The 72,089-nt window shown below is 38.0% G+C and overlaps 1 protein-coding gene across 1 annotated transcript; it reads right to left on the bottom strand.

Annotated features, from left to right (window-relative positions):
- Positions 1–25,505: 25,505 nt before the first annotated feature.
- Rip11 (Rab11 interacting protein) lies at positions 25,506–70,569 on the bottom strand. The gene is made up of 3 exons (XM_090414601.1): positions 70,405–70,569; positions 30,219–30,382; positions 25,506–25,626 (listed from the first exon to the last, which is right to left on the bottom strand). Exons 1-3 carry the CDS (start codon positions 70,483–70,485, stop codon positions 25,623–25,625), a joined length of 249 nt encoding a protein of 82 aa, XP_090270727.1. The 5' UTR covers positions 70,486–70,569; the 3' UTR covers positions 25,506–25,622.
- Positions 70,570–72,089: the final 1,520 nt, after the last annotated feature.

The raw sequence follows: 72,089 nt of genomic DNA, 5'->3' as shown, positions 1-72,089 counted from the left end.
CAGGCCGGCAGATAAAAGACAGCTAACAGATAAAAATACAGTGAAGGAGTAGTAGTGCATTGATGGCGGCGCCAGTGCCGTAACTAGCTTTTCATGGGTTCTGTGCAAGATTTTATCCCCCTCCCTCCTTTTTTTTTTTTGAAAAAAAAAACAAAAACAAAAACAAATAAGATAGAAATAGATCGGAAAAAACGTTACGGAATCGGTTCCCATGGCGGTAAAATTTAAAGTTTGAAAATGAAAATATAATACTGATTATACTGATAATACTCCATTTCAGGGCCCCTTTCCTCTGCGCACCTGCAAAATTACTGCACTGGGTGGCGCAGTGTGTAGATGGAGGTTTAGTAATCCTTGATTTCAGCTGGAGTAGATTTTTTTTTTTTTGCTTTTCTTTAATTTAATTAGTTAATTTCTGATCGGTCAAAATCCAGAACGTATAAATAAAGTAAATAAAAGATACACACATAATCGCTTTGTAGCTTAATTGGGAAAACGAGGGAACATTACACCTTCTAATTTTAAAAGATCACTGTTCGATTCTCGCCGTGAGAAGATAAATTTTATTGGGTCAGTTATTGAATGTGAGCTGAGTTAGCTGATCCGCTTCGTGGTTCATAGGACTTTACATACCGTATATCGGCCATTAGGACACACAATTTATATATGAAAAACACCATTGGTGGTGTGGGCTGTAGATGGCGTTGATGGTATTAGAGTATAGTGCGGCCACAGATGCGAGATCCCGCGAAACTTCTGTGCATGGCAGAAGAGGGCGAATCCATTCTGATAATAACATAATCCATGCGTTTCGTGGGATGAATGTTTATTATTATACGTCGGAAAATTGGCTTTTCTTTCATGAAAATTCTAGTTTTTAAAGTGACAATCGGCCCGATTGGCAGAGTGGTTAGCGTATCCACTCTCCAGTCAAAAGGCTGCGGGTTCGAATCCCGCCGTTGGCATGGATGTTTGTGATTGTCTGTGAAAGCACTAGTCGTGGTAGTTGGGGGTAGATGGCGTTGGTGTTAGATGATGAAGGTTGGTGGAGTAGTGAGACGAGGAGTTGTACAGTTGATGTCCTCCGTCGGTGAGTCTTTGGACTCCTTGGAGGCGTGATATAATAATAATAAAAATAATAATAACTAATTTGCTTCTATAACAGCTGCAAATTTTTACGTATAAGGCACATGATTTCACGTGTTGGTAACGAATTCGTGCATCGCCTTATTCCTTTCTCCCCTTCAACATGAATTGACTCTTCCTAACACTTTCCAGCAGAGGGACTCTCATCTGTGGTCAGACAGTAGGTGGGCGATTAAGTAGGGGAGAGGATAAGTTGTGTAATGGAGCATTTATTGTGCTCTCTCACGACGAGTTCTTGAATGTATCGCGTAATAGTAATTTCCGTAGTACTTTAAAAACTGCAGTGTTGTAGGCGTTAATTGCCCCAAAATCTTATGGTAGGAGTGCTGGGGTTTAAATTTCCTGTTCGCCTTCATGGAGCATGTAGTTAGTTCAATTTATTTTATTTTGTTTTACAAGGGGATAAGTGATGTTCAGAAGTAAATGCATTTTTCATTCATACCCATATAGACGCAAAATACGGGATAGTTTCGGTTATTTCTAAATGCGATCCCTGTGCCCTTATAAAAAAAACAAAAACAAAAAGATCTACAGAACTGGTTCAGCTATTTGTAGTCATTAGCCACTGAATGCTTACCCCTTATCCCTGTAAAAATAAATAAGTAATTGCATGTTTTCCAGTTTCCTTTACCTGTGGCATACGGAACTTATTGCATGCTCCAATTATTTCCTTAATTTTTATTTTTTTATTTTTTTTTACAAGGGTATAACATAGGAATTTGAAATAATATGTTATTAGAAAATATGTATTTACGTCTAAATGCCTGTATCTGTCCCCCTTGTAAAAATACGTAACTTATTGCAGCTCCATGTTTCACCGAAGCTAAACAGTAAATTTATGCCCCCGCGCTACTTCCGGAGAATTTCCTGGCGTATCAGTCAACACCTAAAAGAGCGCATCTCTTATAGTACGGAAATTACATCTTTTCTATTTATTTTAACTCCTTTACATACGCGTTTTTGTTTTTAGCTAATCAAAAAATATGAAGAAAAAGCAGTTCTGATTATTATATTTATCAGATGACAAGATCTTCAATAAATGGTCTGGTATTCATTGAAAATTTTATGAAATTCGAAACACGAAGAATCAAAATTATTATTATTATATATTTTTTAAATAACTCATCATTGTCTAATCATTTTTACAATAAAAATATAATGATAGTTTTATATAATGATATAATTTTAATTCATTAAAGCTTAAAAATCAATGTTCTTTAATGAACCCCCCCCCAAAAAAAAAATCAACGTTTGTTGGCAACATGCATCAATATTTACATTAACACTATGGGCGCGTGATGGTAGTTGTAGTGGGATAATTAAGTCTTCTTCTTCTTCTGCAGCTTTTCCCACTTAAGTACAGTTGCTGTTTGTAGTGGGTCTCCTCCACAACCTCCTGTCTTGGGCTGTAGCCACATTCAAGTCCTCCTCCACCATATCCCTCCACCTCTTCTTTGGCCACCCGTGCTTCCTCCTCCCCTGCACATCCATCTGCATGACCTTTCTTCCCACATGCTTTTCCTCCCTCCTCACCACGTGACCAAACCATCTCAAACTTGTCTACTGTCTACTGTATCTTTGCTCCTAAGTTCGTTACTTTCACTGTTCCCCTCACATAGTCATTTCTCAGACAATCCTTTCTGGTCACACTGCACATCCACCTAAGCATTCTCATCTCTGCTACCTCCATCCTGCTGATGTTATTTATCCTCAGGGCTACAGCTTCCATAGCATATGTCGTAGCTGGTCTCACTACTGTCCTGTAGATTTTGCATTTTAGATTGATCGGCACCCTCTTATCGGCACACTCCAGCCATCTCTCTCCAGTTCCTCCATCCTGCTTGTATTCTGCATCCCACTTCCTTCTCAGCTTCACCATCCTCTTTCATTGTTGAACCTAAGTATCTAAAGTCACTGACCTTTGTGATGACATTTTGTTCCAGCTCCAGATCTGTCTCCTGGCTGCCATCCACTTCGCAACACATATACTCTGTCTTACTTGTGCTTAGTCTCATACCTCTCTCTTCCAGTACTTTCCTCCAACTTTCCAGTTTAACTGCCACTTCTCTTGATTCTGCACACAACACGATGTCATCTGCATACAACGTAGTTCAAGGTGCGTCTTCTCTCACCTCCTCCATCACCACCTCCATCACAGTATTAAACAGGAACGGAATTAATGCTGACCCTTGATGCAAGCCAACTGTCACTGGAAAACTTTCTGTCTTTCCCAGGCAGGTCCGAACTCTCTTGTCTTCACATTTCTGTACATCTCCTGAACCAGCCTGACATATTTCTCTGGTACCTTCTTCTCCATCAGACACCTCCAGACTTCTTGCCTTGGCACTCTCACATACACTTTCTCCAGATCAATAAATACCAGATGTAGCTCCCGTTGCTTTTCTGGAAACTTTTCCATCATCTGTCGTAACCCAAAGATAGCATCTATCGTCGATTGACCAGGCATGAAGCCAAATTTTTCCTTTGCAGTCTCCACCTCCTTCCTCAGTCTTCCATCAAGAACCTGCTCTAGGATTTTCATTGTGTGGGATATCAACTTTATTCCTCTGTAATTCTTACAGTCTTGTGCATCCCCATCTACAAGAGTAAAGGGGATGCACAAGACTGTAAGAATATGTAAGATGCACAAGAGTACTTTCCCTCCATTCCTCGGGTATATTTTCCGTTTGACAAACTTTTATTAACAGGTCCCACAGTGGGTCAATTCCCTCTTCCCCCAGTGTCTTCTAAGCCTCCACTGGGATCCTGTCAGAGCCCACCGATTTTCCATTCTCCATCCTCTTTATGGCCTCCTTCACTTCAACTTTACTAATGTTCTGCACTATCCCCTCATAAGGCTCCCCATCTTTCTCTGTGAGTCCTTGCATTTTCTTCATTCAAAAGCCCTTCAAAGTATATTCTTCATCTTGTTTCTTATATCCACATCCCTCCTTAATACCCTTCCTCCAGAGTCTTTGATCTGCCTCACATGTCCTTTGATGCCTTATTTCTACATTTTGCCAATCAATAAATATTTCTCTGTCCTTCCTTTGTTTCTAATTGATCATAAGGGTCTTGATATGCCATGGCCTTCGCCTATGCAACAACTCTCTTGGCTTCTCACTTTTTCTCTCTGTCCGCTTCCACTTTTGACTCGTTCCACTTCTGCTTTGCCTTCTTCTAAGCCGTCACTGCTTCTTGTACATTATTTTTCCACCACCAACCCTCTTTCTGGTCTCTAATCTTTCTGGATGTTTCACCAAGCACCTCAATTGCACAGCTTAGAATTGTTTTTGAATTATGTCTCCACCAATCTTGTACACTTTCTAGTCCATCTGAAATCCTCTCTAACACCTTCTCCCTAAAACGGTTCCTTACATTCTCTTCTTTTAAACGAAACCACTTAATTGTCTTCCTCCCATGGCTTCCAAAGGTTTTTATCTTCGACCTTATTTTAAAGTCTGCGCACAGCAGCCAGTGTTGCTGTGTTACTGATTAAGTGGGAAAATTAAGTAATGGAGGGAAACCGAGATGTGTGGGGTGACGAAGAGTAGAGTGCCTTCCCTTGATGAACACGGTCACCACCCTGCAAAAATATAAAGTCAAAACTCACTTCACTGTCATCATCTATGAGTCCAAGAGCTGCAGTTATCAATCATTGTAACAGAACTTGCAATTGTAACTCTAGCACTTAACATGTATATTAATTTACCATATAATTGTTAGTCTCCTTTTAGTGTTTAAAATAGTGTAACATTAAATTTTCAGTTATTTAATATGCTATTTACATATATACAGGGGTTCCCACCCAGAAGAAAAACACTGGAAGTATTTATTCATTATTTTTGACATATTTTGCTAAATTTATCAACTCTTCAGAAATAGTGAAATCTGTAGCTGGTGATGAATGTTTCAATTTTTCTTTTGTCAAAAGGACTCCATTCATCAAGGGAGTTTTTGAGATTTCATTGAGTGAATCTACTGCCAAAGCATTTTTATAAAATAGTTACATTTAGTGCATCCACACTGTATTTTCTTAGCAATTTCACTATCACGGCCAGTTGTTTTCAGTAGAGTTGGAAGAATGTTCATAAGCCCCAAAGCAGATTGTGTTCTGCAATATACACACGTAATCTTATTTTTGTCTCTTCTGACTGGTATTTGGAACTGGATTTAAACAATGACATTATACCTGGTGTGCTTCTTTTAAATTTTATATTCTGCTTGTGTTTTAGAGTGTTTGCATGATATATCATTAGACTTTTGCTACTATTAATGCTTATATCACAAAATTTACAGTAAGCAGTGTGTCCTTTACGTTTACCTGAACTGAAGGATTTAAGAATAGGATTCTCCAACCATTCTTCTTTCAATTTCAAGTTCTTTCAATTCTTTCAAGGTCTGGGCTAAGGAGAATGGATGTCAGTTTAATGTGGCAAAATGTAAGGTTATGCATTTTGGGGTGAAAAGATTGGCGGCAGTTTACTGCATTGGTGGAACCGTGCTCCAGGAAATTGATGAGGCACGAGATTTAGGAGTGTTGGTAGATAAGGAATTGAAATTTAGGGGACACATTGCAAAAGTGGCAAAAACAGCTCATCAAATCACTTGGTTGCTGAAGAATATGTTGACAAGCAGAGACAAGCAGGTTATTGTTCCTCTGTATCGAGCCTTGATAAGACCCCATCTAGACTACTGTGCTCAGATTTGGTCACCTAGGTTTCTTCTTGATGGGGAGGAGGTGGAGAGGATCCAGAGGCGAGTGACCAAGATGATAGCAGGTCTGTGGAATGAACCATATGAGAACAGGTTGAAGATTTGTGGGTTGCAAAAATTGGTTGATAGGCGGAGGAGGGGAGATATGATTGAGACATTCAAATTATTGAAGGGTTTCTATAAAATTAATTCAGAAGATATTTTTGAGAACAGGGCTGGTTGTGGGAGGACTAGGGGACATCCATGGAAACTGGGCAAAAGTGTTGTTAGTAAAGGTGTTAGAGCTGGGTTCTTTACTTTTAGAGTAGTGAATGAGTGGAATGCGCTCCCTGAGTCTGTGGTGGATGCTGTGACAGTGAATGAGTTTAAGGCGAGGTATGATAGATACTGTATGAATGTCAAATAGTTGTGATGAATATGATTTGGGGCCTCCCTCGATGAGTCTAATGACTCCCTGGAGTTGCCCGTAATAATAGTAATAGTAATAATAATTTTTACTTATATGATTTCTTGATATTTTTAGAAGAACCTTGTAAACTTGAATCCAAATTTGAATCATAACTAGCATTGCTTTCTCTTTTATCTGAATTATGTGTGTCAGAAATGGTTTATTGTGAGTGGGAATGGATCTTCACTTTCAATGGCTCATTTATGTACTTGACTAACTGATACACTGCACTTTTTTCCCTGAGATTTAGAATCAAATTTAAATTTAGAAATTTTTCTTGCCACTTGTCCATGTTTAAAAGGAAAAAAAAAAAAAAAATCAGCTAACGGCTTTTTATTCCCGTATAGGGAGGAGGCGAGGCTGTTTAGCCTTATCTGACTTTTTTGGAGACTGAGTGGGCAGTTGAATCTCCACTGGCAGCCAATCAGAGACAGCTGGCCCAAGGCTATCACTAATTAAGTGGCACGCAGTGAAGAGAGACAGCTCAACAAGTGCTGCCATCTCGTGGTCCCTAACTCTAATACAATATACTTAATGTCTGAAATAATGTAGGTACTATGGTGGATTTGCTTGAGTTTATGGGATGAAAAACCCGAGTTCCCGGGAGAAAAAAACCCGCTTACCTGTGCCAGAGATCGACTAACTCAGGAACAGGTCAAAAAAAGGCATAGAAAAATTTCCTCTAGTCGATGACTAGATTCGAAACAAAGTCTTCCTTCGTGCAGTCAAGCACCATGGTGTGCAAACACCACATCTGCTGAGCCACACAGGCTTTCCTATTAAAAGGAAAATCTAAATAATAATCTTTTTGATGAAGAACTGAACAAGTTTTTGTTAATAAAAAACACTGGACTTTTTATAATGCATGAGAAGTGTTTAAATAGTGAAGAATATATTTTCATTGGCTAATGGCAGTCGGATTGCGTGAGTATGGGATCAGCAGGAAAGAGAAGGTTAGCAAACAGTGAGAGGAGAAGGAAAAAAAGAGAAATCATGCTTGTGTCACTGAATGTGACATATGGAAAATGGGAGAAGAGAAAAATATTAAATTCACATGTCTAACTCTCATATTGTTGTTGGTTATTATTATTCAGAAGGAAGAAAGTACAAGATCTGCTGGTGAACGTGCTACAACACCAAAAATTTATAAAAAGTACTAGATCTAGTATGAAAGTACTAGTGGTGGTTACACTGTTGATGAGTCCTTGGAGGTGTTACGTATGAGTAGTGTTGTACATATCAGTATAGCCATGCGCATACTTGCCTTATGCTGCCAATTTTGGTGATGACCGACTGAGCAAGTGAGCTCCAAAGCAGGAAAGTTTCTCAATTTTATGATTGTGTCCTGCTTTTCTCAGAAAAGCGAGATGGGGAACAGGTTCAAGTCCAGTCTGTTTTATGTACAATTGGAGAGATGTCATTGAAACTTAGACTTTTTTTTGCTGTCCATGTTTGGTATTTTCCTGATTTCTTTTTTTTTTTTTTGAAAAATTACAGCATATATTGCTCAGTTTCTTGTAATGGTAGGAAGCAATTTGTTTTGTTCATCTACACAGGATTAGAAGAGCAACGTTAGGAAATCAGTGACAGATGAGAGAGAGAGAGAGAGAGACAGAGAGAGAGATGGAAGTGTGGGACTGAATTGTTTTTAATGTTGTAGTTTTTTTATTTATTTATTTATTTTACAAGAAGTAGAAGATACTGAATTATTTTTAATGTCATAAATATAAAAGCATGAAATGCTAAATGGCTGTAACCTTTGTGAAACAATTTATTTTTTTATTTTAAATAAAAAAATAATCCAGTTTACTTTTATTAGACACACTTATTCACGAGAATATTATTATTGTAATAAAAACCTGCATGGAGTCAAAGACTCTTGGGAAGTCCACTGTTATACACAGTTTATCATACCTTGCCTTAAATATATTCATTGTCTCTGCACTCACAACACTCTCAGGCAATGCATTCCAATCACTCAGCACTCTCCTTGCAAAAAACCTGCTCCTCACTCCCTTGCTCACATTCTCCTTATACAGCTTCCATGGATGACCTCTTGTTCTCTTCCTATTTTAACCCATTCTGTGCAAAACTTCCCTGACATTAATCTGGTAATAACCTCTTAATAGCTTATATATCTTGATCATATCTCCTCTCCTCCTTCTTCCACCAATTTCTGCAAATTGCATTTTGACAATTTGTCTTCATACTCAACATTCCAGAGACCAGAAACCCCCTTAGTCAATCGTCTCTGAACCTTTTTCAATGCATCTTCATCTTTTTGAAAACCAGGTAACCAAATTTGTGCAGAGTAATCCATATATGGCCTGATCAAAGCTTTATACAAGGGAGCCATAACATCCTTACTTCTACAAGTCAGTGCCCTCCACATCATTCCCATTATCCGCTGTGTTGTCCTCACAATTTTAGTAACATGTCCCCGAAATTTTAGGTCCTTGTCTACAATGACGCTCAGATCTCTCATCTCTTCTACCTATTCCAAGATATTTCCACCGATTGTGTTCTTTACATCCCATCTCTGCATTTCAAAACTTTACACTTTACAACACTGAATCGGCATCCCCACTCATTTACCCATTCAGCCAGTTTATTCAAATCCTCTTGCAAAGCTACAGCATCCAGTCCAATCCAACGAACTAATCTACTGCTCAGCCCCATCCATTCCAGTTTAATTACCAGCTTGTCATGTGGCAGTTTATCAAATGCCTTTGCAAAATCTAAATATACCACTGTATATGCAACACCCTTATCCAACGCATTTGTCACTTTGTTATAAAAAGTAAGCAGATTGCTAAAGCATGATCTTCCTTTAGTAAATCCATGCTGGCTGCCAAAGAGTATTTTTTTGTTGTCAACCCAAATCTGAATTTTGGTCCTAACCAACTTCTCTAATACCTTAACCACAACTCCAGACACACAGACTGGTCTATAATTCAAAGCCCTACTCTTATAATCTCCCTTAAGAATTGAAACAATTTTACTCTCTTTCCACTCCTTTGGAACTTGACCCAGTGAAAGACTCATTTTAAAAAGATATGTAAAAGTTAACTCTCTGGAACATTCCTCAAAAGATGTGGTGAAACAGCATCAAGTCCCACAGCCTTCTTTACATCAAGTCTATTCAAATCTTCATATACCTCCTGTTCACTTACTAACAGTTCTTCCTCCTCCTTCTTTCCCATATAATAATATTATTACTGCAAACATTTCTGGTTGAAATATTTGCAGTAATAAGATTCTTTGTTTGGATAAAGGATGAAATGAAGAATATAATTTCTTGACACCTTTAATTTATAATAAGATTATTATTTTTGGTTGAAATATTTGCAGTAATGAAATTATTACATTCTTGTGAATTATGTGTGTGTCTAATAAACGTTATCATACCACAAGATATGATATGTATATTCCCATCACTACAGTTTTCTTATATGTTTGATTTGATTGAAGAGTAGTGGCATTGTGGGGACAAACTATGAGCTTGTAAATGAGTTTGAGAGAATAAAAAATAGGAGGGTAGCTGCCCACTAACACTATTAGAAGAGGAAGGTGCTGACTTATATGTTGCTGGAGAAAGTTAGAAAAATCTAGGGAAATCTCACCAGAAAAATCTGTTGTAATGGATCAAGTTCACACTAGAGCAAAATTCTGATGCTTACCAGCCTATGGACAAGAGAATTCCACTCCTATAGAGAAGCTTTTATTTATTTATTTTCGCAAGAAGCAAAACTGACTTGTCTAAGTGACCCATCTCTCACAAATTCATTGATCAATCTTATTTCTCTCTTTTGTATCCTTTTAGGATGTTAGTCTAGATGTGGGAACAATATTTAATAGTAGGCCAGATTTGGGATCTTTATACCAACTTGCAGGAAACATTAGGAATAGAGAAACATGATTTAACACAACAAATAGCTTGTACATAGCATTAATAGGTGCTCAGAAATAATGAGTAATGTCCTTTAGCATGCAAAAAAAAAAAAAAAAAAATCTGTCATGGTATTTGTAAGACTTTAATATCAAGATTTGAGGTTCAGAAAGAGACATCTCACCTTAGTTACTTGTCTCTGCACTCTGATGTTTCCTTATTGCCCTACCAATGGAACTGTTACTTCTTTCTTCCTACTTTCCAAGGTCAGAAAGTTTTTGGATAAACTTTACAACTTTTATAATGAAACCCCTGAACTTCAGTTCCCTATTCATTAAGATTCCCATTCCTCACCTCCATCTTGCAGAGCAAACTTCCTCCAGTATTGCCTGCCTGGTTGGCGTATCCACTCTCCATCCAAAAGGCTACGGGTTTGAATCCCACCGTGAGCATGGATGTTTGTGATTGTCTGTGAAAATAATAGTGGTGGTGGTCAGTGGCAGATGGCGTAGATGATGAAGGTAGTTGTGATTAGTGGAGACAGAGTTATAGAGTAGATCCCTCCCTCGATGAGTCTTTGGACTCCCTGGAGCTGTTATGTAATAATAATAATAACAAACTTTGTTCCATCTTCTCTGGCTAACTTAATGAGTACTAGCAATATTTAAGTAGAATCATCATTCTTTAGTCCAGAGTACCAATCTATTCAAATAATTCTCTTGTAATATCATATGAGAACCTCTTGGCATTGCTCTTCATAATTTAGTGTTATCAGCAAACAGCTGAATGTTTCTTCTCAAACTATATCATTGACATATAAATTAAATGTCCTAAAGAATCCTTTTGTATGTATCTCACTTGTCATCTTTCTTTCTCGGGACACTGCACCCGCATACACAATTTGCTGGCTCCTATCAGCCAACCATTGCTGTAACTATAGTAGTTACAAAATTTAGTAATGTAGTAAACTAAAGAGTTATAAAGCAGTTATTCCTAAGCAGCTCAAAGAATTCAATTTCTTTGTTTATACATGCTATTTCCTTATACTTCCAATCAGTGTTTCCATATTTAAAGTCACTCACTGTTATTGTCTTCGTATCATTCATCACTTTCATCTACCTAAATATTTCAGAATCATCTCTTTAATCTGTAGCAATGTTTCACAAAATATTTAAAATTTGTGCTCACATCATACCAAATGGCCTCAAAGGTACGCTGGTGTTCAAAACCTAAGGACCAACACTCTCTTTTGGCAATTTTTATAATTGATGACTTTGACTAGAAAGCAGGTACACATTCAAAATTTTGAATCCTGTGCAAAGGGGTCATGTGGTAGCACTCAACAGGGTAAAAGGCTGCACAGTGAATTGTGTTTGAAGAAAGATTTTTTTCATGAAAGAATAAAGTTGCAAACTTGGATGCCTTGTAATGTCTCAGCGACATCATCTAGATGATTTCACATGGGCAAGAATTATTAGAAAGCTTGTAGAAGGCTGCAGAATTACTGATATTGCTGAAGAGTATGGAATCTCACATAACATTGTATCCAGGCTCTGGGCCATGTTTCAGACCAATGGAATGTGTTCCAGACGTTTGCAAAGAGGTCACTCTCATTCTATCATGGAGCACGAAGACAGATTTTTGGTTATAAGTAAAACATAATCAATGTGCCACAGCAGGTCAACTTGCAGACTGGCTCCATTCAAGCACATTTTTAGTGTTATTGTATCATTGAAAATTGGACAAGACACCAATGGGTTAATGCACTCTTTATAGATGAGAGTTGTTTTAATCTTTCCTCTAATTCTAGACAAAACTTGATCTGGCATGAAAATGGCACTGCTTCTGTTTCCATCATGAGAATGTTTTTGAAAGGGATAGATATGGCAGTGCTGGGGCCATGGAAAGGTGTTATGCATAATTAACTCACTGAGCAACAAGTGCTGGGAAAAGGAACTATAACTGGTGAATGATATTAAAGTAGTTCTTATATCATGTCCGATTGTTCTGTGGTGCTGTGAGCAAAGAATTCATTTTTATGGATGACAATGCCACACTACATTGTACACAAGCATTGGAGATAATTCTAGAGACAGAGGATATTAATTGAATCGAGTGGCCAGCATGCTCCCCAGATCTCAATCCCATAGAACACATTTGGGATGCAATAAGGAGATGCATTGCTGCACAAAGTTTCCTTATAGAAGGCCTTATCTTTTGCTCTGAAGGAGGAGTGGGCAAGTTTGCCTCAAGAACTCTTCAATCACTTGATACCAAGTATGGCACAATGTTGTGAGAGCTGCATTGTAGTTCGGAGTGAACATATTTCATTCTGAAATATTTCTCCAAATAGTTTTCTGTAAGCCACTGTACACTAATTCTTTAACTAGGTCCTTTGGAAATTTGTAATTTTGCCAAAAAGGTATTGTAATTTCATTTATATGAAATTTATAACATATTTTTTGTGTAATATAGTTTATTAATATTATTATTTATTATAATAAATTATAATAGTTATCAGTGGCAGCCCATGAAGTTTTAAGTGGGGGTGCTGCCTATACAAAATAAGTTTTAAAAAAATTATTTTTTTTTCTAATCAGTAACCAATTTATTAATAAATAAAGATTTATTTATCTTTATTTATTACCAATACTACCATGAATAAGATCTTTATTTATTAATAAATTGGTTACTGATTAGGAAAAAAGAATTTTTTAAAAATTATTTTGTATAGGCAGCACCCCCCCACTTTAAACTTCACGGGCCGCCACTGATAGTTATATATATATATATATATATATTGTTGAAATTAGGATTTACTCGGGATGTATACATTTATAAAAATAAATTTAACTGACTAGAACCCGAGAAAGTATAACAAAAACCTTTAATACATCACAACTAGTTTCATCGGTGATCCGACTTCTTCAGGTGAGAAATAAAAACATAAGACATAAAATAACACGGTAAAAAATGAACTTTACAGCTTAATAAAAAGCAGAATAATAACAGTCATATTTGAATAGGTGACCGCGTGCTACCGTTGGCATGAGTAGAATGTGTGCGACAGCTAATTTTTGAGCGCCAGTACTGGATTACTGCGCTATGGGAATCGGGTAAATTGTAGCTAAGATTATTGTTTAAATGTGAAGGGTCCAGAACTATTTCTTTTGATTCGATGATTCTTCTTTCGAATTCATCCTTGCAAATATATAAATTAGTAGTGCGTTCCCAATCAACTTGATGTGGCTGTTCTTCAAGGTTAGAGTTTGCCGAGAAAAGGACATGACTGGAAAGGGCGCTCGCTCGTGCTCTACTGTAGGAGATGTCACGTCTATGTTCCTCAAGACGAAGTGAAACAGATTTGTCTGTCTGGCCAAAATAAGGTCGACCACAGTTGCACAAAACTTTATAAACACCAGGAAAATGCAGATGGTTGTGTTTTGGTTTTGGTCGACTCAGAAAAGAACGAAGTTTTGGCAGCGTAGTATAGTCGGTCTTTATGTTGAATTTTTTCAGAATCTTAGCTAGTTTTGGGGTAAGAGTGCTGATAAAAGGCAACTGTATATGAGTGATTGGGTTGGAGTCATCTTCTTGTCGAGGATGTTGGCGTGGTCTCAAGCGTTTAGTGATGTTACGAGACGAATATCCATTATTTAAGAAGGTGTTTTTCAGGAAGTTAAGCTCTGTTTGAAGGTCTTCTTCTGTGGAAATGAGACATCTTGCTCGATGGGCGAGGGTGGAGATGATGCCCAGTTTCTGAGGTGGGAAGTGATGAGAAGAACCATGTAAATATCTATCAGTGTGGGTGGTTTTTCGAAAAATTGAAAATTTAAGACAGTCAGGAAATCTACTGATCTTTAGATCCAAGAAGGGGAGAACGCCGTTAACCTCTAGTTCAGATGTGAATTTAATGTTTTGATGTTGGTTATTTAAATGGTTTAGGAAGTTTTGCAGTTCCTCTAAACTATGTCCCCAAATAAGGAAGACGTCATCGATGTAACGTAACCACAGTTTAGGTTTCAAAGTAGCTGAGGAAATAGCTTTCTCTTCAAAATCTTCTAGAAAAAAATTAGCTAAGACTGGAGATAGAGGGCTGCCCATAGCTAAACCGCTAGTTTGTTTGTATATTTTCTCTTCGTAGCAGAAATAGCCGGAATTGATGCAGTGAGTTAGAAGAGCGAACACTTTTTTAGAAACCTTGTCCTTAAGAAGACTCAGAACTTCATCTGTAGGAACATTCGTAAACAAAGATACGATGTCAAAACTCACCATTCTGTCCGAGTCTAAAAGATTCAAATTTTTTATTTTTGAGATGAAATCTTCAGAGTTTTTGATGAAGGAAGAAGAATTGCCAACTAAATGTTTTAAAGAAGCTGCAAGATATTTAGACAGATTGTATGTAGGTGAGTCAATCCCTTCCACAATAGGTCTTAAAGGGGTGTCAACCTTATGGATCTTAGGCAAGCCGTACAACCGAGGAATGAGGGGATGGAGAGAGCGGAGAGATAGTCTTGTATGTCTAGGAAGTTCAGAAGTTGATTTCAGAAGATTGTTTGTACGGTTTTGAAGTTCTCTTGTGGGATCACTTTCTAGCATAGAATACGTATTAGAACTTAACAAGTTGTTCATCTTACAACGGTAGTCAGCTTTGTCTAAGATTACAGTTGCATTCCCTTTATCAGCAGGTAGGATAATAATGTCATTGTTGTTACGAAGTTGGTGTATTGCTTTCCTTTCTGTCGGCGATAGATTATCTGTAGGACGACGACTGTTGTTAATGGTAAAGATGGCGTCGATCCTAAGTAGATTCGCAGTTTGTTTTGGTAATTGTCCAGCTGCCTTCTCAACTTTCGTAAGAAAGAGTTCTTTAGGAATGAAGGTCGGAGAAGGAACGAAGTTAAGGCCCTTTGAGAGCACACTAAGTAATCTTAGACAAAGCTGACTACCGTTGTAAGATGAACAACTTGTTAAGTTCTAATACGTATTCTATGCTAGAAAGTGATCCCACAAGAGAACTTCAAAACCGTACAAACAATCTTCTGAAATCAACTTCTGAACTTCCTAGACATACAAGACTATCTCTCCGCTCTCTCCATCCCCTCATTCCTCGGTTGTACGGCTTGCCTAAGATCCATAAGGTTGACACCCCTTTAAGACCTATTGTGGAAGGGATTGACTCACCTACATACAATCTGTCTAAATATCTTGCAGCTTCTTTAAAACATTTAGTTGGCAATTCTTCTTCCTTCATCAAAAACTCTGAAGATTTCATCTCAAAAATAAAAAATTTGAATCTTTTAGACTCGGACAGAATGGTGAGTTTTGACATCGTATCTTTGTTTACGAATGTTCCTACAGATGAAGTTCTGAGTCTTCTTAAGGACAAGGTTTCTAAAAAAGTGTTCGCTCTTCTAACTCACTGCATCAATTCCGGCTATTTCTGCTACGAAGAGAAAATATACAAACAAACTAGCGGTTTAGCTATGGGCAGCCCTCTATCTCCAGTCTTAGCTAATTTTTTTCTAGAAGATTTTGAAGAGAAAGCTATTTCCTCAGCTACTTTGAAACCTAAACTGTGGTTACGTTACATCGATGACGTCTTCCTTATTTGGGGACATAGTTTAGAGGAACTGCAAAACTTCCTAAACCATTTAAATAACCAACATCAAAACATTAAATTCACATCTGAACTAGAGGTTAACGGCGTTCTCCCCTTCTTGGATCTAAAGATCAGTAGATTTCCTGACTGTCTTAAATTTTCAATTTTTCGAAAAACCACCCACACTGATAGATATTTACATGGTTCTTCTCATCACTTCCCACCTCAGAAACTGGGCATCATCTCCACCCTCGCCCATCGAGCAAGATGTCTCATTTCCACAGAAGAAGACCTTCAAACAGAGCTTAACTTCCTGAAAAACACCTTCTTAAATAATGGATATTCGTCTCGTAACATCACTAAACGCTTGAGACCACGCCAACATCCTCGACAAGAAGATGACTCCAACCCAATCACTCATATACAGTTGCCTTTTATCAGCACTCTTACCCCAAAACTAGCTAAGATTCTGAAAAAATTCAACATAAAGACCGACTATACTACGCTGCCAAAACTTCGTTCTTTTCTGAGTCGACCAAAACCAAAACACAACCATCTGCATTTTCCTGGTGTTTATAAAGTTTTGTGCAACTGTGGTCGACCTTATTTTGGCCAGACAGACAAATCTGTTTCACTTCGTCTTGAGGAACATAGACGTGACATCTCCTACAGTAGAGCACGAGCGAGCGCCCTTTCCAGTCATGTCCTTTTCTCGGCAAACTCTAACCTTGAAGAACAGCCACATCAAGTTGATTGGGAACGCACTACTAATTTATATATTTGCAAGGATGAATTCGAAAGAAGAATCATCGAATCAAAAGAAATAGTTCTGGACCCTTCACATTTAAACAATAATCTTAGCTACAATTTACCCGATTCCCATAGCGCAGTAATCCAGTACTGGCGCTCAAAAATTAGCTGTCGCACACATTCTACTCATGCCAACGGTAGCACGCGGTCACCTATTCAAATATGACTGTTATTATTCTGCTTTTTATTAAGCTGTAAAGTTCATTTTTTACCGTGTTATTTTATGTCTTATGTTTTTATTTCTCACCTGAAGAAGTCGGATCACCGATGAAACTAGTTGTGATGTATTAAAGGTTTTTGTTATACTTTCTCGGGTTCTAGTCAGTTAAATTTATTTTTATAAATATATATATATATATATATATATAATTATAATAAATTATAATAGTATAATAGTTATAATAAATTATAATAGTTTATTATAACAAATTAATGTTTCCTGGGAGGGACCTCCCACGTTGAGTCGATAGACTTGTGTTTCCTAGGAAGGACCTCCCCCGATGAGTCTTTTGACTCCTTGGAGGCCTAAATAATAATAATAATAATAATAATAATAATTATTATTATTATTATGCTGACAATAAATTTATGTCCACATTTGACTGTAGTCATGAAAACTTTTTCATATACAGGTTAAAAACGTAGTTCGTTCCTAGCTTTGGATACCAGTGTATATAGAAAAATGTGACGAGCAAGACTATTATTATTATTATTATTCGTGACACCTCCAAGGAGTCCGAAGACTCATCGCGGGAGGACACCTACAGCTGTCTCAACCACTACACCGAACCTCTACTACAAATCATCTCCATCAACGCCATCTACCGCCCACCTCCACCACTACCACAGCTAGTATTTTTTGTCTGTAAATTGCGTGTGTTCTGAAGGGCCAATTTGTCTGTATGCAGGATGAAAAACCCGAGTTTCCAGGAGAAAAAACCCTGCTACCTCCATAGGAGATCAGCTAACTCACCTTCGATTGAAATCGTCCAGATAAAGATTCCTCCCGTTGCGACGAGAATCGAACTTAGGCCTATTCCAATTGAAGGGCACAATGTACCGTCGTTCTTCCAATTGCGCTATGGAGGCGCTTGAACATACAAAGTACATGCCAGGCTAAAAGAGTGACGTTATGGTAAGGAAGATGAAGATATGAAAAGAAATCAAATAAAGACTTAACTAAAATAATAAGAAGCCTGAGATAATATTTCACTGGATTTCCAATCAGCATCTTCAGAATTCAAATTACAACTATAGTAAAACACAGCACTCAGATTGCAGATTGTAACTGGAAATAAGTTAATGTCCCATCAGAGCACACTTTAGGAGCTAGATGAAATGAAGTTAATTCAGTGAAGTCAAGCTGAACGTGGTCTTATAGAGAATGTCTGGATCTCTGCCTGATCTTTGGCAATGCAGCCATACATGTTTCATAGCTGATACTGATTCCAAGAACAGTCTCTCAGGATAGTTGTCTTCTTCCATTTAATAGATTAAATTACCAAAGAGCTGAATTACTTTCATTTTTATCCAGCCTATAGAGAGAGTGCCTCGACAAGACATTAGTTCCTTTTCAGTTGTAATTTGAATTGTTTTTCACAATAACTGAGTTTTGTGCATTTTATCACAGTTGTAATTTTTGCCCAGAAGATGCTAGTTAGAAATCCAGTGCAATATTAGTCCATAAACTATTGATGTTTATTTTTGTTTATTTATTATTACATTTATTTCTATTTGCTGACTACTTTTTATTTATTTATTTTTATTTACACCTTACTTAATACTTGCTATTTACATTTATTTATTTATTTGTTATTTATTATTTTCTGGTGTTGTTTATACTATGAAGCACTGTTGCAAAGAACCACCAGCACCTAAGTCTATATGTATAAAGGTCAAAAGAATCAGTTTTTTTTCCACTGTGTGATGGGAAAAAAAAAAGAATGATTATGATTATGAAAACATTTTTGAAAATTATGGAGACAACTACTGTGTTTGAATAAAAACTTTAGTTTGATATAACTAAAATCTACATTCGACGTTTTGACCTTTATGTCAAGGTCATCTTCTGGAGCATACAACTATACACAGACAACAAGCTGCACTACAATCAAACTGGTTTCTTAAAGTTACTGACTGGAAAGTTACTGACCGCTACAACAATTGTTGGCCTGACCTATGGTAGTTGTCTCCATAATTTTCAAAAATGTATTCAGATCACCGTGTAAGCTTGAAAGAAAGAATTATGATTATGAAAGTTGGACGCATGTTGGACCTAAAGTATGGAAGCACAGAAGGATGAATGAGAGTGAAAGTGAGAAGAGGGGGTTGAGAGTTAGAAAATTAGAAAGATTGAATGAGAGAGAGAATGTGACACGAGATTCTGAAGTTGAATTGGATTGGATGAGGAAAGAGATGAAATAGATGCAGAATTAAATTAAGAAAATTCAGGTAAAAAATATATTAAAACAAATCATGATGGCACGAATGAGTTAATGAAAGATGAGCAAGTGGCATTGTATGGCGACTCCATTATCAAGGGTGTGCTGGATGATAGGATGCATAAGGTATGTTTTCCAGGTGGTAAAATGCGTAGAGTGATTCAGGCATTGGATACGAGGAGGGAGTGAGCAAAGGAGTTAATGGTTTTAATCGGTACGAATGATTTGACAGAGGACAAAGAGAGCGTCAGAATGGATATCAGTATCAGAAGGCTGCTTAGAAGGATAAAAGAGAATTGTGTGACAGGAAGGGTGGTCAGCGTGTTGCCTAGGTATGACTGTGGTGAGATGAGGAGGAGAGCAAGGATTATGAATGATATGCTGGCTGAAATGTGTGAAGAGACAGGAGTGCAGTTTGTTAATGTATGGAATGAGTTTGAGGGACAAAGTGAGCTGTATGGGAGTGATGGACTGTATTTGAGTGGTTATGGTGTGAGTCGCTTGGAGAGACTCCTGCTGGAAGGTAAAGAAGTGAATAGAGAGAATGAATCAAATCGAGTGGGAAGTGATGTGGAAGAGCGGGAAAGTAAGACAGGAGAGATTGAAGAGGTGGTTATGAATGAGGAAGTGAGTGGTATGAGTATAGAAAATGAGAGAATGGGTGTGCAAGAGGAGCAGGTAAACGGGGAAGCTCAGGGGGGACAGGGGTACACAGCGTGAGAAAGGTGGATGCTCCAAGAGAAGGAGAGCATGTGTAGAGAGGAAAGGAATGGGATGACTTGGGATCAAGCGGTAACAGTTGGAATTGAAAAGGGTTTTAAAATGAATAAGCAGAAAGGGAAATGGCCCCAGTCGAGCATGGAGAGATCATATCGAGTGGGTGGTATCAGTGGAATTAGCTGCAGATCCATAAATGAGCTGTTGTGTTTGTATACAAATGCTAGAAGTATAAGAAACAAGGCAGATGAAATGGTTGCATTGTGTCTATTCATCCAAAGATTGTCGGAATAAGTGAGACATGGTTGGAAGAGGACGACATACTGACAGGAATAGAGATGGAAGGGTATGATGTGTTTCGTGAAGATTGAAGGGGTAAAAAGGGAGGGGGAGTGCTATTGATGATAGAGAAAGAGTTATGTCCATACAAAGTAGAGATGCAAGAGGGAAATAGTGCCAGTGGTTTTGAGGCAGTATGGTGTGAAATGGAGGTCAATGGAATCAAATACTTGGTTGGATGTTGTTATTGACCAGGTAATATGGATGGTGGTGATAATGAAATGTATAATCAAATTAGCCAAGCAAATAAGAAAAGGGTGATCATTATGGGTGATTTTAATTATGGCAATATAGACTGGAATGATGAGATTGCAACTGGAAGCAAAGAAAATGAATTTCTTGAGTTTTTGAGGGATAACTACCTCAGAGAGTATGTAACAGAGGACACACAAGGATTGAGGATCTTGGATTTGGTCATCTCATCAGCAGATGTAATTATAAACGAGGTATGAAATTGCGCAACAATTGGCAAGAGTGACCATGAGGTGATTTCCTGGGTGTTTGCCAGCAGTGTGAGGACCTCTGTGAGAAAAGGGTATATGTGGAACTACAAGGGGGACCTCTTGTAGACTGCAAGCTGTCTCAGGAGACAGCTTGCGGTCGGTTATAGCATGGAATGAGGAGTTAGCTGGAAAAGTGATCAATGCAGCTTGGGGGATTTTCAAAAACTATCTAGTAGATGCAATGTATAAATGTATTCCAAGGGTGAGAAGGTTAAATAAGGTAGGTGTGAGATGAATGAATAAAGAGATTAAGCATGCGATACAGAGAAAGAGGGCATTGGAAGGCAGCATAAGAGAAGTGGAAATAACCAATTCCATGAGGTCTACAAAGACCAGGCAAGGAGGGTGACTTAGTTGGTGAGGATAGCTAAAGAGAGGTATGAACAGCAGTTACCTATGAAGCCAAAAAGAATCTCAAGGAGTTCTTTCGATATGTAGCCAGCAAAAGAAAGAATGATTATGGAAGGATGACATTGATTGGAGAAAATGGTATAAAGACAGCAGTTACAGAATGTGTGGTGGAGATGCTTAATGAGCAGCATAAAGGTCTTTCAATCCTGTGAATGTGACTGCATGGAGAGATTGAGCAGTAGATGATGGGGAGGAGACTGACTGTAAGTGAGTAAGAGGTGTATGGGGAGTTGAGTAAACTAGATGTTAATAAGGCTGTGCAACTTGATAATATATCACTACATATTCTGAAGGAATGTACCAGGGAGTTGACACATGCCTTGACATAGTTTTTTAATAAGAATCTTGCACTCGGTCGAGTTCCTAAGGAGTGAAAGGAGGGCACGATTGTGCCACTTCATAAAGGAGGTGATCGAACTCAAGCATCAAATTATAGGCCTATCTGTGTGTGAGGTGTTGTGGTTAAGTTGTTGGAGAAGCTTGTGAGAACTAGGATCCAGAGTTGGGTCCTAGTTCACATGCTGTCCATCAAAGATAACAACAATGGTGTTATCTTTGATGGACAGCATGGATTTGCTAAAGGGAGGTCATGTTTTAGTAATCTACTTACTTATTACAATAAAGTGACTGCTTTCTTGGACAGAGGAGAGGGATACACCATGATATACTTTGATTTTGCAAAGGCTTTTGATAGATTACCGCATAATAAGTTAACAGTCAAACTAGAGCAGATGGGGTTGGATATTAGATTAGTGCATTGGATTGGAGCCTGGCTATCTGATAGGTATCAACAAGTTGTGTATGGGGGAGCAATATCAAGGAAAAGGAAAGTCACTAGTGGAGTGCCTCAGGGGTCTGTTTTAGGGTCATTACTGTTTAACTTGTATATTAATGATATTGGTGAAGATTTGGATGGAGATATTCAGTTGTTTGCAGATGATGCAAAGTTGGGATGAGCCATGAAGATGCAGTGGCCTTACAAGAAGACTTGAATAAATTGAGTGATTGGGCAAGGAAGTGGGGATGCGAGTTCAATGTTGCAAAATGTAAGGTTTTAAAATTTGGAAAACAAAGATGGGATGCAGAATTTATGCTTGGTGAGGATATATTGTTGGAGGTGGAGGAAATAAGAGATCTGGGGGTGATAATGGATAAGGATCTAAAATTTCGGGGACACATAGCCAAAATTGATGCTTCTGGGAATGATGTGGAGGACACTGACATGTAGAAGTAGGGAGATTCTTAGATCCGTTGTATAAGGCTTTGATTAGGCCACACATGGACTATTGTGCCCAGATTTAGTCACCTGGTTTTCAGATGGATGAAGAGATGTTGGAAAGGGTCCAAAGGCGACTGACTAAGGTAGTTTCTGACCTCTGGAATGTTGCGTATGATGAAAGATTGAGAAGACGTAAGTTGCAGTCTGGTGGACAGGAGGAAGAGGGGAGATATGATAGACACCTAACAGTTGGTAAGGGGTTGTTATAGGATCAATGTTGGAGTAGTTCTACAGAAAATAGTGGGAGATCAGGGGAGAACCAGAGGTCATCCCTGGAAACTGTAGAAAGAGGGTGTGAGTAGGGGAGTGAGAGGCAGGTTTTTTTCATGCAGAGTTGTAAATGATTGGAATGCCTTGCCTGAGAGTGTGTTGTCTGCAAGGAGTTTGAGTGTGTTTAAGACATGGTATGATGAGCTGTGTGTGATATAGGGACCTCCCAGATTAGTCTTTGACTCCATGAGATCTTGGGGGTAATAATAATTATAATAATAATAATAATAATAATAATAATTTTTTTTTTTCATGTGCTGCTGACTTATTACAGTTGATGTGAAATCATGAGCCTTGTTATAATCCTGCATCAGACTAGCTTCTAGAGCCTGAAGTAGATAATGAGGCATATTGTTATGTAAATAATTAGAATTAAGCTCATAGAATTTTAAAAATTAAATATTCCTTTTACATACACAGCGAACAAAATTAAAGTATCCCTGTTTAAGGTCTTGTGGAGTGCCACCCAGTGATCCAAATGCTGTGAAACTTTGTAGGAATACATTGTGCACGTGCAGAAGTGATATCTAAAAAAAAAAGTAGTTCCAAAATTCACCACCAAGAGTGCTGTATGATGTACTAAATGTAGATGTGGTAATTTTTTCTGTGTGTAAGGAGATAAGTGACACAAGCATAAATAACATATTTTTATTCTCTCCTATTGTATTCATGGGCTGTACTGTTCAATATGTTGCCTTTCCCAGTATGCCACAACTGCATCCTTTATACAGTGTTCAATTGTAGAATGCATCTGGTCAAGACTGGCCAACTACATTCTTCGCACATGCTGTTCTTCAGTGATTACAATTTATCAGGATGATTCTGATAAATCCTGTCTTTGTGAAATCTAGAGCCAGAAGTCGCAGGGGGTCAGATCAGGTGAACAAGGTAGCCATGCAGTGGGAAATGTATGGTTCATCACTCTGTCTTCCATGAAATGTTCTTGAAAAACCTTCTGTACAGATCATCCGATGTGTAGAGGGGACCCCATCCTCCATGAAAATGATTGAATCCATGCATAGGTGCTGCTGTAACTGTGGCACAACAAAATTGTTTATCATATTGCGATACCTCTCAGCAGCAACTGAGCAGGTCACAGGACCCAGCTGGTGAATGTCCTCAAAGAAGAATGGTCCAGTGATAAATGAAGCTGTAAACCTGCATGTGCACCCGAAGTTATTGTCTGGTGCAGGTTTACAGCTTCATTGTATTCACAGCTCTGTTCAGGTGAAAATTGGCATCTCCCCTTAAATCATCCAGTCACACAGCATCCAACTCCACTCAAGTAGCAATGTTAAAGCAAATGTCAGTTGACTTTCAAAGTCTTGTGGATGCAACTCCTATATCAGGGTTATCTTTAATGGGTAGAAATATGGAATCATCTGTAGAATTTTCTAGACAGTTGTATATGACAATCCATGTAACTTGATACAGCACATGCACTGCAGGAACCAATGCTGTTATTAATGGCCTACTCCACAATGGCAGTAGCAACTTCATTCATTTTCTGTGAACTGACTGGTTTGCAACCTCTGCTAGGTCTAATTAACAACAATCCCATTTCTTCAGTAGGACTAATCATTCATCATAGAGCACATGGAGATAGTGGACTTCATTGGCATTTGTTCATGCAATAAAATTTGTGGGGTGCAGCAACAGCATTGCAGTTGTTTGCTTCACGAGCAAAACATGTTGCGGCAAGGTTAGCGCTGATAGTATTAACAATGATAACAATGATAATATTAACAATTGACTGCTGATAGTATTAACAACCAAAATGAAGGGAAAAATCCCATGTCCATCTTTTTAAACCCTCCTGGCACCTGACGAATTACGTGATTATGCAATTTCTATGCATTTGGTGTTTACAGTGATCCCAGTGGTGAATTGTGGAACTTTTTTCTCAAATATTGCTTCTGCATGATGCATTCCTGCAAAGTTTTGCAGCATTTGGATCACTGGATAGCTCTCCTCAAGGCCTTAAACAGGGATACTTAAATTTTGATCACCCTGTATTTCACTGTCTTTCATTGGCTGACAACATCTTCAGGAAGATTTACAGTTACAGAGGCACTATCTCCTAACCTATGCTGGCAACATGTCAAAACAGATAGCCTGATTATTAAAATCCATCAACATCAGAGCAACCTTCAGGTAGGTAACTATTTTACAAAGCTTTCCATGTTCTCGTAAAGACAATGCTGCATTTTGTAGACTTGCCTTTTTGCCTCTTAGAGGAAAAACATTTTTGCTAGAATGTTGTTTTCTGATGCAGTTCCCTCATATGGCACATAAAATAGAAACTTAAGGAATTAACCTTCATGACATCTGGGGTATATACTGTAATACTTATGTACCCCAGATGACATCTTAATTCATATATGTCAGCATTTAAGATCTCTGTTATGCCAGCAGTACAGACTAAACATGTACCTGATGATACGTGACCGTTTACTATGTTCCAATTTGTAAAATGTTTGAAGCTTTTTATATCATTTTTGTATGGTCATTACCACATCTGCAGTTCCACATACAACTTTAATTAACCCAAGCTGTATTGTATATAAGTACTATATTAAGCTCAGATTATTAATCATGCACTATCATGATACTATTTGTATGTTATTTAGCATAAACAAATGATGCTAACTTTTTTTTTCTCCAAAATTTATTTAAAAAGTAGAATTTACATGACGTGAGTTCAGTGTTGAAATTGAGAACAGAATGAATAACAGAAATCAGTTATAATATAAATAAATTCTATATTTTTTTATGATAAAATTTAATTTATATAGTATGAATAAGAATGCAAAATCTTTAAAAAACTTATTTATTTATTTATTTATTTTTTTTAAATATCAATAATATACACTTATATACAGCATTAACTTTCATGTAAAAGATGAATGGCTCACTTGTGATCAAGTAAAAAAAAAAGAATTCTCCAAAATTCAAAGGTATTATTGTCACTTATTAGGAACTGATACCCATAACATCCAGTATGTAGATAATTTGACCACCTAAGCAGATCACACTATACTTCAATCAGATTCACCTATTTAAAAAAAAAAAAAAAAAAAAGATATATATATATATATATATATATATAGAGAGAGAGAGAGAGAGAGAGAGAGAGAGAGAGAGAGAAAACACAGTTACATCTAATATTTAGGTTTATGTACATGAACCTTCTTTTGTCTAACATTAACACATACATTGAAATAACTGAATAGTATTAATCACTATTCAGTTATTTCTATTTATATTTATCACTATTACTAACCTCTCTTTAAATCCAACATTTATTTTTTTAAAATAATAATAATAAAGAGTACTTAAAAGGAAATGCTTTCACAGGTAATTTATTTATATCCTGTCATACACTATCTACCAATAATTGTTCAGACACTTTAGCAATTTATGGTTGAGGTCAGTATACCTGGTGCAGGCCAGGGCAGTCGTTTAACACTCATCTCTTCATACCATTCCATAACAGCTGCAGCTTTGTGGCATGGGACACTGTTGTCTTGATAGTATCACAGGTCTGTTTCATCGGCAAAGGTTGGTCGATTGGTAGAGACTCTGCTACTAATGGCTCAGTTAAGTAAGTTTGAGCGACCCTCCACCACCAAACTTTACTGTGGGTGCAACGCACTGTGGTAACAAGCATTCACCAAGCTGCCCTCACACTCACACCCTGCCATCAGATTGGAAACAGATGAACCTTGATTCATTGCTCCAGAATACCATTTTCCACTGGTCACTTGTCTGGTTCACACGTTCTTTGCACCAAGCCAGACAAGCTGCCTTGTTCATTGTGATGTTTAGCTTGTGCGCCGCTGCTCTTCCATGGTATCCCAGTAAATGAAGTTCTTTTTGTATAGTATTAGGGCTCAACATGGTGTTACTGACACTCTGGAACTCATCACAGATGATCTGTGCTTTTTGTTGCCAGTTTTTGTGCCACCCATTTTAACACCCTCCTGTCCTTGTCAGTCATTTTTGATGCCCACCCTGGGTGTTTTCCTGCAATAGTGATGCCAGAACATCTCCATTTGTTGATCGCATTACCAACCTTTGATTTTGGATGCTCCAATTCAGCTCCAATGGCACATATGGACATGCCACCAATGTGACAGCCCACAATGATACCTCTCTTGAAGTCACTGAGTTCACATCATGTTGCCATACCACCTGTATTCAACTGCTATGATGGAATACTGCTTTATACTATCTGTACACTGGTTTTTAGGTTATTAACAAACGTGTACGTTCTTGAAACTGCTGTACAAGAAAATCCAAGTTCCTTGACAATTTTGGAGATCAGGTGACCCATCCATCAGGCACCAGTGATCTGTCCTCTTTCAAATGCATGTAATTCTCATGCTTTTCCTATTACGCTTCTCACAACAAATGTTTGAGGATGCCAATGCTGACAGTAAGTATAACCATAGTTTTGACCACACATGCATGCAAATGCAGGAGTTGTGGTACAGAATTTGCACAGTCTCTCCTATCTGTAATTCAGTGCCATTTCAGTGTGTGTATATATACACACACACACACACACACATACTACCTACCAATAATTGTCTGGACACCCTGTTATTTGAAGTTATATACAAGGTGGTATCAAAAAGTTTCGAGACTAGCTCTGTTTATGAGAAATTACTTTATTTATCTACGTTTACACACTATCATCTTCAAAATAGTCCCCTTGCATATCAATACAGCGCTCCCAGCGTTCTTGCCACTTCTGGAATATGTCCTAGAAGTCTTCTTTTCGAAGCATGTCAAGCACTCTGCGATTCACGCTGAATCTCTGCAATGGTGTCAAAACGGTGACCTTTGAGCTTGATTTTCATCTTTGGGAAGAGGGCGAAGTCTGCAGGAGCCAAATCTGGCGAGTAGGGTGGGTGCGGAAGTGAGATCATGTTGTTTCTGGTGAGAAACTCACGTGTGAGGAGAGCTCGGCGACAGGGTGCATTGTCGTCGTGGAGCATCCAGTTTTTCGCGTGCCACAGATCTGGTCGCTTTCACCGAATGTCCTCCCTCGGACACCTTAAAACCTAGCAGTAGAACTCACTATTGATGGTCTTGCCCCTGAGGATGAATTCTCAGTGCAATGCCGCAAATGTTGAAAAAGACAATGAGCATGTACTTGGTCGAGCCTGTACACTCAAGTTTCATCACCGGTAATGATCCTCGATATGAAAGATGGGTCATCCACAGCACACTGACGGAGTTCTTGGCAGACTTCGATGCGGTGTTCCTTCTGCTCCTGGGTCAGCAGCCTGGGGACAAACTTGGCAGCAACACAGCACATGTTCAAATCACACGTGAGGATTGCTTGGACTGTTCCGTATGACACACCAACAATGGCAGCAATGTTGTGGAGTGTTCTCTGATGATCCACATGCACAAGTTGCCGAATGGTTTCGACATTTTTGGAGGTTGAGCCCATTGAAGGCCTTCCTGATCTCTCATCGTCTTGCAGTGATGTTCTTCCGCTCTTGAAGCACGAGTGCCACTCAAAACACCTCGAATGACTCATTGCAGCATCGCCATAAACTTGCTGAATCATGTCAAACATTTCCGTGGCAGATTTGCTCAGTTTCATGCAGAATTTCATGTTTGCTCTTTGTTCTAACTTGCTGTCCATGATGAAATCGCAGATGTGGTAACGTAGGTGGTCAGAATAGCATCGGTTGCACAGCTCCCGATGTACACAGGATGATGTCTTTTGGCACTGACTTACGAAGGTAGGTGCTCCCTGTGACTGTGCGTGCAGCCTTGTGCTGTCATCTGTTGGTGTGTTACAAACCTAGCCTTGAAACTTTTGATACCACCTTGTGTATGTGTGTGTGTGTGTGTGTGTGTGTGTGTGCATGCGTGTGTGTGTGTGCGCGTGCGTGCGCGTGTGTGTGTGGAAAGTATTTTACCTTGGGTATAATAAATGTTACAGATGCCAAGCTATTTTAAACCTGGTTTTACTCCATTTCCCAAGTAAGCAAACAGACAAATAAGTCAAGTTTTGTGAGTAGCTCCTTGCCTTTAATACATAACATCATCTCCTCAAGGCTGTGCATTAAGGGTAAATATTAAGAGTAGCGATCAAAGCTTATTCTACCTTTACCATGAGTTGTCTTGACTTGCACTACTTTGAGGGTCAGCTAGACTTGCAATACGTGCAGGAGCAAACTTGACTTATTTGTCTGTTTGCTTACTTGGGAAATGGAGTAAAACCAGGTTTAAAATAGCTTGGCATCTTTAACATTTATTATACCCAAGGTAAAATCCTTTCTACATTTATATCTCATCCTGAGATTTTTATTTAATAAGGTTAAAACACCTTATGGTAACTTGTTCTGGTAAAATACTTATAAGCCCTGTATTATTAAAATCTTGGTATTTCTAGCCTGGCTCCCACTGATGGGGGCTGGCCCTGAGAGGCTCTGCTTGGTGATAGGTTTTTGCCTGTCTCTGAGTAGGGCCACTGCTGAGATCATGGCTTTGGCTGGTGGTAGGGTGAGCCTGACACTGGGTAGAGCCAACGCTGAGAAGTTCTCGGTGACGGAGTGAGTCTGTCACTGAGTGGAACAATGCTGAGTTGGACGGTCTTTCGGCCACTATGGAGTGGTCTAGGGATCGTCCTAATTTTTAGAGATAGGTCTTTACTTAAATACACCTCATTAAAGGTCGAAACCGGTCTGGGTAGCGGCCCCTTGCCTTTAATACATAGCATCATGCATCTCTGATAAAATTTTTTTATCAGTTTTCTTCTTTTTCATTTCCAGTAATAGGCTTAGTGGTCTGTTATGTTCTCTTCCCACCTTTTCAAAGACCGTTCTTCATTCCTTCTCCCTTGAGGTCAATATTGCCGTATCTCTCTCTAGTGAGTCTTCCTTCACTCATTCTTTCTGTATGTTGTCTCCATCTCTGTCTCATATATTTTATTAGTTTTCAATTTGTTTTATAATAAAACAAATGTTTTATTATAAACATTTGTTTATAATATTTGCTTATGTGGACTTTTTCAATTGAATGTGAATTAGTTGATCTCATATGGAGCTAGCAGGGTTTTTTTCTAGCAGGACAAATCCGGCATACAGGCAAATTGGCTAATAGGACACTCAATTTACAGACAAAATACGATCAGGATAGCAGTCAATAGATGGCATTGTGTGTTGATGATAGCTGTAGGATACAGTTGCAGGATTAAGTGGAAGACAGTATGTGGTATACCTTCCAACGACTCCTTAGAGGCATCATGTAATAATGATGCCTCTAAGGAGTCATTGTATTTAATATTTAATATTTAATTTAGAATGCTTCGGCTGAATATTCAGCACTTCAGTACCAAATTTCAAACCAAATATTTGGTATTCCATTATTCGGTTAAATAACAGTTTGGCATATCCTACTTAGTATAAAACTTTTTATTTAGTTTTGAAAATATACTAAATATTTTTGTTCATTAATTTTATGGATAGTAAACATCAAACTGCAACTTCCTCAAACAGCCTGTCTCTGATTAATACTGATACAAAGACAGTGTGTTTCCTTTTTATTGGTATTAGTACAAGGAATGTTGATGGATTATTAATAATTAAAAAAAAATAAGCAAAATATGATTTAAAAAAATACCTGTGACATGCAGGATTAATGGGCTTATGTGGGGCTTGCAAAATCCGTGGAGTAGTTTCCATCACTTTAACTAATAAATTATCAATATATGCCTCTAAATCACTGATTCTGTCATTCTGATGCTCTAACAGTGCTTGCTGATGGACTACTAAAGTTACGAGTTCCTAAATAAATAAATAAATAAATAACTATATATATATATATACACACAAAGAAATATATAAAAGAAATATATATTTGTACTTTAATATATAAATACATTTAATTGCTAAATATATATTTATACTTTAATATTAAAATAAAAATTATGATTATACACATTATGAAGGTTGAATTAAATATTTGTTTGGTATGCTCCTCTTAATACCTTATACATCCCAATCATATCACTCTTTGTTCTCCTTACCAGGCAATATACAGTCCTTATCCACTCTCATAACTTACATTCCATAGCCCTGAAGTTATCCTCATCACCTACTTCTGCACCCTTTTTAAGATTGCCATATTACCCTAAAAGCAACAATGAATCTGCATGCAATAGTTAAGGGGTTGTTTGATTAAACCCATATACAAGGGTGCAGTTACCTTCTTTCTTTACTTTTCGGTATCCACTATACCATAGCAGCAATTCTGTGTCTTCAGTATCTGTGCAATATGTTCTGCTCTTCATTGCTTGGTACCTTGTGTACCATATCAAAGGTGCAGTGTGACCTTTGCTTTCTTTATGCCATTAAAGCCATAAGTCATCATTATTCTCTGTTAACAATCCCCCTCCCCCACCCAAAATGTTTTGCTGCTGCTTCTTTCAGTATGGCTCTTTCCAGTATCACATACATCTTTCAATAACAAAATGGAAAACCTTACACTTAGCATTTGCTGTATATCATGTCACCAGTTTATTGCATTCCTGCTGAAAAAGAGCTCAGTGACATTTCTGAAAATTCCTCCTAGCAGTGGATTCAGCAAACAACCAGATATGTCCCCACAAATCAATCCCAATATTTTTATCATAAATCATACCGGTTGAATAGGAATGAATCAAAAGCAAAGCACCCTGTGGACTTTGCAGAAGATTTTTAATAGATTATCACATGGTAAATTAGAATTTAAATTTTGACAAATAGGATAATAATTAGTTAACTGTGTGGATAAGAGACTGAGTGGGTTGTATGTAGAAGAGAAGGGTGCCATGGTATTTGTTGAATTCTGCTCTGAGGCTGCTGCTTTCAACCTGAATGGTAGTGATGTGAATGATTTGGAGTGAGGAAAGATATTCAGATAATGCAAAACTGAGAAGTTATTAGAAATGAAGCTAATATCAATGTTTTCACAAGGATCTTAATAGATTGCAAAGAGGGCCAACAACCTGTTTTCTTGTGGTGAGGCTTGTTTCTACAAATGGGGTTTTTGCATACTCAGCGAGCATTCCGACTGCAAAAGATGTCTTGATAATTAGAGGAAATACCAGCTAGATTCACTAGGTGGCAGATGATATGATCTTTATTGCTTTGAAACACCACCACCACCACCACCACAGAGAAGGGAATTCCAGTTTACTTTCCTTTTCTCTTCTTCATACTGTGTGAGTGAAACTCTTCAAGGACATGCCAGACATTCTTAAAATCCAAAGCACCCTGCATATCAAGGTTATATTAGTATAGATGGCTGTGACAAAGGCCAAGTAGGACATGATCCTGAACCTGTCAGTAAAGAGTTAGGAGACTTCCCAGTCAGCTGCCACACACAGTTGCCAGATTATGCTTGTTGGAGGGGGATCAGAGTAGTAGTACATGGAAAGTACTACTGAGGTTACATCATGGCAAGGAAATTGTTTGCGCTCTGGTATGAGCTACGTCATCTCTCACTTCATGTCCTCACTTTATCTATTCAATCCAGAACCAGTATGAAATGTACAAACAACAGTGACACTGTGATCAAAATAAATCTTCCTCAAAAACTAAGGCCTACATCTAAGCTAAACCTAGCACAATATGCCAGAATGATATGTGATCAGCCTGTATTTTCATCCATTACAGGGTGAAGGCCTCTTCCATTGCAGGAGAATTGGGTCTACTTCTCCCATGGTGACCCGGTCCATCTTGGGAGAGTGTATACATATTTGTATGAATGAGCATAAGGTGAAAGACAATCTCAAACATCCATGTCCTAGGCGGGATTCCAACCAGAAGCCCTTTGGCTGGAAAGCAGATATGCTAACCACTCGGCCAACCATGCTGGCAATACTCACCAAAAAAACTCACTTTCACTTCACATCCACATCACCAACATCCATGTTTTAAACACCAGTATAAATGATGTATTATATCACTTACTCTTTACAGAAATCCAAACTACATCAACATCAACTAGTCCAGCCTTCACTATCCCAATTACACACCAGATGATTCCTTTTGATGCTAGGGTGGAACCTGTGCCTTTGTGAGATCCAACATTGTCATAGAATGTTTAAATTAGATTTGCTTGCTTTTGATCATCTCTTGCTCAAGGTTTCTTTGCCTTATTCAGGCATTCATCTACTGTATTTATTGCATTCCCAATTCTGAAAATCACTCTGACCTCTTCATCTTCCTATCCATGAACTCCGACCTTCTGCACTCAAGATATCCAAATAGTGAAATCATCTTCCTGTGTGTGACCTTAATGTCCACAACTCCAACTGGCTCCCCTTTTCCAACACTGCTGACCAATTTGAATGTGATATGAAAGTTTTTGCTATATGTAATGACCAACCTAACCAAATTCCTGAAAACCCTTGAACTCTCTCAATACTTTTTGATATATTTTTTTTAATCCATTCTCTTTCCAGATACACTGCAGAGGTCACCTCTTCTCTTTATAACTCATATCACATTCTTGTGCAAGTTTCCTCTCTCTCTCTCCCTCCAACCACTTCCTCTGTGTCCTTTAGCACTGCAAAGGTACTAAATCGGATCACTCCCAAAACTTCTACTATAATGTTTCATGGTTAGACTGTTGCTTCTGCTTTTCTGATCCAAACATGTACTCGGAACAAGGAGCAAGTCACAGAAATTATCCTCACAGCCTTCATTTCCCATTCTGGTCAAAATTCTTATCAACTTTCCAAGCCCTGATTCAAAACATGTACCAGAGAAGTTCAAGAATTAAACTCGGCTTGCAACAAGAACACCGTATATGCTTAAGCATGCAATAAATGCAATAATTTCTTTTGCTCACCTACTATGCTTCCAACTCACTCTCTCAAAGATTGCACCTAAAGATAAAGCTGACCTCCTGGAATCAGCTTTTCTTCCAACTACTGCATAGATAACCAAGGCAAATGACCTCAAACTGAACACCATATGCCTCCTGCTGTTTTTCAGCAAAAAGACATCAGAGGAATACTAAACAACTTGGATGCTAAAAAGCCTTCTGGTTATAATGACAGCTCTCCAACTGTATTCACATTCTGTTCCAGACCTGAAACCTGTCCTGTATTGTCTCTACAATCTTTTGTACTTCGCTGGCACTTATCCCAAAGTATGAAAGTAATCATATATCCAGCTTATTTCAAAAAATGGAGATAAAAGTGTGTTGTCCAAATCCTAACCAATCATTATCACCTCAACTCTCTCCCAAATAATGGAGAAAGCCATCAACAGTCAAATTTTCCACTACTTAATGCCCACTAGTTAAACAGTGCTTACTAGTATGTGTTAATCTAGATCTACGACAGACCTCTTAGAATACATCATCTACAATACTCACAGATGCATGTGCCATGGAAAGGTTTGGAAAAACATACTGTCATTCTTGATATTTCCAGTGCTTCTGATTATGATGGGCATTGAAGCCTACTAAGCAAATTGCCATCCTTCAGTCTACCTGCAACTGGGTAGCCAACTTCTCTCTGGTCATTCACTACATGTTATGGCAGAAGTGCCTCAGGGCATTTCTGTTACCTTTTTTATCCGTTACTCATTCAGCAGCCTATGCAATGCACAGATATCCTGGACTTCAAGATCATCTGCAATCTGCAACCAGTGTTTTCAACACTGATATCCTTATCATCTTTTAATGAGGCAAATAACTTAGTCTCCTTCAATGACACCAAAATGCAGTCTTTTGCATGTACTCTTGCAAAAGGGATCTCAACTCACCTAAAATCTCACCCTTAATAATACACAAATCACCAGACAAGATCAGATCTCTCTCTCTCTCTCTCTTTCCTTGGATTGATATTTATCTTCAGCCTCTCCTAGCATAAACACATTTCATGAATAGTGTCCTCAGATTTTAAAATAATAGGCATTCTTTTTAGCTGATTATGCTATATTTCACCTACCCAGCTCATATATATAAGGGAGGTTTATCACTAATAAATTTAAATGGAAAAGAAAGAGAAATAGAAATAAAAAGAGGAGTCAGATAATAAGGCTCTATCTCACCAAAATTATTTGCTTATAGTCTTTGACTATGCTACAAGAAAATTAAATTGAGAAAAGAGAACTGAATATTATTATTATTATTATTATTATTATGGGCAACTCCAAGGAGTCCTTAGAATCATCAAGAGAGGCCCTAAACATCATGTCAAGAACTATCCAACATTTGCACAGTATCTATCATACTTTGCTTTCAACTCATTCACAGTCATGGCACACAACAGACTCTGGCAACCATTCTACTTATTCACTACTCTCCAAGCAAAAAATCCAGTTCTAACACCCTTGCTAACTACACTCTCACTCAGCTTCCATCGATGGCACCTAGTTTTCCTACCACATCTGTTCTGAAAAATTTTCTCTGAATTAATCTTGTAAAAACCCCTCAGCAATTTGTATGTCTCAATAATATCATCCCTTTTCCGTCTATCAATCAGATTCTGTAACCTGCAAATCTTCAACCTGTTCTGATAAGGTTCATTCCATAGACCTGCTACCATCTTGGTCACTCACCTCTGGATCCTCTCCGCCTCCTCATCACTGAGATCTGTATGCAGTAGTCAAGATGGGGTCTTATCAAGGTTTTATAAAGAGGGACAATAACTTGCTTGTCTCTGCTCGTCAAAGTATTCTTCAGTAACTAAGTGATCTGATGAGCTGCTTTAGCCACTTTTGCTCTGTCCCCTAAACTTTAACTCCCTATCCACTAACACTTCCAAGTCTCTGGCTTCATCAATTTCCTGGAGTACAGTTCTACCAATGTGGTATACAGATGGTAATCTTTTCACCCCAAAATGCATAACCTTACACTTTGCCACATTAAACTGACATCCATTTTCCTTTGTCCAGTCTGCCAATCTATCCAAATCATCTTGCTAAATTTTGACATCATCTGCATTAACTATTGCTGTAGCCAACTTTGCATCATCGGCAAATAACTGAACAGTTCCTCTCAGATACTTTCCTATATCGTTAATGAACAAATTAAACAGCAGTGGTCCAAGAACAGAACCCTGTGGCACACCACTAGTCACAGACCTACCTTTGGACTCTACTCCTGAATAAACTACTCTCTGATATCTCTCCATCAACCACCAACCTATCCATCTCACCAACCCTATATCCATCATCTGCATTGGATATAGGGTTGGTGAGATGGATAGGATACCAAATGGAATTCTAATCAGTTTACTGATTAGAATTCCTGGGTATCCTCTCAAAGGCCTTCGCAATATCCAGCAATATCACCGTTAGCACATTAACTCTATCCAACTCAGTTGTCACGGTATTATAAAACACGAGCAAGTTTCTAAGGCATGACGTACCCTTCACAAAACCATGCTGCTTCCTATACAGTATCCTATTTCCATCTATCTCTTCCTTTATTTTGCTCTTGACCAACTTCTCCAATACTTTGATAACAACTCCTGATATGCTGATCATTCAGTAATTTGCTAAATCAGTCCTGGAGCCTCCTTTATGGAATGGAACTATTTTCTCTTCTTTCCACCCCTTCGGGACTAATTCAGAGCTGAGAATTAGATTAAACAATATGGTCAAGGGAACTCACAATTCCCTCACTGCTTCACGTAAAACTTGAGCTGGTATACCATCCAATCCCACAGCTGTATTCACATTAAGGTTCTGTAATTTGCTTTGCACCTCTATTTCATTTACCTCAGTTCACCTATAAGCTTTTGGTTCTCTCGTCCCTTCAACATCACCACCATCTGGATAATATATTCTTGCAAAGTGTTTACTTAGTAATTGTATTATTTCGACTGATTCAGTTACCATCCTACCATCAGCATTCCTTAAAATCATTCTGCCATATACATTCTTTCTTTTACTTGCAGCATACTGAAAGAACTGTTTGGAATTCTCTTTAGCCTGCATTTCTAACTTCCTTTTATAATCTGCTTTTGTCTTTCTTACCACACTAGTTACCCTTCTGACCTGTGTCTTGTACTGTTCATATGCCAGCAGGTCAGCTTTATCCTTACATTCTTTCCACAATTTTTTTTTTTTTATGTAGCTCCAGCTTGATGATGATATTCATCCATTTAAAAAAAAAATTTTTTTTTATGTTGGGCCCATACATGAGAAATTGGTTGATCAACCTGTAGTACGTTAGTACAGTATATAGGAAGTGGGTTGGGAAAGGAGAAACTTGTTTACATTTGATTTAAAAGTCTGTATATTGTATTCCTTTGGAAATACATCGGGGGGGGGGGGGACTGTACAGCAGTACCAGAGATGAAGGAGGAGAAAAAGAAAAGTTGGGTTTTCAAAGTATACCGTGAAAGGGTGTTGGGCGGCAGCTGTATGTGTTCCAATGGGCTTAGTACTGAGCGGGGGAATTATTGATGCTATTTCAGATAACATTTGCCATGGAAATATTTGTGGAATACACAAATTGCAGAGACCAAACGTCTTTGTGAAAGGGAGGAGAGCAAGTTGTTAAGAGATGGGTCATTTATCAACCTAATTGTTCTCCTCTATATTGAGTCAAGCATTTTGAGGGAGGCTTTTATGAGCCCCACTCCAAATATGAGAGCAGTATTTGATAGCTGGTTGGATTTGTGACTTGTATAAGGTTAACAGCTATTCAAAGGTGAAGTAACGTCTTGAGCAAAAGAGAAATCCTAGTTTTTTGGAAGCTGAGGATGCAATGGTTGTGATGTGTTTATGCTAGGAGAGAGGCTTGATGTTAGGGTAATTCCAAGAAGAGAACTCATCTTGTCTGGATATTTGAGTGTTATCAAAAATAATATTGGGGGAAAATGGTTCTTTTTTGTGACAAATAAGACAGAACTGGGTTTTACTAGCATTGAAGTTGACAAGGTTATCTGAGTCCCATTGAAGGATGGCTTGGAGGTCAGATTGAGGGCAGTGATGGTTGATGTTCTGTTGGGTGAAGTGAGTTGTGTACAGTAAAGGTTGTCAAATGAAAAGGAGTATTGTAATGTGCTGTCATCTGCAAAACTGTGTATTGGGTTGGAGGTCAACTGAAGTAGATCATTGATATATACAGAAGGAAGAGGGTTGGTGAGAGAACAGAACCTTGTGGAACCCCAGCATTAGTTGGATGGTGAGAGGATAGGGAACCATCACACAGTGTGTGTCCAGATAGAAAGCTGGCAATCCAACTGCAGAATTTCTGAGACAGTACAAATGATGGAAGTTTGCTTAGTAAGCCTTTGTGCCAGACCCAGTCAAATGCTTTGTAGATATCAAGTGCAACCACTTGAGATTTGCCATATTTCTCCATGGCATTTGTCCAGAGATGACATATGAGAGTAGATCTCCTGTTGATTGGCAGTGACGGAATCCATACTGGTGGTCGCTTAATAGGTGGGTGCCTTCAAGGTAGTATAGGAGTTCAGAATTGATGGTTTTCTCCATCATTTTAGATAGGACTGAGGTGAGTGAGGTATGGTGGTAGTTAGATGGCAGTGATTTGTCATTCCTTCTTAGGAATGGGTTGAATGTAGGCCAATTTCCAGGCTTTTGGGATATATACCAGTGGAGTAAGAGAGTATGTACAGGCTGCATAGGATAGCAGTCAGTTCTGGTGCACAGACTTTCAAGACAATTGGAGGAATGCCATCAGGACCAGGAGATTTTTTTGTGTCTAATTTAGACAATAGGTTTTTGATCTCTTTCTGGCAAAAGAATATGGGGGCATTATTGGGTAATTGGAATGATTGGGGACATTTGCCATTGTCAGCTATGCGTGCATTGGAGGGAAAGTGTGAAGCCAGGAGATTAGCTTTTTTTGTGGGTGATGATGCAATAAAGCCATTCAGGTATGATAGGGGTGGGAATAGTGTAGGGCAAAAGTTATGACCAATTGCTTTGGCAAGAGATATTAAAATGCATAGCTGCCATTTGGGTAGGCTGCAAGTTTCCTGCTTTTTGCTAGTTCAAATTCTGTTTTGGAAGCATTGATAATTTTCTTACATTGGTTTCAGGCTTCAGTATAAGCATTAAAGGTGGATGGAGTTCTTGATTTGAGCCAGTTGTGGTATGGTTGATTTTTCGTTTGCACAGCCTTGGTACATCTTTTGGAGAACCAGAGTTTAGATAGGGGACGGCATTTCAGAGTAGTGTGGGAATGTATATATGATGCATATAACAAATTGCACAAAAAAGACCTAACTTACGTTGAAAAATTAGGGATGCGTTCCATAATTTTATAAAACCTCATAAAACAGAAGCAATGAATTAAAATAAACCTAAAATCGCATAAAAAAGTTTATAAAAATTCAGGAAAATAAGAATGCCTAAGTTTGTTTTAAAGCTTTATTCATTTAATTTTATTGAAAAGTAATGATTTTTTTACATTTTTTCATCAGAATTATCGTCGCTATTAGATAATATTCGGCAAAAAATGTGAACTGGTGCGAAATCACTTTCATCACCAGAAGATATAGTCAGCACATCAGATCTGTATGGTAAGGGCAATGGTTCTTCACAAACAGAATTAGCTTCACCCTCGTTCTGTGCTGATTTTTTTCTTCTGACAATGTAATCAGTGATTAAACTTTGCGATGATGATTTTACTAATTTTTTATACAGCTTGCAATATCCAGACATACAGTTCTTTAGCTCATGTTGGAATTTAAAGGCTTGTTCAGAATTTGTGTCATTAAAAAGAAAATGATTTTCCAATTTATTGCACAGTTCAAGACCTTCTCCAATTATATTTGAAGTGAGAGGAACAGTATTTTTCCACTTCCCTATCATTTTTTGGATCTTCGACGATATTTAAAGTTAATCCATATCCAATAATATCATCGTCACTTAAGGCATTATTCACAACCATTCATCTACATCATTCTGGCTAAATGTATCAAATCCTTCTTCACCAATTTCATGTGCCAAAGTAATGATTTCAGCTGATAATGTAGATGTTTGAATGGTTGCACTGTTTGCAACACATCCAGGCCAAGCTGCTTTCCAGCAGGCATTTAAAGTTTGCAAAATAGAAAATTTTTTCCAAACGTTAGTTACTGTTAATGATTCATTTTCTAGTTTATCCAATATAAATTGAAAAGTGTGCTTAACGTAATATTTTTTTAAAGTTGCAATTATGCCTTGATCTAATGTGTGAATAATGCTTGTTGTATTGGGTGGAAAAAAACGCTACCTGCACATTTGGATGTTCTAAATGCAGATGACTTGGTGCATTGTCAACAATTAATAAAACTTTAAAATCAAGAGCTTTTGCTTCTTATATGTTTCCACTTCTGGTACAAAGCAATTATTGAACCATTCAGTAAATACAGCAGTTGTTACCCAGGCCTTTGTATTAGCCATCCAATGTACCGGCAGCTGTTTTAGATCTTTGCCTTTAGAGCACATGGTCTTAGAGATCGATTTACTAGGAGGAGTTTCAACAGTCGTTCCTCTGATGCATTGCTACAAAGTAACAACGTTACTCGATCTTTGCTTGCTTTAAACCCACTTACTTTTTTCTCAGACTTTGTGATGTAAGTTTAACTAGGCAGTTTCTTCCAAAACAATTCTGTTTCAGCAGCGTTAAACACTTGATCAGGACAATATCCATCATCTTCAATAATTTTGGCTAACTTCTCTTGAAAATTTTTGGCTGCTTCTTGGTCTGCTGCTGCAAAATTTGCCTGTAATCTTCACATTATGAAGTGCATTCCTTTTTAAAAAGCCAGTTAGCTATCCTTTTCTAGCTGAAAATTTTTTTATCAGCCAGGGAAGCAGAGGTAGATGACTCCAGTTGCTTTATCTGTTTGTAAAACCGAAGAGCTTTTTGTTTAATTAAATAACCACTTATAGGAATTCTTATCTGAGTTAATCCTTTAATCCAAATTATCAGCGCTCGTTCTGTTTTTTCTAATAAAGCATCTCTTGAGTACAGTGATAATTTGGCACTTAGTTTTGTGCCAGAAATGACAGATTTTCTTATTGCAACTTCATTCTTTTTAATTGCTCTTATAGTAGATTCGCGTAAATTAAAATGTTTATCAATTGCTAAGCAATCTAAAATTGCAATTTTCATTTCCAAAGAAATTTCTTTTCTTTGATGCTTTTTTTTTTTCCATTGGGCCAGATTAAATCTTTAAAATAAAAATTAGCAAAATTTAGACTTACGATAATGAAAAGACAAACACTTACTCACATGTAAAATTAAACTTCACAGACAGACACTCACTGCTTACACGTTACTCACATTATGCCAGAATGTGCTGCAACACATTCATTATGTACAACAGGGAAACCCTGAATTTGCATGAACTATGCACCGCATAACTTCAAAACCGCATAAAAAAGATACGCATAAAAAGAGACCTGAGTGTGCTTGGATAAAGAAGCAAACAAAGGTAATAAAAGGCAACAACTGGCACTAGGCAGGACATGTGATGAGAATGTCTGACAACAGATGGACGAAGAGAACAACAGAAGATAGGATAACAATGGACACCAAGAACTAGTTTGGAAACCAGTTCTTGGTGTCCATTGTTATCTTATCATCCCATCTTACCACTGGTAAGATGGGATGATAAGATAACAAGATGTTATGGACATTTATGGTGGAGAGATGTACTAAAATGGAAGAAGCATGGGGAGGCATTTGTCCAGCAGTTCACTGAAGAAAGCTGTTGATACCAAAAGATCTAATAAGAGATTTCCAGATATTAAAATATGTCCTTGGTTTCTGTTAAGAGAAACATTTGAATGAATTACTGCCATAGGCTCTTTGATTTGTCTAGGGAAGAAGGTTTTCTTGTAAGTAGGACATGATAGAAGTATCCCATTTAGTGGTAAGGTTAGTAGCTGGTAGGGTGAACTTAACTAGTTTTTTCTTTCTTTTTGTGCTTTACATCTTTATTTTTACCACAAAATCATGACTTGTTTATATTATGTAAGACGACTACATGGGCATGATATCCTGTAGATCTCTAGATGCTTGTAGAGGCAGGATGATGTCCTTCGGAGGTGTAAAGAGGCTACGAATGGTTTGGATTGTTTTGAAGCTATTCTAATGTTGTAACCTTTGAGGAGAGTAGCAATCTTTATAGATAGATTACCAGTGTATAGGATGGAGATTAAATTTCTGTGGATGCTCTATTTCCAGAGAGAGAGAGAGGACTGTCCAAAAATAAAATCCTGTTGACTGTATTTTTGGAATATCCATTAAGTACCAAAGAATGGGACAGGGACCAAAAGAAATGCGCAAAGAAAAAGGCCTAAATACTATCAAACTTCTTTCATCCTCCAAACAGGTTATTTGTTATACCGATGGATCATCAGACACTAATATGATTAATCGAGGTGCTGGTGTTCTCCTTCTACTTCCAAAAGGTGAAAAACTTTCAATAAAAGTTGGATCTGGGAGAATCGCTTCCAATTTTACCAGTGAACTCTATGCAATAAATAAAGCACTTGAAGCCTACTTAAAACTATCATCATCTCAACAATCTGAAGGAATTATAATTTACAGTGACTCAAGATCAGCTATGGAGGCAATCAAGAATGGCAATACCAAGCTCACACAAGACATCCATAAACTCTTAAATCAACTAAAGTGTTTAGGAAAAAGTTGCATTTTACAATGGATCCCTGCTCATGTAGGCATTGATTACAATGAAGCAGCTGATAAATTAGCAAAAGAGGCCAGAGAACTCAACCAAGAAACTCACATGATAACTCTTGCTGATGCCAATGCACTAGCAAAAGCTAAACTAATTCCACTGAAATCAGTGATGATACAACATCAAATTCCCGAAATCAGTGCTGACAGACAGATCACCACGATAGCAAGACTACGAACAGGACATTATAGAGGAATGAAGATCAATACAGATGATACGAGAACATATAGAAACTGCAACAACTACCCCAATACTGAACTATTGACACCCACTCACATCTTTACCTGTCCAGCAATTATAGCAGCCTTGCAAGAAATAGATCCTAATCCTGAACAAGAGCTCTATACAAACAAAATCATTGACATAGCCAAAGCAGTACAAGGAGCACGGAAACATCTAAGACTCTTCAAAGGACAAGACAACAACAACAACAATGGGACAGGGTTTGGAGTTCCTCCTTAAGTTTGTCTTTATTTTGTAAGATAGAGGTTGCTCATTTCCTTAAGGTGTGGATAATGCCTAACTTTTGAGAAGGATGGTGAAGGAACGAAACATGAAGATAGCATCCAGTGTTAGTAGGCTTATGGAAAATCTCTTAAAGACATCCGGAAAGGTGAGTTTAGCATATTTTTCTAACTCTGATATAAAGTTAATATTAAGCTTGAAGTGAAGAAAATGTAAGTCTAAATGGTCATGTTTCCAGGTAACAAACATATCTCAACAGATCATGAACATATCTCAATCAAATGACAGGTTTCAATGTAGCTTTGAAAATTTTATGGAAAACTTTGAAGGAAAATATCTTTAAAAAAAAAAGTTTTCCATGAAGAGATCAGCTGAAGTTGGAGATAAGGGTCTACCCAATGCTAATCCAGACTATTATTTTTTTTATAAAACCATTGTTCCAAAAAAAAAAAAAGTTAGGACAGAGGCAGTGTTCAAAGTTTAGCAATGTATGGTAAGAAGAGATTTCTAATAAGATCTAAAATATCACCAACTGGAACATTGATATAAAGAGAGGCAATCTCATGGTTTGCAAGGATGTCAAATGATGTTTACATTTGACAGTTTCAGATGAAATTGATTGTGTAAGAGTTAGAGCTTATTTGCACTTGCATAGTGCAAATAAGTCATGATCTGAAGGTGAAAAAGAAAGAACCACGTTGGAATTGTAGAACAAAAGGAAAGAAAAATCTGGGCTGGTTTCACCATACCATTTGATTTGAATTTCTCCAATAATTATATGCAAATTCTACCAAGTGACACCTGATGCACAACAATTGGTTTGTTTCTACCCTAACAATTTATTTAGTGTTAACATTATCTGTTTATTATGTGAAAACCCTGAAAAAGCTGCCAGTTTGGGTGTTGGAGAAACCTGTCTTCTTGGTGCTATTACAAAAATTTCTAAACTAATAAGGTTCTTAACAATTAATAGATTACAGCTTTCCAACTGAAACACCAGTTTTCATTATGTATAATTATGGAGATAAATACTATGTTAGAGTACAGTGGAATCATCACCATAAAGACAAACATGAGAGCAATTTCAATGAATCAGCAGACACTTCAAAATCTACTTAAAATTAAAACAGTGAACATTTTGAAATTCTGGGACTACCTGCTATTCTAGCCTGTTACTAGGTGGCAATATCTGGAGACTCTTTTTAAAAAATCTGTGGGCGCTATCAATACTCGAACAGTTGGCATGCATTATATGATGCATGAGGAGGTAGGCTGATTTTCAAATGAATGGTGAAACCATTTGGACATCAGTTGAAGTATGTTGTGTTTATATTTCCATAAGAAAAGCATCTGTTATTTGTTTTCTTTTAATATAGGATTCCAAACTATGAAAGGTTGTAAACTTATAATACATTACTACTGCGAGTGAACTAATAAGTTTGTATTTAATTAAATTAATTTTTTACATAATCCAGAAACCCTGCTCTAGAGACCAAACATGAAAACTTTTTCAAGCACTTCATCTTCCATCACTTCTTTTGTGTTACCTTTTTTTCCAACTCTTCCAGCTAGTTCATTAATGTTGTGTCAGATTCCTTTTTTCATCCCCCCCCCCCCCAACACACACACACACCTTCCCTTTTACTTACTTGTGAGTATAATCATCTTTTTACTCAGTGAAATCTTTCAGTTATTGTTATCAAAATGGATCTAGTGGCTCATAATATGTAATCTTTTTTATAATTCGGACAGAAAATGGTGTTTTTTGTTTTTCCATTGGTCAAGTGAGAGCAATATCACAACTTGATACAGGAAACATTATTTTATTTCCATTTAGGGTACTTTAAAGAAAACTTTAAAGATTTTCATTTGAAAATCAGCCTACCTCCTCATATAATGAGGAGGTAGGCTGATTTTGAACAGTTGGCATGCATCATATAATGCATGCTAACTGTTCGAGTATTGATAGTGCCCACAGATTTTTCAAAAAGAGTCTCCAGATATTTCCACCTAGTAACAGCCTTGAATAGGATGTTTTTTGTTTTTCCATTGGTCAAGTGAGAGCAATATCACAACTTGATACAGGAAACATTCTTTTATTTTTTAGGGTACTTTAAAGAAAACTTGGAAAAATGGGATCTTGGTGTCAAAAAAAAAAGTTGCTAATTGTAGGAATTATTCAAACATTGTGTAATAACTCCATTCACAAAACTTCAATTAATATAGTAAAGGTAGGAGGGGATGCTAATCAAGTGTGATGTTTCTATGAAGAAAGCCAGGTGATGATAGGTGATGCATCACCTAGATTTTTTTATACTACCAACAATCATTCCCATACAGCACACTTTCATTATTGCATTCCAGTAATGGAAGAAAGAATGTCATCCACCAGTGTTCCCGCTAATTTTTGCCAGTCCACATGTGCATGAAAAACATTTTGTGTGCAGGTTTTCAGTCTCTGACTCAATATGTATGGTAGCCTGTGCTCACATTAGCAAAAGTCACAAGCCAGAAACTCTTAATTTGATGTACCTGAAATTGGATCTAACATCTTTGTTAAAAAATCTAGTATATTGCATGTTAAATATTTATATTAGAGCAACATAAATGTTTACTTCTTCGCCTACTTAAATATTGCATATACATGCATTTTATAAATAAATTACGTCAAGTTCTAGAATAGTAAATTCTATTCCTTTTTATTACTATTAATGGAAGTTTTTTCACTTGGCTATGTTACCAATTACATATTTGGTTTAATCCTTTATCCAAGTGTAAGCAAACAAAGTTTGCACCTTAAATATTTTCAGGACTGGGGAAACTTGTGGTAAAGGTGGTATAAGTTCTGATCACTTGCCTTAGATCCGTTATGGAAAGGATCACTACCCAGACCGGTTTCAACCTTTATTGAATGTTCAAGTACAGCTCAAACTCCAAAAACTCAGTGTTGTTCCCCTCAGTAACAGGCTCACCCTGCCACTGAAAAGAACTCTTAGCATTGGCTCTACCCTGTGGCAGGCTCACCGAGCAGAGCCACTCATTTGGTCATATGTCATCTGAGAGGTAACAGCAACAGCCGTGCCTCAGTTAACTTCATGGGCTACAACATTGCCATTCATCACCCAAGCTTCCAACCATTTTCGACCTTTATTGAGGTGTCGTCAGTGGGAGCCAGACTCAGAGGTCTTGTCAGTGGGAGCTAGACCCAGAGGTCTTGTCAGTGGGAGCTAGACCCAGAGGTGGCAATACTAAGGTAGAAGTAATGCAAAGTCACATCACCATAAACCAGTTGCCAAAAGGTGTCAACACCTTATTATTAAAATTCTCTGGATTAGAGATAATTGATGGAAGTTTTTTCACTTGGCTATGTTACCAATTACATATTTGGTTTAATCCTTTATCCAAACGTAACCAAACAAAATTTGTATCCAAGTAATACTAAGAGATTATGGGATACTAAGGCAAGTGATCAGAACTTATACCACCTTTACCACGAGTTGCCCGAGTCCTGAAAATATTTCAGGCGCAAACTTTGTTTGCTTACACTTGGATAAAGGATTAAACCAAATATGTAATTGTTATTACTATTAACATGGTTCATACTTTAGTAAATTACATAATACAAAGTAATTTGTACCATAAAGAACAGAATCACTATATCTAGAGGTTACTACAAGTTAGTTTTGATGACCCACTACTGTTCATTTTCACATGGAAACGTCACCATGTCTGCACAATTAAATATAATTGAAATCAAATTGTATTTAATCACCTCCTGTACTGAAAACTTGAAATCATTGTTGAAAGTTTATTTTTCACTAGGTTAGACTATGATAAATTTTGTTTAATCCTTTATCCCAGTGAGAGCAAACAAAGTTGCGCCTGAAAATATCTTCAGGACTGAATATAGTGTTGTACTATCTTACCTGGGTAAGTAGTACAACACCAGGCAACTCGTAGCAAAGGTGGAGCAAGCTACCAACTTTAATTTAATTTAATAAAAAAAGGTAGAAAACCTTTTGGCAACTCCTATAGGTAAAGATGACCTTGCTACTGCTTCTGCCTGGTATCTCCCACTGAAGAGACCTCAATAAAGGTCGAAACTAGTCTGGGTAGTGGCCAATCCCATAATGCATAAAGTATACATATCCACAAGGAGATGTGTTTTGCATTATGGGAGATACTGGGATAGGAGTGTTGGTAGCTTGCTCCACCTTTGCTATGAGTTGCCTGATGTTGTACTATTTACCCAGGTAAGATAGTACAACACTATATTCAGTCCTGAAGATATTTTCAGGCGCAAACTTTGTTTGCTCTCACTAGGATAAAGGATTAAACTAAATTTATCATTGAAATCATTGTACTGGCTGAGAACATCATGCTCACCAAGAAAGTTTATGTATCACGAGCACAGGTAAATAACTTCATTTCCAGAACTGAAGTCAAACTGATCATGCGAGATTGCTGTGCAGTCAAATGCACCCACCTCATTCTTTGGGAATCTCTCTTCCAGATGAATGCAAGCAGCATACTGCTGTGGTATCTAGAAGTACTTTTATGTTTTTACTCCATGGAATAATATCACAGAGATACTGTCATTCTGAGCTTATTAAATTTTGTTTGGTCTTGTGAAATGCAGTGCCTCAACAGGTGTCAGATTGTTTTTGAAGCAGTGTTATTAACGATGCCAGTTCTGAAAAAAATTTCTAATATTACTCACTATTCCAGAGATTTCAGCTTCTTCAAGCATTATTTAGATATAGGCTCATTCTCTCAAAATAATTAACAAGAGGATAATAGTTTTGAATAATATCTTGAAGCACAAAATGTCTAGACCAAGGCTGTCCAAAGCACTGCCCATGGGCCGCATGCAGCCTGCGGTGAAATTTTGTCGGGCCGGCTGTAGGTTTGATTTTCACAAGCGAAAAAATAAAACAACAATTTGAATTGAATGCATCTTAGATATTTTAATTCTGTCACTAATCGATAATCTCAATGTTAATAATTTTATTTGGTGTTTTTACATAGCTATATTGCCCACGTGTTTTTGAAATATTAGATGTGTCGAAGAAGTGTTCTTACACTGTTTTGTTCCAACATGCATGCTCTGAGTGTTCACAGGGAACGTGAGCATGCGATTAGTGCGCAATTAGTGTTGTTCGTTTGTTTAGCTTTCAAGGTTGTGTCGCTGCTGCTCACCAAATTACTAGATACACATTGTGATGCGGCCCTTGGATAAATTTGTTTTTCTAATGCGGCCCTTGGATTACCTAAGGTTGAATAGCCCTGGTCTAGACAATCATATGCTTCATTAAGTGGTCAGAAAGCCACTGATTCACTTTCACAAGCATTCACTGTTTCCACAAATCTACACCTTTTTTTGTTGAAGATTAACAGCTGACTGTAAGTAGTACTCATCAATGTTTCAATGTCCTGCATTAGTCTGATCTCTTTCCATGCTTCAGTGATACCCAGGTCTTCATGGTGTGCAACACAGTGCTTTTGGACTAAGCATGGAATTTTGCATTTTAGTTGGCTAACTACTTCATTCAACTAGCCTAGCATTGACAGTGATTCTATCTGATGTAAACATAACCATTTTTGTGAGATCAAGTTTATGGTTTTTGAACAATCTTTGACTACTATCACATCAGCATCAATACCTCCAGATATATTTTATAATGTGATGACTGTACTGATCTAAATTTAAAGTATAATTATAGTATCAAATATTTGGTCACTATTGTACTGGTATCTTCATCAACTGCTCAAGCATGAAATGTAACTGCTGCTATTTCATTTATGGAATCACTTTGATTGACAGCATTTATGGTATTCAGGAATGCAAAAACATAATTTTTGCTTCTCCAGCTATTGGGTATGTTTGCATGCTTAATCTCGTGATCATTTATACTTTGAATGCAATAGAATGTTATCAGTATACATCTTAATTGGTTCTGAGATAGACCATTTTCATTCAAGATTAATGAGTTTCTCTCCTCATTTAGCTGGACTTTTGCACACCATGCTGACAAGTCCACCTCTTAACAATGGATTTTTGTTTCTTAGTGTTGCCATGCTGTCCAAATGTGAATTACTTGACAAGGGATGCTTCAAAAATTCGAGCATCCACACATCATCTCACACTTTGCCTTTTGAAAATATTCCTGGTGCATTAGCATTTTGACAATGCAAGCACATAACTTTATTATTCTCATCATATCTAAATGTTTCACTAAGTGCAGCTTGCATGCACTTATGATGTTGGCATTACTGTTTCAACAAGTTCGTGTGTAGAGGCTTAAGTGCTGTGAGGACATCATATTGGAGGCTTAATGGATTTTTTACAACACTCAAAAAGGATTAAAATAGAATTTAATACTTCCTATATTTCGTCTTAGTCACTAGGACATCTATGGGGATTACAAAAACAACTAATGTAACATGCACACAAATATCATACAATACTAAGCCCAACCACGTGGGTGACACTAAAGTCCTATTTAGGTGGAGTGCTCTCTAAGGGCGGTAGTAGGTGGCCTGGAATGTAAGGTGGGACCTCTGGTGATGAGTGTTTCCCAAATCTTCTGAAGCTTAATGCAACCGTATTTATTAAGATTTGGTTGGTTTCTGAGTGCTGCTGCTTCTAAGAAAAGTCTCTCTTTCTTGAATTTGCTGTGGTGGAGCATGGTGGTTTTCTTCCATGATACCCTATGGGTGGTGTCCAAAACATGGTCAGCCAAGCCTGAATGACCATAGTTGTGTTTACAGATGCAAGACTTGTGTTCCTCCCGGCAGATGGATACTGATCTGCCTGTCTGTCTGTCCAAAGTATGCCAGTTTACAGGAACAGGGTACTTTGTAAACTCCAGGCAGAGAGAGAGAGAGAGAGAGAGGAGGGAGCTGATCTTTTGTAGAACGGATAAGGGTAGTAAGTTTGCGATGGGGCTTATATGCTGTGTGTAGGTTGTACTTTTTTAGAATCTTGGCTATTTTTTCAGATGTGCCACGGATGTAGGGTATGGTGATGACATTTTTAAAATCTTGTTGATGAGAAGGACGGGGGAATGGGGGAGGAACTGATTATTTTTTTGATATGATCGCTGTAGCCATTGGAGAGGAAAGTGCTGTGTATGTGGTTATGCTCAGTAGTGAGGGTGGTTCCACTGGAACAAAGATTCAAGTATTCAAACCTTGAATAATGCAGACATATTGGTAAGCTTTGATATCTCTTCTTTGTTTACCAATATTCCCTTAACTGACACCTTATCTCTCTTAGAAAACGTTTTTCCTTCTGATATCTTAGATCTCTTTTCCTTTGCCATTTACTCTGGGTATTTCTCTTGGAAGAACAAAATCTACAAGCAGATAGAGGGAACCGCCATGGGTTCCCCCCCCCCCCCTTGCCAATTTCTATATGGAATATTTCGAAAAACGAGACATAGACTCAGCCCCACTCAAACCTTCAATCTGGCTAAGATATATAGATGATGTGTTCTCTATTTGGCCTCATGGCCCAGACATGTTAGACTCCTTCCTCAGTCATCTCAATAGCCTACATCCAAGAATCCAGTTTACTATGGAAAAGGAAAAGAACAATTGTTTACCCTTCCTAGACACCTTAGTCACACGTCTGCCTAATGATACACTTGCCTTCACTGTATTCAGAAAACCCACACACATACAGGCAGATACATTCACAAACTATCTCACCGCCACCCCTCTCAACAATATGGCATTATTAAAACTCTTATCAAGAGAGCCCACAATCTTTGTTCCAGTGGAACCGCCCTCACTACTGAGCTTAACCACATACACAGCACTTTCCTCTCCAATGGCTACAGCAATCACAGTATCAAAAAAATAATCAGTTCCTCCCCCATTCCCTGTCCTTCTCGTCAACAAGATTTTAAAAATGCCATCACCATACCCTACATCCGTGGCACATCCAAAAAAATAGCCAAGATATTAAAAAAGTACAACCTACACACAGCATATAAGCCCCACCGCAAACTTGCTACCCTTATCCGTTCTACGAAAATTCAGCTCCCTCCTCTCTCTCTGCCTGGAGTTTACAAAGTACCCTGTTCCTGTAAGCTGGCGTACTTTGGACAGACAGACAGGCAGATCAGTATCCATCTGCCGGGAGGAACACGTCTTACATCTGTAAACCCAACTATGGTCATTCAGGCTTGGCTGACCATGTTTTGGACACCACCCACAGGGTATCATGGAAGAAAACCACCATGCTCCACCACAGCAAATTCAAGAAAGAGAGACTTTTCTTAGAAGCAGCAGCACTCAGAAACCAACCAAATCTTAATAAATACGGTTGCATTAAGCTTCTGAAGATTTGGGAAACACTCATCACCAGAGGTCCCACCTTACATTCCAAGCCACCTACTACCGCCCTTAGAGGGCGCTCCACCTAAATAGGACTTTAGTGTCACCCACTTGGTTGGGCTTAGTATTGTATGATATTTGTGTGCATGTTACATTAGTTGTTTTTGTAATCCCTGTAGATGTCCTAGTGACTAGGATGAAATATAGGAAGTATTAAATTCTATTTTAATCCTTTTTGAGTGTTGTAAAAAATCCATTAAGCCTCCAACATGATGTTTCAACAAGGGATGCTTCAAAAATTCAAGCATCCACACACATCTCACACTTTGCCCAGCTACTCAAATTCAAACAACTTTTCAGTTCTTTTTACACTTTAATTTCAAAAGTGACATTTTGAAGGTTTAATGCACTAAAACCACTAATGTAATATTTCATATATTAATGTTGCCCTTTTTTTCATCTAGCTGTAACTTTTAAAATTGCAAGCATGAAATTAATTAGCTTAAATCTGTGTAGCTACAAATATTTGTATCTGATTGCATGAGTTCAAATGACTGTGTTGTATAGATAGTAAACAATCTAAACAATTATACCTCTGCAACTTGCCAACATCAGCATCAGTTCGCTCACATGGTGTGGGCTAAAAGTAACTTATACAAGTGTATTAAATTGGAATGGATTAGAATAATATTGGAGTGAAGACATTGGAGAAATTACTAAATGAAATAAGTGGCAAGTGTAATTTATCATACAATTCATTGTTACTGTAAATTGAACTCTGAATGGGCTTGGATGGTGTATACCAGCTTGAGTTTTACGTGAAGTGGCGATGGATTTGCCAGTGCCCTAGACAAATCTAAGTCAGGGCTCTGGGTTAGTCCCGATGGGGTGGAAAGATGGGAAAATAGTTTCATTGCATAAAGGAGGTTCCAAGACTGATGTAGCAAATTACTGGCTAATCAGCATATCAGGAGAAGTTGTCAAAGTTTTGGAGAATTTGGCCAAGACCAAAATACAGGAATGGATAGATGGAAATTGGATACTGTATGAAGGGCAGCATGGTTATATGAAGGTAGGTCATGCCTTAGTAACTTGCTTATGTTTTATAATACAGTGACAACTAAGTTGGATAAAGTTAATGTGTTTACAGTGATACTGCTGGATATTGCAAAGGCCTTTGAGAGGATACCAAATGGAATTCTAATCAGTAAACTGCAGCACATAAGGATGGATATAGGGTTGGTGAGATGGATAGGATGGTGGTTGATGGAGAGATATCAGAGAGTACTTTATTCAGGAGTATAGTTTAAAAGAAGTCTTATGACCAATGGCATGGTACAGGGTTCTGTTCTTGGGCTGCTACTGTTTAATTTGTTCATTAATGATATCAAAAAGGATCTGAGGGGAATTGTTCAGTTGTTTGCTGATGATGCAAAGGTGAATACAGCAATAGTTAATACAGATGACGTCAAAATTTCTCAGGATGATTTGGATAGATTGGCAGACTGGACAAAGGAAAATGGATGTCAGTTTAATGTGGCAAAGTGTAAGGTTATGCATTTTGGGGTGAAAAGATTAAAATCTGTATACCACCTTGGTAGAACTGTACTCCAGGAAATTGATGAAGCCAGAGCCTTGGAAGTGTTAGTGGATAGGGAGTTAAAGTTTAGGGGACACATATGAGGGTGGTCTGAAAAGTTCTCGGCCTCGACCACAGATGGCAACACTAACGGCAAGATTTTTTTTTCTAAGTTGGTACATCTGTCATAAGCATCCATGTGAAATTGCAAGTCATTCTATCAAGTAGTTTGTTTTATACAGCTGTCTAAAGCAAAAGTGTTGTCTGTATCCCTTGAAATGGATAAAATTGAGTATCGTGCAGTTATAAAATTCTTTGTAAAAGAAGGTTTAACGCCAAAAGAAATTCATTCAAAGTTCATAAAAGTTTATGGGCACTCTTCTCCTTCGTTTTCGACAATTAAGAAATGGGCTGCTGAGTTTAAATGTGGCCATACTAGCCTTGAAGATGATCCACATGTAGGACGTCCAAAAAGTGTAACAACACCAGAAATCATTGATCAAGTGCATGATTTAATATTGGATGACCAGCAAGTCAAAGTGCATGAAATTGCTGAGACTATAGGCATTTCAAAAGAACATGTAGGGATATATTTTGCATGAAGAATTTCAAGTGAAAAAGCTTTGCACAAGATGGGTGCCGCTCTTGCTCACAGCAGATCAAAAATGCACTTGCATGAAAATCTCTGAACAGTGCTTGGAGCATTTTAACAAGAATAAAACTGATTTTGTGTGTCAATTTATTACTATGAATGAGACTTGGATTTACCATTACACACCAGAACCCAAACAGCAGTCAAAACAGTGGACAGAAGCTGGTTTTTCTGCACCAAAGAAGACAAAGTCGGTTCCATCAGTAGGAAAGGCATTGGTACTTTGGGATGCTAAAGGCATTTTGTTTAATAAATATCTTGAAAAGGGTAAAACAATAACTGGGGAAAATTATTCCAACTTTTTAACCAGACTAGACGAAAAAATTTGTGTGAAAAGACCCAGTTTGCAGAAGAAAAAAATCATCTTTCATCAGGACAATGCACTTGCCCACAAAGATGTTTTGGCAATGGGAAAATTAAGGGATCTACACTATGAATTGTTGGAACATCCACCCTATTCCCCAGATTTGGCTCCCTCTGACTTCTATCTCTTCCCAAAACTAAAACTCTTCCTCGCTGGGCAGTGTTTTTCTTCGAATCAAGATGGATTGCAGCTGTAGAGAGGTATTTTGCAGATCTTACTGATAACCACTACAGGGACTGGATAATGGTGTGGGAGCATTGCTGTAATAAACGTATTAGTCTTAAGGGAGATTATGTTGAAAAATAAAAATAATTTTGAAATTATAAATTTGTTTTTTCATTGTTAGGCCGAGAACTTTTCAGACCACCCTCATAGCAAGAGTGGCTAAAGCAGCTCATCAAATCACTTGGTTAGTGAAGAATACTTTGACGAGCAGAGACAAGCAGGTTATTGCCCCTCTTTATCGATCCTTGATAAGACCCCATTTTGACTACTGCGGCAGATCTCAGTGCCAGGGTTTCTTGATGATGAGAAGGTGGAGAGGATCCAGAGGTGAGTGACCAAGATGGTAGCAGGTGTATGGAATGAATCTTATGAGAACAGATTGAAGATTTGTGGGTTACAGAAACTGGTTGTTAGGCTGTAAAGTGGTGATATGATTGAGACCTAGAAATTACTGAAGTTTTTACAAGATTAATTCCAAGGATATTTTTCAGAACAGGTGTGATGGTGGGAGAACTAGGGGCCAGCCATGGAAATTGAGTAAAAGTGCAGTTAGCAAGGGTGTTAGAACTATATTTTTTGCTTGGATAGTGGTGAATAAGTGGAATAGATTGCCAGAATCTGTTTTGGTTGCCATGACTGTGAATGAGTTCAAAGCAAATTATGATAGATACTGCAAATGCTAAATAGTTCTTGACATGACTAAATAAACACACGTAAAACCATAGTAATAGGTTTTTTTAATACGTAAATATTTCGACCTAAGTGTCTTAGGACATCGTCATACAGTTGAGAACAATATTAGGAATAACATACAGATAGGGCGCATGAATACTTGCTTGTCAAGAACTCTAGTTCTTGACATGATGTTTAGGGCCTCCCTCGATGATTCTAAGGACTTCTTGTAGTTGCTCACTAATAATAATATAATGACCATTTTTTTTGCACTTGCCAAGCTCAACTGCCTGAACATCTTCTGTGCTTTACCTTCTATGCTGCCTGGCTTATAACACTCCACAAAATATCCTGTGCTTCCTACCTCTGCTTCACACTATATGCTCTCAAAACCATTAAAATGATTGCCCTCTAAATCCTCCACTCTGAGAGAATACAACTCATCACTGATTATCAGCAATACTCTGCCATTAGATTTGCCCTTCCCATCCCACTGAAAAATACTATACCCTGCTTCTTCTATTCCTGTCAGTATATCATTTTCCAGAAAATGATATACTGACAGGAAGCCTAATAATCTTTGGACAGGCTGAGGCTATCAGTGCCACCAATTCATCTAATTTATTCTGGGTACTCCTGGCATTTGTATGCAGATATGTCAATGCATTTTTAGTGTTTCTGTACTTATTGCTATTCTCTCCAGACTCCACTGGATTTTGCATTACACATTATATGTGTTTCCCCTTTCTCCCAAGTGACTATTCCCACAAGAGATCAACCCTGTGCTATCCACTTTGATAACTCTAGTTTCCCAGCACCAACACTCACTTCTCCAAAGAACAACATTCTCTCCAGATGCTTATGTCCTTCCTTATTGAAATGCAGCCATCTTTCATATATAGTTCTTTTCTGTCCTCAAACAAAGGTGTCCTAAACACTGATCTCTACACTATCCTTGATTGGAATGAAAGCAACTTGGTCAACTTCAGTGCTTCCAAAATGCAGATCTGCTTGTTTTCCCATAAAAGAGGCCTCAGATTTTCTCCAATTACTTTTGATAATGTTCAGCCCAAGTGTCAAGACCACATTTCTCTTCTTGGACTGACTCTTACCTTTCCTTGCATAATCATATCACTCCTATTGCATCACCAGCTTCCAAAACACTTGGCATCATTTTCCACTCAAGCCAGTACTTCTCTGCTAAACAGTTATTACTTACTCTGTATAAATCCCAATCCTGACAACACTGGAACACTGCTGTCGTGTGGAGTGGTGCACTTAAGACTGTCTTAAGCAGAACTATCATCCATTATGCCTCCCATTTCTGTCAGATCTACAGGAACTCATGCTACAGCTGATCAACAACCCTTTACAATTAAACTGCATACACACTGAACCTGCTACTCCCAGTTCTTTCATTCCTTCCACCTCAGTTCTGTGGAACAGCCTCCCCTTTCCAAAGGACTACAATTTTCAACAGTTCTTGAACTGTTGACTACAATCTGCAACAGTTCAAGAATATCAACAGATTACTCTAGTCCTGACTCTTCCCACATAACAGCATTTGTTTGCTATTGGCTCTTATGCCTTTTGTATGTGAGAGAAATACTAAAAAAAAAAATTTCACTATAGGCATCTACATAATTGTATGTAGCTAAGAATAGGGTAAGAGCTAGATTTATCTCTTGTAGTGCCATGACTGAGTGGAACAGTTTGCCTAATGAAGTAGTGAGTGCATCTAGTGTGAATAAGTTTAAGAAAAGGTACAAGGGTTGTAAATAAAGTACTGGTAACACTGTCAAGAGATGTAGTTAGTAACTCAAATGCTACTTTTGACAGATAGAGCTAGTTGTGTGTACTGTACATGCTCACAAAGTGACACAGCCCATTCTAACAAGTGTCCTAAGAGAAGTGGTTAAATTTAGAAAAGATTAGAACAGTGATTCTGGATCAAGGTCCAGGTTTTATGAGGTAAAACTGCAAGTGACTGTTAAGTCACTTGCAGTTTTACCTCATAGGTAAAACTTAGGAAAACCTGTGGTGACAGTGTCACAAGCTTTCATAATGCCTTAGGAAAACCTGTGGTGACAGTGTCACAAGCTTTCATAATGCCACATACTGGACTGTTGCAAGATGGATCAGTGCATTTTGTGTGGGGTTAGATCATCCAGATGATAATCACTGTGCAGGATGACCCACTATTTCAGATGAACATGTTGATCAACCACGAGGAGTCCAGGGACTCCTCGTGGTTGATCAGTGATAGACTTTATGCCAGTTGGCCCAGGAAACTGGGATTAACCACCAAAGTATTTGCCACATCCTAAAAGAGAGGCTTAGTATGTGCAAAATTTCAGCTCATTGGGTTCCACATCACTTGACTGAGACGCAAAAATTGCACAGGTACGCAGCTTCTGGCCTCCATCTAGAACAATAAGAAAATGAAGGGGATGCATTCCTGAATCATATTATAGCCATTGATGAAACTTGGGAAAGGGCTTATGAGCCTGAACTGAAGAGACAATCCAATGAATAGTGGCATTCAGGATCACCCTGTCTGAAATAACGTTTTCAGGAAACCAGCAAATATAGTTCACTGATAGTAGCTTATGACGTTCAAGATGTCATTTTTCATCATGCTGTGCCCCAAGGGCAGACTTTTAACACACAATACTATCGACAGTTTCTGAAACACCATTTGCTTCTGGCATTAAGGAGAGAGCAACCACATTTTTTTCATGGGTTCTCCACCATGTTTGTTGCATGACAGTTCCTGATGTCATGTGTTGTAATCGGTGATAGAGATATTCGATAGGAGCAAAATGAAAGAACCTCTCAGAAGTCTCCAGTTTTGTGATGCACAAACGGTTCTTCAAGCAGTAGGTTGCATTATCATATCAACAGGCAACACTCTGCTGATGGTATCCAGCAGCTCCCACAAGTTTGGAAACAGGTGCAGAACATGGCAGGAGATTACATTGAAGGGATGTAATTGTGTGAGTTGATAAATAAACCATTTTATATTTTTTGCACATTTTGCTACTACTTTATTTACAATCCTCATATGACAGCTGGTGTAGGTGATATATGGCCTCTCTCGATGAGTCCTTGACTCCCTGATGGTCTAATGATATCATAATAATAATAATCCACCTTCTCTCAAACTTCAAACTAAGAGACTGTGATTTTGAATCCCACCATACACCATAGTATAAATGTTTTTGAATGTCTTTAGGTGAGAGATGACTTGCACTCTTGTAACCATCCTGTGGTTTGGCAGATTACAAAAGAGTACTTATTTTTCATCTGTGGAGCGAAGTTTCAGCATTATCTAACCTTTAGTTTATCCATGGTATGAAATGTGCTATAGATTTAACCTTTCATTGGTGGCACTGATGTCAAACATGTCAAGTCAGCGTAACTTGACACAGATGCAAATTTGCATTGAGAGGATATACTTTTCACGTTAACTAGCATTCAGTATTAGCTTGCTTATATTTGTTTCATGATCATGAGGGCATGTTTGATGTAAGAGTGTCAGAAAATACTGCCTTTCTGGAACAAAGATTAAAGATATTAGTGATGCTGTTTGAATGTAAAGATGGAAAGTGAAAAAGGTAATAGTTTTGGCAGGTACAGATGATTTAAATAGTGAAAGAGTTACTTTTTTTTATTTGTATGGAGTTCACCCCTTTCCTTATCCATCCCTTAGGTCTGGTTTAGCCCTCCTAATGAGGGATTAAGTATGTATTTTATGAATATAGATCTGTGTGTGTTCATAGGGCTGGCTTGCCTGTTCTGGGGGATGAACCCCCCCCCACCTCCATATGAGACTGGCTAAGTCACCTTTAGTCAAAAAGACCGAATAAAGGTTCCTGATGTCTTGGACGGGAATCGAACCCAGGTCTTTCCAACCAAAAGGCTTCGTCTATACCAACTGAGCTACTGAGGCTCTAAAGAGTTACTGGAATAAGTGAAAAAGAAAGTAAAGATTATAAGTCTATTGCTATAGTATAATAAGAGTAAATTGAGAAGAATGGCCATGATTGCAAATGAGTTGACATGTAGGATGTGCACTAAATGAAAAGAATTAGAACCACATCTGGTTCTAATTCTAACAAGAATTAGAACTAGAGTGTAATAAGAAAAGAAATGAAACTGAATTAAAACATGCCAATATTATGGATAGGGAAAATGTGTTCTTACTCGTTTCATTTAAAATAATCACCAAGGGATTGAAATACTTTCTTTTTTTAATATCAACCCCACACAAAACCTATAACATAGCAGTGCCATATGTGGCCAAGTGATTTGTGTGTGTGTTACAGTATGGGGAAGGCTATTCCATAGAACAGTGGTACATGGAATGAAGAACAAAGATGAAAAGTTGAACTGTGTAGGATAATAACCAGTGGCTGCTCTGGTGAAGCAATTTTCATGAGAGTACCTGTTAAAAAAAAAAAAGGACATAATGCAGAAAAGAGCATTTATGTGAAAAGTAACGAAGGGAATCTGTGTGTGTGTGAGAGAGAGAGAGAGAGAGAGAAGGGAGGAAGTGGACATTTATAAAGAGAAATGCCCTCTTTGGATACAATTGAGAATTATTAGGGAGGGTTTAAGTGCACCATCCCAAATATGAGACCAATATTCTAATGTTGGGTAGATTTGGAATTTATAAAATGTTAGCAGTTGTGCTAGAAAGAAGAAATGGTTTGATCAAAAAAAATCAAGTTTTTTGGAGGCTATGGATGTGATATGTTTATGCCAGGATAGGCTAGATGTTAAATTCAACCCAAGAAGAGGAAACTGAATTTGTCTGGAGATCAGAATATCATCAATAGCAAGCGGGAGTGAGATAACAACTTTCTTCCAAGAAATAAGACAGGATTGTGTTTTGGTATCAAGTATTGAAAGTCAATGGATTATCTTCACTCCTCTTGAGAATGTGAGGAGATTAGCATTTGATACATTAATAAATGTAAGAAAAAGAAGCAGAACCATGAAAGATCTTGAAACTTGATTCAAATAGAATATGATTTGAGGTTACTGAGAGTTCATTAATGTATAGGAGAAAGGGCATGGATGAAAGCACAAAGTCCTGTAGCTACAATGGCCTTGGCAGATAAATCTTATATGAAAGAAGTTCATAATGACATCAAAGAATGGATGACTAGAGAGGAAACTGGAAATCCAACCTCAAAAACCAAGAGGGAGACCATAAGATCATAGGTTTGATAAAAAAAGGGCAGACTAGATCATATTTATTGGAAATAAGAAGAGGAACCATGTGATTTTTCTCCAGACTGTTCCATGGCTTGTGTCCAAGTGTAGGTAAGGTTTAAGGTCTGCTGTAGAATGAGAGTGGAGATATCAAACTGGTGATCACTAACTAAATGATGAGTTCCTGGGTAGTGAAGAAGCTAGCTTTATGACTTTCTTGATCACTTTTGAACATATCAAAGTGAGGACAATGAGTTGGTTGTTCGATGGTCAACTTTTATCTCCTTTTCTAGGAACAGGTTGGCTTGCTTCCATGCTATTGGATATATGCCAGGTGGATATGTTGAGAGATACAGAATGGATGTTAATTCTGGAACACAAGATTTCAGTACAACTGGAGGATATTATCTGGATCAGAAAATATATTAGTATGAAAACTAATGAGGATTTTTCTGATGTCCTGGGAAAAGATCAGAGTGGACATATTGCGAGCAGTTCATGGTGTAGTAGTGGAAAAAATTTTGCTTTTGTTGTGTCTTTACAAGAAGGGAAAACCTTTATTTTTAAGTTATGGTACTTTCAGGATGTCAGAAAGGTGTAAACAAGAAAGGGAAGAAGTTATTCTTAATAGCTATAGCAATGGACCAGAAGGCTCAAATGCCATATAAGCAGCAGTCAAGCTATTTACTGCATTCATACAAGCATTGGAAAAACTTAGAAAACTTGTCTGTTGTGATGGTATTTTGCTCTGTTGTTTCTGTTGTCACATTCTTGTGAATGTCAAAAATTTGATGGGTGTCTAGATGTTTTTCTGAACGTCATAAGTGGAAGGATGCCAATTTAATAGCATTGTTTCAATCTCAATTTCAACTTAGGAAAGAGAAGAAAGGCTTCTGAAACCTAATTAAAGAATGGTTGAGTTATAATCTGAATGTAAGCCAGAAATATATACATATTGATTGTTGTTTGAGTTGGTGCAGTGTATGCAACAGTAGTCAACCAGGCTATTCCAAATTTGACCATATGTACTTGATTCTTGCTAACAAATGGTTCAAATACCATCTTTCCTTCTGGAACTAATTCCTTATGGATTATTTCTTTGTGAGCAAAGATAGAATGTAATCAGATAGTTTTATTATACAATTTAGGTGGAGCAATAGTGAATCAAGGCAATGAGAGCTTGCAGTATGATTTAAATATTCGGTCAGTATGGGCAAAGATAATGGATATCAGTTTAATGTGGAGAAATGTAAAGTTATGCATTTTGGAAACAGATTGCAGGCCGTGTACCATATTGAAATTATCCTCCAGGAAATAGATGAAGCTAGGGATTTAGGGATGGTAGTAGACAGAGAGTTGAAGTTTAAAGGACATATTGCTAAGGTTGCTCATAAGATAACTTGGCTATTGAAGAACACAATAGATAGTAGAGATAAGGAAGTTATTCAAATACTTGGTGGGATGGAAGTATAATCAAATACTTGGTGGGATGTTGATATAGACCTGGTAATGTGGATGGTGGTGATAGTGAAATGTATAGTCAAATAAGCCAAGCAAATAAGAAAAGGGTGATCATTATGGGTGATTTTAATTATGGCAATATAGACTGGAATGAAGAGATAGCAACTGGAAGTAAAGAAAATGAGTTTCTTGAGTTTTTGAGGGATAACTACCTCAGACAGTATGTAACAGAGGGCACAAGAGGATTAAGGGTCTTGGATTTGGTCATCTCATCGGAGGATGTAATTATCAATGAGGTATCAAATCATTTACCAATTGGCGAAAGTGACCATGAGGTGATTACTTGGGTGGTTGCCAGCAGTGCAAGGACCCCTGTGAAAAAAGGGTATATGTGGAACTACAAGGGGGGTGATTATGAAGAGCTCAGGAGACAGCTTGCAGGTGTAGCATGGAATGAGGAGTTAGCTGGAAAAGAGATCAATGCAGCTTGGGGTATTTTCAAAAAATATTTAGTGGATGCAATGTCTAAATGTATACCACGGGTGAGAAGGTTAAATAAGTTAGGTGTGAGATGGATGAATAAAGAGATTAAGCATGCAATACAGAGAAAAAGGGCATTGTGGAGGCAGCATAAGAGAAGTGGAAGTAACCAATTTCATGAGTTCTACAAAGACCAGGCAAGGAGAGTGACTTGGTTGGTGAGAGTAGCTAAAGAGAGGTATGAACAGCAGTTAGCTAATGAAGCTAAAAAGAATCCTAGGGAGTTCTTTCGATATGTAGCCATCAAAAGAAAGAATGATTATGGAAGGATGACATTGATTGGAGGAAATGGTATAAAGACGGCTGTTGCAGAATGTGTGGTGGAGATACTTAATGAGCAGTTCATAAAGATCTTTCAATCTTGTGAATGTGACTTCATGGAGAGATTAAGAGCAGTTGATGATGGGGAGGAGAGACTGACTGTAAGTGAGCAAGAGGTGTTTGGGCAGTTGAGTAAACTAGATGTAAATAAGGCTGTGGGACTTGATAATATATCACTGCATATTCTGAAGGAATGTGCCAGAGAGTTGACACCTGCCTTGACATATTTTTTTAATATGAGTCTTGCACTTGGTCAAGTTCCTAAGGAGTGGAAGGAGGGCAAGAATGTGCCACTTCATAAAGGAGGTAAGCTCAAGCATCAAACTATAGGCCTATCTGTGTGTCAGGTGTTGTGGTTAAGTTGTTGGAGAATCTTGTGAGAACTAGGATCCAGAGTTGGGTTGACAACAATGGTATAATCTTTGATGGACAGCATGGATTTGCTAAAGGGAGGTCGTGTTTTAGTAATCTACTTACTTATTACAATAAAGTGACTGCTTCCTTGGACAGAGGAGAAGGATACACAGTAATATACTTGGATTTCGCAAAAGCTTTTGATAGAGTGCCTCATGATAAGTTGACAGTCAAACTAGAGCAGATGGGGTTGGATATTAGATTAGTGCATTGGATTGGAGACTGGCTATCTGATAGGTATCAACAAGTTGTGTATGGGGGTGCAATATCCAGGAAAAGGAAAGTCACTAGTGGAGTGCCTCAGGGATCTGTTTTAGGGCCATTACTATTTAACTTGTATATTAATGATATTGGCAAAGATTTGGATGGAGATATTCAGTTGTTTGCAGATGATGCAAAGTTGGGACGAACCATAAAGAGTAGTGAAGGTGTTGTGGCCTTGCAAGAAGACTTGAATAAATTGAGTGATTGGGCAAGCAAATGGGGATGTGAGTTCAATGTTGCAAAATGTAAGGTTTTAAAATTTGGAAAACAAAGATGGAATGCAGAATTTATGCTTGGTGAAAATATATTGTTGGAAGTAGAGGAAATGAGAGATCTGGGAGTGATAGTGGATAAGGATCTAAAATTTAGGGGTCACATCGCCAAAATTGTGAACACAACACAAAGACTTCTGGGAATGATGAGGAGGACACTGACGTGTAGAAGTAGGGAGATTCTTGTTCCATTGTATAAGGCTTTGATTAGGCCACACATGGACTATTGTGCCCAGATTTGGTCACCTGGTTTTCAGAAGGATGAAGAGATGTTGGAAAGGGTCCAAAGGCGACTGACTAAAGTAGTTTCTAACCTCTGGAATGTCGAGTATGAGGAAAGATTGAAAAGATGTAATTTGCAGAGACTAGTGGAGAGAAGGAAGAGGGGAGATATGATAGAGACCTACAAGTTGGTAAGGGGTTGCTATAGGATCAATGGTGGAGAAGTTCTACAGCGAATAGTGGGAGATCAGGGGAGAACCAGAGGTCATCCCTGGAAACTGTATAAAGAGGGTTTGAGTAGGGGAGTGAGAGGCAGGTTTTTTTCGTGCAGAGTTGTGAATGATTGGAATGCCTTGCCTGAGAGTGTGGTGTCTGCAAGGAGTTTGAATGTGTTTAAGACCCGGTATGATGAGATGTGTGTGAGATAAAAGGACCTCCTAGATGAGTCTTTGACTCCATGAGGTCTTGTTTAATAATAATAATAATAATAATAATAATAATAATAATAATAATTATCCCTCTTTATAAGGCCTTGAAATGTCCATATCTGTGCACTGGTCTGGTCTCCTAGGTTTCTAGGGGATGAAGTTGTGGAGAGGATTCAGAGGCAAGCAACCAAGATGGTGAGTGGTCTGTGGAACGTTCCCTATGACGATAAATTAAGTGTGTGTGTGTGTGTGTGTAGCCTCTAGAAGTTGGTTGATAGAAATATTTAAGATATTAAAGGGTTTTATAGTTTTTATTATTATTATTATTATTACCACCCCAAGACCTCATGGAGTCAAAGACTCATCTGGGAGGTTCTTTTATCACACACACACAGCTCATCATAGCATGTTTTAAACACATTCAAACTCTTTGCAGACACCACATTCTCAGGCAAGGCATTCCAATCATTCACAACAACTTTGCACAAAAAAAACCTGCCTCTCACTCCCCTACTCAAACCCTCTTTATACAGTGTCCAGGAATGACCTCTGGTTCTCCCCTGATCTCCCACTATTCACTGTAAAACTTCTCCAGCCTTGATCCTATAACAACCCCTTACCAACTTGTAGGTTTCTATCATATCTCCTCACTTCCTCCTGTCCACCAGACTCTGCAAATTACATCTTCTCAATTTTTCCTCATACTCGACATTCCAGAGGTCAGAAACTACCTTACTCTGTCTCCTTTGGACCCTTTTCCAACATCTATTCATCCTTCTGAAAACCAGGTGACCAAATCTGGACTCAATAATCCATGTGTGGCCTTATCAAAGACTTATACAGCGGAACAAGAATCTCCCTACTTCTACACGTCAGTGTTCTCCGCATCATTCCCAGAAGCCTTTGTGTTGTCTTCACAATTTTGGCGATGTGTACCCTAAATTTTAGATCCTTCTCCACTATCACCCCCAGATCTCTTATTTCCTCTACCTCCAACAATATATTCTCACCAAGCATAAATTCTGCATCCCATCTTTGTTTTCCAAATTTTAAAACCTTACATTTTGAAACATTAAACTCACATCCCCCATTTCCGTGCCCAATCTCAATCTATTCAAGTCTTCCTGTAAGGCCACAACATCTTCACTACACTTCATGGTTCGTCCCAACTTTGCATCATCTGCAAACAACTGAATATTTCCCCAAATCTTCACCTATATCATTAATATACAAGTCAAACAGCAACGGACCTAAAACAGACCCCCTGAGGCACTCCACTAGTGACTTTCCTTTTCCTGGATATCGCTCCCCCATACACAACTTGTTGATACCTATCAGATAGCCAGTCTCCAATCCAATGCACCAATCTAATATCCAACCCCCATCTGCTCTAGTTTGACTGTCAACCTATCATGAGGTACTCTATCAAAAGTCTTTGCGAAATCCAAGTATATAACTGTGTATCCTTCTCCTCTGTCCAAGGAAGCAGTCACTTTATTGTAATAAGTAAGTAGATTACTAAACATGACCTCCCTTTAGCAAGTCCATGCTGTCCATCAAAGATAACATCATTGTTGTCAACCCAACTCTGGATCCTAGTTCTCACAAGCTTCTCCAACAACTTAACCACAACACCTGACACACAGATAGGCCTATAGTTTGATGCTTGAGTTCAATCACCTCCTTTATGAAGTGACACAATCTTACCCTCCTTCCACATCCTTAGGAACTTGACCGAGTGCAAGACTCATATTAAAAAAATATGTCAAGGCAGATGTCAACTCCCTGGCACATTCTTTCAGAATACGTGGTGATATATTATCAAGTCCCATAGCCTTATTAACATCTAGTTTTCTCAACTCCCCATACATCTCTTGCTCACCTACAGTCAGTCTCTCCTCCCCATCATCAACTGCTCTCAATCCCTCCATGAAGTCACATTCACAAGATTGAAAGATTTTTATGAACTGCTCATTAAGTATCTCCACCACACGTTCTGCATCTTTCTCTTTCAAACGTGCACCCATTTTCCCCATGACAATCTCGCTACTAACACCTTCTGTCATCAATTTCATATTTGCATTCATCAATTCCTCGTTCAGGTCACACTTCGCACACACTCTCCTTCCATCCTCACCAAATATCCACAAATCATTTATGTAATCGAAAGAATACACATAACAGACCTCACACTTAACAAAACGACTGAAATCTAAATTAAAGTCATGGAATGACAATGCTGCCGCCATTTTTTGCAGGTTACTAAGTCTAATAATAACGATTTCGTAATTAATTTTGCAAAAAAAATCCCCCATTTTATTCAGGGAGATGTTTCAGCACTGGGCTAGAGGGGGACAGAACCAAGAAGTCATTCCTGGAAGTTGAGTAAAAGTGTGGTTAGTAGAGGATATGAAGACTAGATTTTTTGCTTGGAGAGTTATGAATGAATGGACTGGGTTGCCAGAGTGAGTTGTTAGTGCTTTGTTAATGGGTGTTCAGGGAGGGATATGATAGACTGTGTCAATAGTTTGGGTCTCCAGTGATGATGAGTCTTCAGGCTCCATGGAGGTGCCCATACAATAATAATAATAATTTCTGAAAATGAACTTTTCCAGTCTTACTGAGCTTAGTTATTGTCATTCTGTTTAGGAAATCAAGGTTCACTGCCAGCTGTTTGAGCAAAATAATCCTTGTATAACAGTGTTTTCAGCCATTTGAGTTTTTCATCATTAGTGTTCCACACTTTTTGTGGAAAAAACTTTGCACCCCCCCCCACACGCACACAAGTCTGTTAAATGTGGATCATATCAAGTCCTTTTTCACATTTAATTTAATCATTGGTCATTTGCTAGTAAACTATGTACTCTGTACACCTATTCAGGACCAAAAGTTATTTTTAGTTGGCCACACTTATAAAGATTGTCTGTTACATCCTCTCTACCATTTCTAAAATTCTTAAAACATCCAACTGCTTGTGTTGCCTCATTTACTTAAGTTCTTCATAATACTGTATTTTGTGATTATTATTATTATTATTATTACTTGACACCTCCAGGGAGTCCAAAGATTCATCGAGGGAGAGTGTGCCAACAGCATCGAACGATTGGTTCCCTTCCAACTACTAACCGTGCTCAAATTTACTTAACTGAGTCATTAGTAGCAGAGGCTCTACCAATCGACTAACCTTTGCCGGCAATAATAATCATAATCTCATGATTATGACATGCTTAGGAAGAAGCTTAAATCTGTACCATGGCATAAAACATTGCAGGGTAAGGATGTTAGTAGTGCATGGGAAATATTTAAGGGTCACCTAGAGGAATCAGTATTAAATTGTGTACCTATTCACTGGGACTCTGTCCAAGCTTTAGATAAAACTTGATAACCTGTTCTTAAATGCTTTGGTTTCTAGAGGTGGTATGAGAAAAGATGCTCAAATACAGTAAACCACCAATTTTATTTAACCTCGATTTAACGGACTTCGGGTTTAACAGACAAAATTTCTGGTCTCCGTATGTCACATGTGAAAATTAACACCCTGTTAATTTTTAAATGTTTATAACCAAGATTTGCTTATAATTAAATTAACAGGTTATTTTTTGTTATTAATTTCCTGTTATTTTTAACAAATTTTGGTGAATAGGCCATCGTATGTTGGAAAAACACTGTAGTAATTTAGCCAACATAAATGAGTCACTGCTCATAAAAATGTTCTGCGAATGATCAGCATGTGATCACACCAATCGCGCTGTAATTGGTTCTTTTTTCGTGTGCCGTGACTTTCTGCAGCAGTTTTAATGCATGCCGGCCAATGTTCCAATGTGTGCTAAGCCATGGCCAGTAGTGTGCATTTGTTTACTTGTGGTGAATGGTTTATGTACGTACACATTTTATAGACCTGTCCAATATAAATTTAAAATTAGATATGTATGAATGGTAAAATGCATCTTTGCAACCCTAACCTTTTTTTTAACATACACATTCAGAAAATCTACTTTATTATATAACAGACTTTTGGATTTAACAGACCCCCCCCCCTTCACCTGAATTAGTCCGTTATATCAAGGCTTTATTGTAATGTCCATACAAAAAAAAGTGCAATTAAAAGTCAACTTGTTTGAATTAGTGGGAATGCCAACCCCCCCCCCCCCCAGCAATACTTGTATGATTTTTTTTTTCCAATTCCATTTTATTACTTTTTTTCCTATGCTGCATATTTTTTATCATTATAACTGTGATGTCACTGGCAGCATATTATCTATTTTTGGCTGATAACAGATAAAGTACATCCTGCTGGTTATTGTTACAATTCAATTTTTTTTGTTTAAACTAAATAATCTCTCTCTCTCTCTCTCTTAAAAAAAATGCAATTTCAAAATGAAAATATGTACTTATCAACTTGTTTAAACAGCCACAGATAAAGGAAATAATAATGGGTGTCTCTGATACAGAGCATCAAGCTCCAATCATTTGGTAGATTTGGATGTCATGTAACTCACTGGTGAAAGTAACCATGTGGTCTTGACTTGGGAGATAGTAAAACCTGAGGAATATTCTATCAAGGAGTATTTGTGGAACTACAAGGCAGGTGTTATGACATGCTTAGGAAGAAGCTTAAATCTGTACCATGGCATAAAACATTGCAGGGTAAGGATGTTAGTAGTGCATGGGAAATATTTAAGGGTCACCTAGAGGAAGCAGTATTAAATTGTATACCTAGGGTAAGGAGGGTTAATCAGGTAGGAGTTAGATGGATGAGTAATATCAGTAGGCATGAGCTGCAGAAGAAGAAAATGCTGTGGAGAGTATATAAAGGGAAAGGTGACCAGCAAACTAATGAACAGCACAAGGCTCAGGCAAGAAATGTGACCAGCATAGCAAGGAAGGCAAGATCAGATTATGAGAAGAATCTAGCCAAGCAGGCCAAACTAAATCCCAAAGAGTTCTTTTGTTATGTGGCAATAAGAGGAAGAATGACTATGAAAGATTAGCCTTAACAAGTGATGATGGTCATGAGGAGACAGAAGTGGATAAAATAGTTGAGTTACTTAGTGATCACTTTGCAAGGATATATCATCCTAGTGAGGTTACTGTTACTACTTTAACCTATGTGACAGACACTAATGTGGGAACAGAGGTTCATGAATTGGAGGTTCTTAGGATATTGCAGAATCCCAATGTAAATACAGCTGTGGGATTAGATGGGATATCAGCTAGGGTTTTGCAAGAATGCGCAAGGGAACTGACAATGCCTTTGACTTGTCTGTTTATTTTAAGTTTCAGCTCTGGTAGAGTTCCAAGGGAGTGAAAAGAGGCCAAAATAATTCCCTTGTATAAGGGAGGTTCTAAGACTGCACTAGCAAATTATAGGCCAATCAGTATCTCAGGCATGGTGGTAAAAGTACTGGAAAAATTGGTCAAAAAGAGAATTCAAGAATGGGTTGATAAAAATATGATACTCTATGAGGGTCAGCATAGCTTTGTGAAGAGTCAGTCATGCCTTAGTAATTTACTAACTTTTTATAATAGAGTAACATCTGAATTGGATAAAAGAAATGGCTACACAATGATTTTCTGGGATTTTGCAAAGGCATTTGACAGAATACCACATGGAACTCTATTATGCAAATTAGAACAAACTGCAATGGATATGACACTGGTTAAGTGGATAAGAGGGTGGCTGCTGGACAAATATCAAAAAGTGATATATAGAAGGGCAGAATCGAGGTGAAAAACAGGTGACTAGTGGTGTGTCGCAAGGTTCAGTACTGGGACATTACCTGAAAAGAAATAAGTCAGTTTTTTGGTGATGATGTGAAATTAGGTGGAGTGATAGTTTATCAAGGTGATGTGGAGAGCTTGCAGGATGATTTATATAGGCTGTCAGTATGGGCAAAAATATAATGAGTGTCAGTTTAATGTCAAGAAATGTAAAGTTATGCATTTTGGGATAAACAGATTACAAGCCGTGTATCACATTGATGTACTGTACTCCAGGAAATAAATGAAGCCAGAGATGTAGGAGTCATGGTACATAGAGTTAAAGTTTAGAGGACATATTGCTCAGGTAGCCCATAAGATTACTTAGGTATTGAAGAACACATTAACAAGCAGAAATAAGGAAATTGTTATTCCTCATTATAAGGCATTCATATCTGGATACATCCAGATACGTCCCTATCTGGATTACTGTTCTCAAGTTTGGTCCCCGGGTTTCTTGGGAATGAGAAAGCAGGGGAGAGGATTCAGACGCGAGTGAGTGACCAGGATGGTGAGTGGCCTGTGGAATGTTCTCTATGAGGACAGATTGAAGATGTGTGGATTACAGAAGTTAGTTGGTAGGAGAAAAAGAAGAAGGAATATGATAGAAACATTTAAGTTGCTTAAAGGGTTTTATAGGATAGATTCAGGGGAAATGTTTCAGCACTTGGCTAGAGGGACTAGAACAAGGGGTCATCCCTGGAAGATGAATAAAGGTGTGGTTAGTAGGTGTGTGAGAACTAGATTTTTTGCTTGGAGAGGTTGTGAATGAGTAGAATCGATTGCCAGAGTCAGTTGTGAGTGCTTTGTCTGTTGATAAGTTCAAGGAGAGGTATGATTGATTATGTGGATAGATTGGGTCTTCCGCGATGAGTCTTCGGACTCCATTGAGGTGCCCACATAATATTATCCACAATCTCATCACTAACCTTATGAGTCAATTTTTCATACTTTTCAAAGGATTCAAGAGCAGCACCTTCTACTATTAGAGATAAATCTGTAGACATCATTCTGGTTAAATCCTCACTTGATTTTGTTGAGGAACCTTTATTATTATATAATGCAGATGAAGATGCACTTATGGGATCAGGAATATGAACTGTATGTCTTCGTAAACCTAAGAAAAATATTTCAAGATTTTAAATATATAATATATAATAAAAATTATATTTAATAATAAATTAACAAAGTTTATGCCTGAAAATATCTTCAGGACTGAATATGGTGTTGTACTACCTTACCGGGGTAAGGTAGAACAACACCGACCAACTCATAGCAAAGGTGGACCTAACTACCAACAATCCTATCCCAGTATCTCCCATAATGCAAAACACATCTCCTTGCGGATATGTATAATGTTATGCATTAAGGGATTGGCCACTACCCAGACTAGTTTCAACCTTTATTGAGGTCTCTTCAGTGGGAGCCAGGCCCAGAGATGGAGATACCAGGCAGAAGCCATAGCGAGGTCATCTTTACCTATAGGAGTTGCCAAAAGGTGTGCCACCTTTTTTATTAAATTACTCTGGATTTAGAAAATGATGTTGAAAGTTTATTTTTCACTTGGTTAGACTATAATAAATTTAGTTTAATCCTTTATCCAAGTGTGAGCAAACAAAGTTTGCGCCTGAAAATATCTTTAGGACTAAATATGATGTTGTACTGCCTTACCGGGGTAAGGTAGTACAACACCAGGAAACTCGTAGCAAAGGTGGACCAAGCTACGAACACTCCTATCCCAGTATCTCCCATAATGCAAAACACATCTCCTTGCGGATATGTATAATGTTATGCATTAAGGGATTGGCCACTACCCAGACTAGTGTCGACCTCTATTAAGGTCTCTTCAGTGGGAGCCAGGCCCAGAGGTGGAGATACCAGGCAGAAGCATAGCTAGGTCATCTTTACCTATAGGAGTTGCCAAAAGGTGTGCCACCTCTTTTATTAATTTTCTCTGGATTTAGAGAAAGATGTTGAAAGTTTGGGGCGGAATTAGCTGTGTTCTCCTACCAGGATCTTGGCTGACTAGCCATCGGTCATGCTTGTAGCATGTTGAGCAGAGTTAAGCCTGGGATGGATTTCTGTGGTGGGTTGGCAACCTACGACACTGTCAAAAACCCTGATGGAACTGATATAGATGGTAGTGCCAATATTTCGGTGAAGTCCGGAAGGCCATACCTTGGAAGTCTTAGTATAATGCCTCCACATGTACCCTCGGGGAAACATGGTGTCGTAATGAGCCATGGCAAAGTTGATACTAAGCAAAGAGCTTAGTATCAACTTAGTATCACCACCAAGCTCCCAGTGAAGATGCAATACTTGCCTCTCTTCTATATATTGTACCGGATAATTTATACCAGTATGATATATGCTGATAAAGTGCTCGTTCAGTAATTCCACTATATCCTTTGCAGCTGTTAGTCTGCTGCCATGACTTATTCTTCCTCTTGCTTGCCATGTAGCAGAAAAATTCCCTTGAGTAGTTAATCTTGGTCTGACCAGCCAATCTCTTCTCATACTGCACCTTTTCTTTCTTTACCATGCTTGTCACCTTTCTAGCCTGCACCTTATACTCTTCATGAATCTGATCACCACCAACTTTCTTGTACCTCCT

Source organism: Typopeltis vanoorti, chromosome 25 (assembly GCF_054136105.1).
Source record: "Typopeltis vanoorti isolate ZY-2024b chromosome 25, IOZ_Tvanoo_1.0, whole genome shotgun sequence".
Classification (NCBI taxonomy): domain Eukaryota; kingdom Metazoa; phylum Arthropoda; class Arachnida; order Uropygi; family Thelyphonidae; genus Typopeltis; species Typopeltis vanoorti.
The sequence above is the reverse complement of the archived record's forward strand: the minus strand, read 5'-3'. Positions and strand labels throughout refer to the sequence as shown.

Excerpts from the sequence above, each read along its gene's own strand:
- Rip11 (XM_090414601.1), bottom strand. The coding sequence starts at position 70,485 with ATGATGTCTACAGATTTATCTCTAATAGTAGAAGGTGCTGCTCTTGAA. Across the intron at positions 30,383-70,404 it reads ATGAAAAATTGACTCATAAG|GAACTCGTAACTTTAGTAGT; the intron begins GTTAGTGATGAG and ends TTATTTATTTAG.